Here is a 72,089-nt window from a genome sequence, read left to right on the forward strand (position 1 = left end):
CCAACTACCTTAAGAGAATTCAGGCAATGGTTTATGGCTAAAGCATTAGACCCCGTCGTCCAAAACGTTCAAGTCGAAATAGGAGAAATTCCCCACCTACTATTAATAATTATTCCCATACTATAATGACTACTCACTATGAACCTAGCGTAGAGGAGTAGAGATTTGGCTTGAGGTTGATGTTCATGGTTACTTGGTTCATGGTTAATGAAGTGCTATGTGCTTTCATGGTTTATTTCTCAAGTAATTACTCTTATGATCGTCCTAGTTATTGAATATTGATTTACTTTGATGGTTCCTCTCTCTTATATTGGTCAGTGTCCTCATAGTCTATCAAGGCTAAAACATAGTTTGGAAGCCTTAGTTAGTTGATTCCCTAGTTTGATACCTCATCCTTATAAAACCCTAATATATGATAACCATTTTATTGTGCTTTCTAGACTTCACTCTCCTTCCTTGAGCAACCTCAAACTCTAGACCTAGGGTTGCTTTGACTCCATTTTCCCTAACCCTATATTAGAGTGAGGCACTATTCTTACCATAAATTTGATTCTTTTCACAAAACCCAAACTCTCATCCTAGGTAATGGTTTATCTAGGGTTTTACCCTAAGCCATAGAAAAACTTTTAAATACTATAAGACCCTAAAATACTCAAATCTAGACCTACTTAACATATGCGCCTTACCTCCTGGTTTTTCTCTAGCTAGTAGGATAAATAAATTTACTATTTTTATAGGGTTGTATCAATGTTACTATCAAGGTTTGACGGAGTTTAACAAAGTTTCAACTATTGCAACAAACATTTTTCTCCCTAAGTCTTCTCCTTGTATCTAGGACTCATTTTGATGGTTGATTTCCTTAATTTTATGGTAGGAATTTTTTGTTGTTCCTAATCCACTGATTCAGGCCTTAATGATTCACTCTTACTACTACAAAAGTATAGTTGTACATTTTCCTCTTATTTCTTTTGGTTTGAACTCAAAAAAGTACCCACTTACCTAGGAGACACTCCATCACTAGTTTCAATCTGTTAGTAATATAATTGATTAATTTGTTGATATATAGCTAGTGTAATTGAATATATATTGTTGATATATATGTATGAATATATATATATATATATATATATATATATATATATATATATATCTATGTTGATTGACTAAAAACAAAATGTTGGTATGACATGATAAAAGTGTTGGTGTGATTCTGATAGATACTATTTTGTTTATGATGTATAACAACACTTGTTAAGGGAATAATATTATTACCAAGGGATTATAAAATTACATATTGTTTCACATATGTTCGGTTAAATACATTGGGACGGAATCTAAATGTGTACATGCTTAATGTCTCACACAAGTAATCACTCTAAATAGAAGTAGTCTCTTTCCATGTGATACTAGTCTTTGACAACATAACTAGTACGACACCCTTGACTTAAAACATTTCACCTTCACATTGAGTGTAATATCTCTTGTACTTGGAAATAATTAAAAGAACACTTATATCCAAGGTGATTCCTTGGAATACCCCAAAAGAATTATCTTCCGGTCCAAAATTAGATAGCATCTTGCTGAGGTGACAGTGGGAAGATTTTTGAGTTGCACAAAGTTGGAACCCTATGAGACTTGAACTAATTCTTAGAGCCATAGAGTGGGAACTAATATACTATTTCTTAGGGTAGCTAAATGGGAACTCATCCTCCTAAGATGGAACCATAGAGGAGGAAGTGGAACTACTCACTTCATATTGCAAAGAAAGAAGTGGAAAGTTGAACTCAATCACTAAGGATGGGATGAATCACGATAGATTACATTCAAAGGAAGAAGTGGAACTCAATCACACTAACCTTCTTAGAAGCTTATAAAGGTTGAAATCATTCAGTATCCACAAGGATGGAACAAAACCATAGAGATTGGAACCATCTCACTAGCCTTCAAAGAGCCATAGTCTGTGGTTTCACTATAGAATGTAGTACAGACAGATAAGATGAGAATGCATGCATAGATTTCAAAAGAAAGAATAGATTCCAGTAAATAAAGAAAATAATAGACCCATAGATAAAGAGGAAATTTTTCTCTCTAATCTCTGACCGAAGGAAGGCACTATATAGAGCACAAGCTTTGAATTAAAAGGTTTAGAACTGGAAGGGAAGGGATTGTACTAAGTATGAGGTACTATATGGTACTATATATTTCACTCTATATCCATTATATGTATTCTAATATAATCTTTATTTTGAATGGTACCAGGTATAGTTCCAGATATAGTGCCAAGTATAAAAAAGAAAGGATTGGAAGGGGAGAGATAAAAAAATCTAATAACAAAGTAAAAGTTGGTAATACTACTTCAAGCAAGTAGGATAATGGTCTTAATTATCCCAACGCCCATTGCAAGACAAAGAAGACATGGTAAAAGTTTTAATTCTTTGTTTGAGTTCCTATCTTAAAGGAGTAGACATGGAAACAATGTATTATCTTAAGGAAGAATGATAGTCAACCTTGAGAAGCACTCCACACAAATTGAGGATTTCAATTGCTATATTTGGAAATTCTTGAGGAGCACTACAAGGAGAGGACATGTGTTATATTCACTCTATTGAAAATGTAAAAAATACTTGTCTAAAGGAAGTACTCCTCATAAAGCTAAGATTGGAGCAAGAATAAAGAGACAATCTCAATATTTTGATATGGGAGACGATTAAGAAGGTAGTGAATTGAAAACCAAACTTATTAATATAAATACTAAAATGGTCAATATGTCTCTAAACATGTTGCAGGATACCATAAGGATGGAAAGGTCAAACAATAACATAACCTCATGGATGAAGTTTTAGTTCTGTTATCCCCTACGATTTCCTAGGCTGAGGAGGATATCGAAAGAGGTAACCTCAAACCACTTTCAGTTCAGTAGCTAGCCCTGCTGAAGTAGAGAGGTATCTCTCTAAGGATTTGTCAATGAATAACTAGAAAGAAATAGGTTACAGGCTAGATATACAATTCTTGTTTGAGTATTTGTGAATTTAGTGTTTTTGGTTTGCTAGACTAGGGATTAAAGTAGGTAATTAGGTTAAGGCTTCAAGTATGCAGTGACAAATATAAAAAGGATCTAGATATAAGTGTGTTATGGTGAAATTAATGTGTTGTCAATGTAGTATAGGTATGAGATATTAAGAGAAAATAATGAGCATGTAAAAGCATGAATTCATTAGTCTTAGGAGAAAAGAAACACAAGAAGGATTTCCATATAAATAGAGCTTAAATCTAAGAATTTTGTCTATATAACTACATGGAAAAACATAGGAAGAAGATAAAGCATGAAAAGGGAGATGATTTAATCAATTAGAAATTGATATAAAAAAAAAAATAACAACAACATGACCATAGACTCACTGAACAAGTATTCCTGAAATATAGCTGCAACTGCTCCTATTTAGTTGTAAGAGTACATAAGGTACCAAGCCTCACCACAAAAGTCCATCCCCTCTCTCTGAATGATAAATGATACATATAGACTCAATTAAACAACTTCCCTACCTTTAGGAGTCAAATTCCTAGGTGGTGGAACTGTTTCCAAGATTCTCTCAACCAATGGGTGAGACTGGGAAGGTCAAATACAAACTCTTCTCTTAGACTTTGTTTTGAATTTTGCTACCTATATGAGGCATAATTAACCATAAAAACAACCTATCATGTCTATTTATTTATGATTACATCATCTAAACTTGAAATACTTTAATTACATCATGAGTTTTGACTTTGACCAAGTCAAACTAAAAACCTAGGAAATTACATAGTGAAACGTTACACAAAAACTCAAAAATTTGTAGAAGCATAATGACAACTTTGAGTCCATTCTTAAGTGCCTTCCTGAAGTCCAAATTGAGATCTGAGAGAAAATTCAACTAGTCGTTCCTATCTAGCTTCATAACACCTTGAATTTGCTAAAATTACCCATGGGAATGCTTTAAAAAACACATTCTCCCAAAGTGTCTCCAGAAGCGCAACGCCTGTCAAAAAGAGTGGCAGAATGATGTTTTTTTACCCATCTTTCTCATTTTTCTAAAAATTTGAGACCTTTATGAGAAATATTATGAAATTTGTTTTGGGAGGAGACCATTAGCTTTCCAAAAAAGTAAGCCACTTGTCATTTGCAGACATGAGGAAAAAGCGCGGCGACAACGCATTGCGCTTCTATGACTAGCTCAAATTCTGAACTTGGCACCAAAATTCTCAAAGAACCAAAAATGATCAAAAAACCTTCAAAATTGGTCATGAAGTGAAAAATGAGGTATGTTAAGCCCTCAAGGATGCTTCAGCAAGCATCTCCAAGTTATCTCTCTCATTTTTATCCTTTAGGGTTTCCTTTCGCTTATTTTTCAACTGCTTGAGCTTGATATTGGATATCATGTTTCTGGTCTGAGAATGATGGTCCATGTGTCTCAATAACTAATTATCCGTATTGGATTTGTCAAGAATATTTTCTAAGTGGTCATTTACCTTACTTAGCCGACACTCTCTATCCTTATTGATCTCCAAGGCAATTCTGTCCTCTATGTCTAGGTCTTCATCTAGCAGATTATGTCCTTTCTCCTCCTTCAATTCCTTTTTGAGTCCCTTGGTCCTTGGCCTCTTTTTCCTAACTTGTTTTTCAGTTTCCTCATGTTCACTAGGCTCCAACACTACTTTGACTTTATCTCCTTGCTGCAACACCTTAGATTTATCTTTCTCCATGATGAGTTGTCTAGCCTTAAGCTGACTATTTTCTTGTTCAAGGAAGGAGATAACAAACCTTTCTCTTGCCATATTGTCCATGAGTTCTTTGATATGAGAATCCTTCTCTTTGATAATATGTTGCATGTTTGAAGGTTCATTTGCTACTTCCAAGTCCACCAATTCAAAATCATGCTTAGTTAGGTCTTCATCGTGTACATGTGATCCCTTTTTCATTGATGTAGAAGGCTTCGCCCTTTCCTCAACATGAGAAGTAAAGACAAGACTTTTTCCTCTTTGATACATTCTATTCACCTCAGGTCTAGGTGCCTTAGGAAGCTCTACTGACATTCTTGATGATCCTACCTCCACCTATTGTGTTGATATGTTTTGATGACGAACCCAAAAAACAGTTTCATACCATTGTAAAGTTGCTTCTATGAATGAATCCCATGTCATGTTCTTCTCTCCTAGTTGATGAAGAACTACAATATTTATCAAGTTGTGATGAAAAGGACTATGGTAGTGTTCTTTGTCTTTCACTTGTACCTTCTCAAACGTTTTAACAAGTCTTCTACCTAGATAATTACACATGTTGAGAGGTTTTTTAGCTATGAAGTGCATTAGAAGCCTAATGTGATATGCATACAATCTATAAAATCTTCCCTCACAGGTGAAAAACTTCATTGCAGCCTTCATCATTGGTGCATACTTCTCCAAGAGGTACCTAAATGTGATGATTTCTATATGAGTCTCTCTCTATGGTGATTTCAAGAAAGATCTCTATTTTTCAAGGTCCAATCTCATGCCTTTAAACTAGTACTCCCCATGATCATGTATCCCTGTGGCAAGAGAAATGGAATCCACTGAAAATGTAAACTCAACCCCTGCTATGGTGGCCCTTTCCCCTTTCAGATGGGTGGAAATCCAATCAGTTAATTTTTCATGGAAACCCACTTCACCTGCCCTTTTGCAAAACCCTAGACAATTGACGTCTTGGAAACACTACTTGATTAATGGTGATGAGTTGATTTCATTGAAGTTGGTAGGCTCATACCTAGGGATTTTACCTCCTTTATGGTCTTTTATCCTTTCTGACGGTGAAGAATCTCCCTCCATTATGATAGAAACCCTAGATAACATGAAAATGGAAAATCAATGAGGAATGAGTGAAATGAAGAAACGGTGGCTTTCCATACCATCAACAGAGAAGAAACCATCTGATGTATCTAAAAATTTGGATAAGATGGTGCATGAGTTCTCTAAAGCACATGTTTATTAATATAGGATGTCAATGCAACAACTTATTATTCACTTCTTGGTCCAGATTTGAAACTGAAGGCTGTGAAAATGTGAGAATTTCTATACTTCTAGAAATATTTCTTTCAATGGAAATAACTTACATAGTTTTTCTCTACAGGGAACTAGGCTCTTAATTTTTTTTGGAAGGCTCCAGTCTCCAAAGATTCTACCATGTAATTTTTCCTTCATTTTTCTTTATTGTATTCCCTTCTCTCACAAAATATCAGTGTACAACATTATTTTTATTCTAATACAGTAATTCTAAAATGCTTATTGCTTGTTGTTATTGTTGATAAAACCATGGATGGGATGGAAAAATGGAATATGATGCAAAAAGATGTTGTGTATCTATAAGTTTAAACTGAGTCATGGCTTGATAAATATAAATAATTTTAGTATCATAATGGAAAGTTGGATCTTATTTATATATCAAAATGCTGCCATTTTATTGATTTCAATTTGTAACTTCTGTATGTTGAATTGTAGATTAGGAGGAGGTTAATTTCTTAAGGAAGAGCAAATATATTTTGGTTATTTGATGTGTGCAAATGTCTTGAAGCTGCCAGTGCTAGATGAAACTCCTCCTACTGTTGGTCCAACCATTTCCTTAATGAGAATATTGTTGGAGAAAAAATGTAATTTATGTCTTGGTTCTATTTCTAGGTAGCCAACCACCTGCTAGAGAATGTTTGACACACACGTGTGCAAAGCTCCTCCAGCAATATCATAATATAGGCTATAGCTCTTTCTTGGATTCCATAATTTCACTTTTTGTATCCTTTGGTGGTTTTTGGGCTTCAATATCATTCTTGAGCTCAAAGCAACAACTATTCATTATAAGCTCTTCCTTCAGCTTGTTTTCCCTAACCTGTTTGTATTTCCTTTTCTTGAGGGTTCATTCTTTTTGCGTTGATAATTCCAATAGAATTTTCTGAAGAGGTGAAAGGATACATTCACCAAGAATTAGATATGATACCACAATCTTCTTGGAATATGCTTTATAAGGTATCCAAATGCACACTTTATGAACGAAGGCTCTCGAGATGATATTCATTTCGCAAGACTAATAAAATGAAAATAGGAAGGGATGTATCATTTCACATTATCGATATTCTCCTTTCTTCCATAGTAAACTTCCATTTTGCTCTTGATTCACAATTGAGATCCTTTGAGAGAGGTGAGATAAGAGTTTTGATGGCTACCTCCATCCACTCCTAGATAAAAGTCTTCCAAATTATCATCTTGACATTGAATGCTTCTTCTTTATCATTAGCCAGTTCCACTTGAGCCTTCCTGCAGTTCTCATCTTTGGTTTCAAAACTTATTTCCAATTGAAAGATTGTTTCACAGATCAAGAGCAAGGAGTACAATTTTCACCTTCCAAATATTTTGTTGCTATAAATATTTACCTTGTTTGGAGTATTTATGAATCTTTTTTTTTTGTTTCAATTTTTAAACATCAGTGGTACGGAATCCACTATGTGCATTTTTTCTTTGAGGACTTAAGTGAGACAATTTATTTTGCAACCATTTGAAAATGAAAAGGGTGCTAACTAGCAGGCTATGATTGACCTTCTAAAAGAACATGGTGCATAATATTTAGTAAGTTTGCTAATGGAGTGAAAAATTGTTTAAGTACATATTTATTTTTCGACAATTTGACCCTTGATATGTGTTATGATTCTCAGTTAAGGTCTACCATCCTCTCTCTTTCTCTTTGTTGTTTATCACTGACATCAATTTATTTTATTTGACATCTGAATGCAAACTTGCCTAATATTAGTTTGAAATTATGAAATGGGTGTAGCATTAGATGAATAATACTATATTGATAAATCCAACCAAAGAGAATTTTTTTTTTGGGCTTTGACCCTTCCTAAAAAAGAAATATTTGGAACTGATCAAGTGTCAAACTATGAAATAAATTATGCTGGGGAACCTTTGTAAAACCTAAAAATATATCTGTTGAATATTGGATATATGTGATTTAGCCATTGCATTATTATTTTATCTTATGAAATTAAATATTGATGCCTGAGCAATTAATACTATAAACATCTAAGGTACCTTTCATTCCAATTTTTAAAATTCACTTGTTGCCTTGTATCACAGTTTATTACAGTTTTTGCACATTGTCTTATCCCAATGGGATATTTTTTATAGAACACTTCCGTTTCATTGAAATGAGTGCTCAAAAATATTTATTGATTGGAAAAATGTTTTTCTTTTTTTCTAAAACAATAAGTTGAGTTTTTCATCAAATAATTACATAGATCTCTATTTCACATATTTATATTTGTGATAAAAAAGGCATAGTGACACTTTTCAAATTACCATATTTATTATATTTTCACAAAACTATTTTATTAACCTCACAATGCTTTGATGGTATCATCATTATTGAATGCAATTTTATATCCTTCGTTCTTTTGTTGTTTTCTAAATCTTTGAATAATATATTGTGTAAGGGAAATCATGGTAATTGTTTAGAAGCCACGATGCAACCAATCAATCATTATGTTAGTAGGAGGTTTACTTCCTCTAGAGCCTAAGGATCGTGGCATATTGGGGTAGGCTTCCACCCATATGTATGGGCAACCATAAGATAATTTTTTCCTTCTATCATGCAGTTTTCCATCCCACTTTCGTACATTATTTATTATATGCTATTTTTTCTTTCCTTTTGTTTTCACAAGTTATTTACAACTTGAGATTTTGGCATGTAACTTAGTTAGCATGATTGTGTCTAAGCCTTTCCTAAAGGTTTAATACTAAGTCCTAAGGTGTTCTTTTCTATGGTGACATTTTATTTTCTTTCTTTATGCAGGTCATCTTGCCACATAGTAACCACTATCTCCCAACTGAAGAAAACTTCTTCAAGCTTCTTGATTTTCTTGGGAAAAATGACATTGACATTGCTGATGTTGAGATATATGCCATATAAATTGTTTATATTCTACTTTATTTTATATTGCATTGTTTATCTTCTTTCATGTCTTATACTCTGTATTGTATCTTCTCTCATTTTCAGAAGAGGAAGTCAGTGTTTATGGTAAGAAGCAATAATTGAAGAAAGAGAGAGAGAAGAGAATCAGTCTAATGATACCCTTAAAGCTAATATCTTGCATGATACACACATATAAAGACTGATGGTCAAGTCTCTAGAGTTTTTGAATTCACCTACATTGCTTTGGAAACACAATGATAATTTTTTGAAGGGACGAAACAATATTTCATGTGTAAATTTTAGTCCAACCAATATTAAGTTGGAAACTCGTATTGTAATATTTGACATTTTATATAATATAATTTATGTAGTTGAAATTATTTATAGTTGCACTTGGTATTATTTAGTTTTGTAATTAACATATGTAATTATGTGCTTTCATATTAGGTGAACATGCATATTGTATGATATTTTTTTAATTTAGTCGCAAAATCATACTAGTTAATATATGTTGATTAATAATGAACACATAAAATCAATCTAAAACTACTAAATTAGTAGTTTAGATTAATTAATGATGAACATAAATAAAATGAATATACGACTAAATTAATTTTTTATAATGATTATTATGAAATTAAATGAAATGAATATAAACTTATATATCAATCATTTATATAATGAATATGAAACTACCAAAAATTGATAAATGAATACAACAAATGATAATTGTTTTATTACAAATGATGACTAAATTTTGCAAATATACAACTATTAGTAGCTAATGTATAATATCTTATAACACGACTGGAATTTAGTCACATTTCTTTGTTCATTAATTGGTTTCAAACGGTGACTAAAATTTGCATATATATGACTATTAGTAGTTAATTTACACTATCTTATAACATGACCAACATTTTAGTCATATTTATTTGGTCATTAATTTGTTTTCTCAAGTGATCATATAGTATAATATTTTGTTGTATATTTGTTCATTAATTGTGGCAATTAATGACTAAATCAATCACTAAATTAATAACCAAATTTATGACTAAATATACCTTATGAAACATTGATTTGATGCGAAGGAAACAAGGGTACTTATTATTACACCTGGAAGCATGCCTAGCTTATTATCTCTAAAAATTTCCTAAGTTACATATATGTAGCTACTAAAGAGGCTATTGATATGGAAGGGATATAGGGTGAGGTGGTGGTTGGAATGTTGATTCCACTTTGGTATTAATTTATCTTGGTTCTTTGAAGGCATATACAAATTATGCAAGGACATGAATACTTTCATTTTATTTTATCCCTCCCTAAGGCACAAAAAATACCCTCCCTCATACATAAAGGTATTTATGGCATTGACTCGACCTAGAAATTAGAATATGAGCACTTGTGGAGACATTAACAGAGCTAATGTCGCTAGAGGAATCTATATTTTTAGTATATTTTCAATAATATTGATTATGACAGGGGTGGGGAAGAAATGAAATAGTCGTCGGTGGTAATCTAGTACATTATAGAGGAAAATCATCCCATGAGAGTGAACCTAGGCATGCTAACAATACAAATAAAATAAACTTATAGACTCAAAGAAATTCATACTACAAACATCGACTTATACAACTCGTTTCATTGGTACCATTGAGATGTAGTGAAGATAATTTAAATTTCTTATAGTGTTTTGAATTACCTTTGAACTCACTGGAGAGGGTGACTTCAAATTTGAACTCGCTATAAATGGTCTCACCAACTTCAAATTTATTACATGCCTCCTAATAAAATATGAATTCCTTTCTTTCCTTTTCAGAAGTCTCGAAGTCCTATCCAAACAATATTTATCATCCATGAATGAAAGTACATGTTAAAACCTAGCTAAAACCCAAAACAACTCATGCCATCAAATTAACAAAAGAGCCCTCTCTCATTTTCTATGACTCAAATTCATGCCATTAAAATTACATACAAACCCTCTTTGGTTGGCTCCGGATCCAAATCATGAAAAATACCCAATAGACAAATCCCCATTCTATTTGTAGAGGTGAATTGCATAAATAATCCCCTCCCCACTCCTATGAATTATCTTCCATAATGGAACAATCCCAATCCCTACTACCCACTTACCTGAATCATCTCCCAAAAACTAGTGAAAGAATAGTGCTCCCCCAAATTAAGTCCTCACCAAACAAGCTCTCTATCTTGGCTACTGTACTCGCCAATATAGATTATGCCCCATAAACCCCTGGTAATACCCATTCTGCCATCAAATAAACTTTGTTGGGGTTAATTTTGCACAGTTTATTCCCTACTCTCACTCCTGCCAATAATTTCCCAATACGCGAACCCTGCATGCAATTGTATCCCAAGAATATATGTCAAATGGGAAATGTGATACATGGATCTTCCAAATATCATGATAAATAATATATTTACCTACATTATAAATAGCATATTTCCTATGATATTATCATATATTAATATGATAATATTATTTGATAAATGTCAATAAAACGTTTACAATATATATTCTTGTAAATAAAATATTTAATATATATAGTACATTTTTGCATTACAATATTATATTAAGTTAAGGTAACTATGAAGACACCAACTTTCACTGGTTGTGACAAAAAGCTTCCATGAGCGAATGGACCCCATAGTTGATAGTAAAGTTTCATAGGGGAGGAACTCTACCCTATAGATTGATTTCAGTTTAATCAATATAATTTCATCACTTAGGAATATGCCATGGATCAAGATCGATAGATGTTTTATATTTCACTCTAACTTATATGTCATAATCCCCTTCTCACTTTCAGAAGAATAAATTACTAAATGATCTAATATAATGAGACCTTAACAGAAATCATAATGTATATAACAAGAAATAATATATATTAATGTCCAAAATACCAATTGTTAGGTCATTTTTATTTGTGCAGATAATTATTTACTTTTGTTTTTTATCAGATGATCAAGTTGGTCATTATTTTATTCATTTATAGTTGTGTTGCAAAAAATAGTAGAATTTAGTCAGTTTTAGTTATCGTCACTAAATATTTTAGTCACATAGTCATTTATTTTCCAAATTCTACTAGTGATTTGTTCTATCTTAAGGAAGTTATTAAAATAACTCTAGAAACCCTATCTAGGATAGAAATTCAATTTAGGATTTCCTTCATTAAGCCTTTGTGGTGCAGTTTGTGTGGATTTCGATGTGTAGGTAGACCATCCAATTAGAAAAATTTAAATTCTCTAGTGAAAACCTACATTTTATTTTGGTTTTGATTTTTCCAACATGGTGCAAGGGCATGGGGTGAGCATAATTATGGAGTGCAAAGAAATATTGGAATTCAAGAGGACTCTAATAAGAAAAACTGGAATTTAAGAAACCATGAAGAATAAATATAGTCTAATAAGACCTTATTATTTTTAATTTATATTAAGTTACTTGAAAACAAATACTAAATGAATTTTTTAATTAAACATTAATAAATTATTAATATTCTAGGAGAGGGAAACAAACTTTTGCTTAATATTTCTAATGAATTCCCTGTATATAGCTCAGAATAAAAAATTGGCTACAAATTCTATTCATGTTGATACCCACACTAAAAAAATGTTCTTGAGTTCAAGAAGCTAATGGAAATTGAGAAGCGATAGTCACCTCATTATGATGTCATTTTGATGTTGATCATCATGATGTGAACAACCTTCATGTTTTCTATTAAATTAATGATTTTTAAAATCATTAAGACTACTTCAGTGATATAAATTAAATGATTGGTAAATGTTGAAAGGTATTAACCAATGATAGACATAAAGACATTTCATGATACATATCGCATCGCCAAGGTTAAAAAAATCATAAGAAATATTTAAATTGTAATTATATTCTAAATCATCACCATCATTATTATTATTATTATTATTATTATAAAATAATATGTGATCTAAACATATATACATTTAAAAAAACATGTAACAAGATTCCTAAGCATGGACATTCACCACTACTTCACTATATATATAGATATAATTACAATTTGAATTTAAGTTTATAGTTTTTTTAATGCATTTGGAAGGTAAATAGGACATAACTATATTTCAAGGAAATATCAATCCTCTATTCATGAGTATTATTGAAATTATTCCATATATATTTCATCTAGATTAAATCCCTATCATTCGCCTATTAATTATTGATAATTAAATTAAAATTTTAAAACCGTTATTTCAAAATACACATTGTTCAACTTAAAAAGAAAAAAAAAATCATAAAAAAAATTACATGTTGTTTGTCCTACTTTTTTGTAAATTATATTATGTATTAATAAAAAATTACTTTGGTATAAATTGTAAAAATTATCAAATTTTCCCTATGTACACTATTGTATCAGTAATTACAACTACATATATAGTAAATGCTTTTCAGCAAAGATGGACCTAGGATTGGAGCCTACTACTTACAAACAAAGAATAGGTTATTGGGGTATACCATTTAAGTACATGGTATGCCATAGGACTAGTCAAGTGTTCTCCAAATGCCCTCAACATTTTCAGGATGTTGGGAATCGAAGACCTATGGATGATGAAGAGAAGTGTGATAGTGATACGAGGCACTCTCCTATTATTTCTGCGGCTTCATCATGGGGGGAAAACTTCTTGAAAATGTCTAGGTAAACATGTGATTATTTCCAATTATTCCCCATTTGGTTTTTCTCCAGTTCCATGTGAGGATAATAATGTCAAAATACAGAGGTGTCTATTTAAGTTTAATATGTGAGACTTATCCCTCCATTGACATAACCTAATGTTCCGCTCAGGTTAGCAGATATATGGTCTGTTTTTTAAGGCTCTTTCTAATATTAGCAATAGACCAATTTCCATGAAAAATTCTCCCTAATTCTAATATGGATACAGAAAATTCCCCCTTGGAAGACCTGGAACTTATGACATGGCATTGGATCTACCTTTTGGTGGTGTCCCTGTAATTGAAACCTCTTCCCCTACCAATTCTATGGGTAGTGATATAGACTTCCTCGCTCAAAACCCTAATATGGACTTGATTCCACTAATAATATACAAAGTTACGGGTTCATATGTTGGTTTAACTATTAGCTAAGGCTCTATTATGAATACTACTATTAGGAAGAACCAGAATGGGGCATATCCAAGCATGTTTCTAGTGTTGTGTCAAAACAAGCCCTACATTTTTCTGATGGTACAATCCTCGACAATGTTGCTATTTATGATGGTGTCGTTTCTCGTGCGCTTAGAGAGGATATATGCCAATTTCAATGGTTTATTGATGAAGAATTTATCTAAATATTTTAGTTTTACGGGATACCTACAAGAAAAGTTCCCTAAAATTACTTATCAGGTCGACAAGTCCTATAGTCGTTAACTTTCAAGTAAAATGGTTTTTGGAGAAAAGGCCAGGAATTTTTTCTTATCTATTTTTCCTGGGTGGATGATTGCCTCAATTCACCCGAATGGTATATTGGGTGGGATGATATCTATGTGGGATCCTTATATCATTAATGTATATGCTTATAAACTCTTTGTAGGTATCTTACTATCTAGGTTCGTTCTAGGACATGCATATCACTTTCACTTCCTCAACATATATTCTTTAGTAACAGGAAATAATTTTGGACACTAATAGATGAATGTGAGATACTGATGATTGGTTCATTGGTCATGGTTGGAGACATGAATCTCATTGTTTTTGGGATGGAAGATTTGTGGTCACACAATCCCTTGGGTCCATATTTCTCAAGACTATTTTCAAAACGACTTAATGGATATATGTTTGCATCCCACGGCACCTACAGAAAATGGTATGAAATTTACTCACAATATCACAAAGATATTAGACCATTTTCTTATACATGATAATTCAATGGAGTTTTGGGGGGTTGTTAGATCATGGGTGTCTTCAACGATTATATCGTACCACACCCTAATCATATTGTAATGCTTGGGAAACAAGAAATGGAAAGGACTCCCTTTCAATTGTTTTCACACATTGTTGGAATACATAGGACTATCCAATCTAATTCATGCAGTGTGAACTGAACATACAATGCATCCATGCCAAACTGGTATGGAAGTGGGAGTTTCAAAATTGAAGGCATTAAAAGGTGTGGATAATAAATGGATAGTTCAAAAAAATATATACACAAAAAGGATTTTCTAAGTATCAATGAAGAGATGGCCCAGATAAGTGACATATCTATATCATCATTTTTATCATTGGCAATCCATAATTGACTCATGGAGCTTGAATCCCACAAAATGGACATATTTTTTATTATAAAAAATCGAGTAGCGACTTAACAGAAGTGTGATTTGGGTTAGTTTTGGAGATAAAAATACAAGATTTTGTTAGAAATTTGGTACTAATAAAAGGAATTCCAATAAAATTTGGGAAATAGATGATCATATGGTATGCATGGCTACCAAAATTAGGGATATATATAAGAAGGGAGTGGAATAATTTGGGGATTTCTTTATTGCAAGGGAAAATGTTCTTATTGAAACCAACTTGCTTGCGCTAGATATTATACTCAAATGTTCTCTGAGGTGGATGACTAGATGACCAAGGGTCTAATTTCAAAGGAGGAAATAACAATGCCCTCAAATATTTCTTGAAGGTCAAATGGCCAAGTCTTAATGGATCGATCATTGAGATATTTCTTCATTTCTATGAGATTATGAACTTTTATCTACTAAATATGGTTGAGTCTTGAAAGTTTAAGAGAATATATGGCGTAGTAAATGCAACCTTCATTGCACTAATTCCTAAGAAATCCAACCCTGAGACTTTTCAGGATTACATGCCTATATCTTTGTGTGACAATGTTTACAAACTAATATCGAAGATAATTACAAATAGGATGAAGGCATGTCAATAATCTCATATATCAGTTGAACAATTTTGTTTCTTGAAAAATATTTGTATGAAGGATAGGGTCGCCATCACATAGGAAGAATTACATTCAATGAAAACAAGAAGGATACAAGAAAATATTTTAAAGTTGGATATTGATCGAGCATATATTAGTGTTGAATGGACTTTATTAGGCTAATATTACATAAGATTAGGTTCCCTGTGGGGGTGGTCAAATGGGTAATGGCATGCATTTCGTTGGTTAGCTATGCAGTTTTAATTAATGGTGGTGCATCCATATTCTTCTATGCATCTCATGGTCTTAGAAAGGGATGCTCATTATCACCTTTGATGTTTTTGTTGGTCACTGAAGGACTCAACAAATGGATATTGGAGGATAAAGGAGAGGGAGTTTTTCCAATTTTACATCTTTCAAGGAAGATATCCATAATACACCTTATGTTTCTTATTATGTTTTAATTTTTGGATAGATTTCAGTTGATCAATGGACTCACCTTAAGCACATTACTTCTTCCTTTGGAGAAGCCTCTAGTGTTTTTAGGAATTTAGTCAAGTCTTTGGCTATATATGCTACTCATGTACTAGATATGGCGAAGAAGATATTTGATATTTTAGGTGTCTCTTGCTCCCCAATGGAGAAGGGGTTATCATATGTACAATTTCATATGAAACCAAACAAATATCGCATTATGGAATCACGGTCGTTGATAAATTCAATATTAGATTATCCACATGGACTCATAGATGGCTTACTTTAGGTGGGTGACTAATACTTTTCCAATGAGTCCTACATAATATATCAGTGTCTTGGGTGCACCTATATAAGCTTCGTAAAGTGATCACTAAGAGGATCGATGCTATTATCACAAATCTAATATGGTTTAATTCAAAGCTGCCAAAGAGAATTTACATACTATCATAATGAAGAAAGAATTTTGAGGTTGGGGAATTATCAATGCTAAGAAGTTTGGATGGTATCTACTATCAAAGAGCTTGTTATCCATGATAACACACTAAAATAAATTTTGGATTTATTAGTGAAGGTTTTCCATCATTGACCTTTTCATGTGTCTGATGTTTTACTAAAGGAGGTTATTGTGCTTTGCATTTGAATATCAAAGAAGGAATGACAAGTTTATTCTATTGTTTTGGAGAAATTCCCATACTCTCTAAAACCCATGCCATTTCATCCTTTGTTTTTACCATTCATTACTCAGTCACCTAACTCTAACGTAACCAATGTTTCAACTCTAGCCTTAATCCCTTTGTATTTCCAAACTCTAGCCGCATTCCATTGACACTAAACTCTAGTCGTATAATCCACTTGATATATAACTCTAGCTGCACATGCAAAACATTATATATATATATATAATCCCAACACCAAGACATAAAATGGGCTTGAAGGCCATGTGTCATATATCACTATCGGTTGCCTGTCCCCTTTCCTATTGCAATTGTGCAATTGTAATCGAAAAACCCAAAATAACCACCACATAACATAAGAATTTTCCCCCGACCATCATCGATTACAATATCATTAATCCCGCCAATTCAATATTGCAAGACTCTCCCTCGCTCGCCAATCCGATATCGCAAATCTCTCTGCTCGTCGATTACAATATCATTAGTATCGCCTATGCAATATTGCAAGACTCTCCCCTTCCTACTAATGCAATATTGCAAACCTCTCCCCTCATCGATTGTGATAACTATAATATCCATTCCACTCACAATTGTGATATAACATAAGACCTTCCCTCTATCGATACCCCAATTGCGATAAAAGTTTTGATACCCCAATTGCAATAAAGGTCAATATCACATATTGCAACTTTCCCCATTGATTGAAATATCACCAATACCTACCAGGTCCCTCCTCTTGTTGATTGCGACGGATTCAATAAAGTTATGTGTTGTAATTTTGAAAATTTTCAAGTCCAACTTATTGGAAAATCACTAAAAATCAGTGTTAAATATCTTCCTCCCATGTTGTGATTGCAATGTTAAAACCACCCATATCAACGACCCAAATCATAATCCATTCCAGTTCCACTCCACGAGACAACAACAATATTTCTCAGCTTTTTTTGGTATCATGGTTATTTAATAGAACGTAGAGAAAATAAATAGTGAGACACAAGGTTTATAGAAAGAAGGTAGCGAGACATAGTGGGAGAGTAAAGGCATCCTTTTCACTTTCAACATGAAACAACACATCAAGATTCAAGGGGCTAAATGTATGGATTTCCATAGATAAAGTGCCATGACACAACAACAATTTTCTTAATAATCATAACTGTTAGATAGGTTCAGTTATACAAACTTCCATTTGTATATGAACTCTATTATAAGAAAAATCCCTTAGAAGGCTAAGTGTTTTATTAAATATAGAGGAACCAAACTGATAGTTATCTAGACCAAGTGGCAGATATGTAATTAGAGATCCTTCTTTATAAATATACAAACTTTCGACTTTCCAAAGGGGGGAGATTGATGATGTGAGAAAAATCCTTTATACATGTTTGTAATTAATAGAAATATAGTTGCAGCAACTCTGTTTTGACCTAAGATTCATTTTGGTTTCAGTCTCATCATATCATGCTCCTTTCTTAGTTATTAGTTTTCACATCTTATTGATTACTTGAAATTTGATGTTGTATTGCTCCAACTTATTTCAATTTGTTGTGATTACTGTAAATTTCCATTAGTGTTATAGTTTATTGGTTACTTGGAAATTTTTCAAACAAATCCGACTTGCTTCAATTTAATATGATTAATTTGATGCCTTTATCCACCTTAGGAAACCAAAGATTACCGCAACTTCCATAAACAATGTGCTTTTTTTTGTTGTTTTCCTTTAACTAACTCCATTCCCAATGGTTACTACCCTCATACTGTTGGGTCCCTATAGTACTAGTAATTACCCCATTACTATTTTAGTTGCATCCCTTATTAATATTGTTGTACCCCTATTATCCCCATATTTTTATTACTGTGCCCCATAGAATCCCTCTATTGTTATTTTTGTGGCTTTATATTATTATTGTTAGGTCGGCTGGGTTATATTGTGACTCCTTAGACTCCTATATATAGAAAGGAGGTTCTGTCATTTGAATCATCCAAGAATTGTTCATTTATGTAATGTAAAGGAGGTTTCCCCCTCGAAGAGGCTAAATTCTAAGGCGTTGATCTATCTTCTGTATCTTTTCTTGAGCTGGTTTCATAACCTTTGGTATCAGAGCTTTGGATTCTAGGGTTTCGCTGCTCCAAATAGGTCATCGTGGCATTTTTGTTATAACTCCTTTTCTGCGATGTCTCAAAAGTTGAAAAAAAACCCATTTGAGAAGAAATCGCGTTGAACCTCAGGTCCAAATTTCAGAGCTTTTCACGCTATATTTGCGGAAACATGATCTGAGGAAGTTGGTCTTTTTGCAGTCTCCTGAATTACATTCCAAACAGGTGACCTGGGGAAAATCATCATAAATTTCTCTCTGGGGATCAGATTGAAATTTCGTAAGAAGTTATAGAAAGAGTACGAACTATAGTTTCTTGTATGCATTTTTCAGATCCAAAGGTCAAAACAGTGACTCGTGGCACGTCGTACAAGTTTGCTTTACTGAATTAGTCTTTAATCGAGTCACTGTGGGAGACTTTGCATAACTCTTCCTTGGAGAATCCAATTTGGGTCAGACTTGTGGCATTGGAAAGAGGACATAGAGGGCTACTACAAGGCAAAAATTCAGAACTAGATGATTGGAAAGTACAGTGATACATCAGAGGCAATATCGAGCTCCTACAAAGTGAAAAAAGGTGTGTACATTTTCTTAAATTTTTACTTGAACTTGGTTTGAAAATTTATTTTGAAGGAATTCAAAGGGCATATTAGAGCATTACTATAAGTAACTGATGCCCCAAGGAATGAAAATTCAAACACCTAGTAAACAACCTGAAAGCTCTAGCATTACTCGTGAAGAAGAGGAAGAAATGCTACATGATATATCAACATTACAAGAACAAGTGCAACAAATGTCACTACCACAAAAGCTAACATAAGCTAAGATAAATGGCGTGGAAGCAAAGATGAATGGCATGGAAGCTAATATGGACAACTTGAAGATAGATTTGAACACAAATTTGAAGATAGGCATGGCATATTTGAAGACAGATTTGACAAATTTTCTACAAGAAATACTTACCAATGGTGAAAAGGTAGTAAAGGAAACTCAGGATGCGAACAAACGAAATGTTAATCATGATTTCTTAGACTCTAATGTGGGATGAAAAATCCACCATATTCCAAAAATCGATATGAGGAGTTTGATGGCAAAGATCCCGCAACATGGATATTACAAATGGAGCAATTTTTCGATCTCAATAATGTGAAAAACACACAAAAGGTAGGTATTGCAACTTTATATTTGGAGCCAAATCAGTTTGTATGGTATCAATGGCTTTGCTCTTGTAAACAAATTATCACTTGGGCAATTTTTACGGAAGAATTGATAGCACATTATGAGGATACAAAAAGCAACACTTTTTTTAGCCAATTGATAAGTCTCAAACAAAAGGGTTCAATAATGGAGCACATTGAGAAGTTCCAAAAATTGAAGATAAGGGTAAAAGATATTCCAGAGGAGCATAGGATTGATGTGTTCATAGGGACTTTAAAGGATAATATCCAACATGATGTTCGCCTTTGGGAACCTAATTCATTAGAGAAGGCATTCAGGTTAGCAAGAAAAATGGAAAGCAAAATTATGGCAACCAGGAAGCATACCACTCACAACTATAAAGATGGGAGTGTGGTTGCTCCTAGTCTTCCACAACCTATAAGGTTGACACCACAACATTTGGAAGAAAAAAGAGCAAGAGGGCTTTGTTACAGTTGTGATAGCAAATACACTAAAGGTCATAAGTGTGCTGAGAAGAAATTATTCTACATAGATTTTGAAGAGGAAGAAGAAAAGGAGCAAGAAAGGTCAAAAGAAGAGGATATACTCCAGGAACAAAGCCTAGATAAAGAAGAAATGGATCCAACCATATCTTCTAATGCATTGGCGGGAATTACCACTCCTAAAACCATCAAGATAGAAGGACAAATCACTACAACAAAACCAGCGATTAGCGTCCCTTTTTACTTCTTTTTTTGCATCTAGAGCCCATTTTTGGTGCTATTTGCATCCATTTATCAAATATGGTGCAAAACTTGACACAAAATTTGCATCAAGTTTTGCACCAAATCTTACACCAAGTTTAGCACCAGGTATTGCAATAGGTTTTGCACCACGTTTTGCACCAAATTTTATGCCAAGTTTTGTGTCATCCTTTACACCAGGTTTTGTTCCAGGTTTTGCATCAAGTTTGGCAACTAATTTTGTTTGACATACTTTTGCATCCTCATTTGAATCCACTTTTTGCACCTACACTTGCATCAACTTTTGCATCGACTTTCGCATCCTTTTTTGCATCCTTTCTTAAATCATTTTTTGCATCCATTTTTTCATCCATTTGTGCATCCCTTTTGCGCCAAGTTTTACATCGTGTTTTGTGTCTAGTTTTGCATAAAATTTTGCATCTACTTTTGTTGCATCCACTTTGCCCTCTTGTTTGGCATCCATATTTACATCCTCTTTTGCATCTATTATTGTACCCACTATTGCATCTAATATTTTTGTGCCACAATTAGCGCCTAGTTTGGCACCTCCTTTTGCACCCACTTTTGATTATAATTTTGCATCCACGTTTGCATCCTCATTTGCGTCTAGGTTTTCATCAACTAATACATCTATTTTTGCATCCCTTTTTGTATCCAATTTTGGACCGGGATTTGCATCGAGTTTTGTGTCTCGTTTTGCATCTACTTTTGCATCGACTTCTATTGCATCGACTATTGCACACAATTTTGCATCCACTATTGCACCCATTTTAAATTTCGCTTTTTGCAACCCTTTTTACATCTTCATTTGCATCATACTTTGATTCTTTTTTTGCATCTATCATTACATCCACTTTTGTTATGCCACAATTTGCACCATGTTTTGCACTCACTGTTGTATCCACGTTTGCTTCCAATTTTGCATCCATTTTCACATCCTCTTTTGCATCAAATATTGCATCTATTTTTGCATCCACTTTTATGTTAGGTTTATGCATTGGGTTTTGCATCTCGTTTTGTATCTACTTTTGCATCTACTTACATTATATCCATTTTTTGCATCCAATTTTGTTTTGCCTGTTGCATCAATGTTTGCTTCCACTTTTACATCCATTTTTGCATCTTATTTTGCATATTTTTTGTCTATTGTTACATCCACTTTTGTTGCACCATATCTTGCGCCTACCATTGCAACCACATTTGCTTCCACGTTTGCATCCCCTATTGCATCCACTTTTGTTTCATCCATTTTTGCATATACTTTTGTTTCCGTTGTTGCATCCACATTTGTTTCACCACAATTTGTGCCAAGTTTTACACCTACCATTGGACCCATGTTTGCTTCCACTTTTGCTTTCATGTTTGCATCCAAGATTGCATTGACAACTGCATCTACTTTTGCATCGACTTTTGTGCCAGGTTTTTCATGTTTTTGTGCATCTACTTATGTTGTATCCACTTTTCATCCAATTATTTCTATTGTTGCCCCCATTTCTATGTTCGCTTTTGCATCCCTTTTCCAACACTCATCATATTTTCTGCATTGATGATATTCCTTATGGCATTGACAATTATGAACAATTGATGACAATGTCAATAATATTGGCAAAGATGAAAATGAAGATGATGGCGATGACATGAATTGTGATTATGATGATAAAGACGATAGTGGTTACAATGACAATGATGATGATGGCAATGATTATGATGATGACGATGTTAATGACGTTGGCGAATCTTCCCAATTTTAGATGTTGTCATTGTCATAATCATAAGAATTATCTTTGGTGTCATGATCATCATTTTCATCTAGGTCATCATCAAAAACAATAATGGCATGAATGATGATGTTGCATGATTACAACAATGTCGATAGAAATTACATTAATGATGATGATGGGGATGATAAAAATGACAATGACGATGATAATGGTGGTGATGATGATCATCATCGATCATCTATCAAAAATAGAGTTGTTATTTCTCTTATGTATATCAATGTGTCCTAAACAACCCTTTTCTAGCACTGATCACATTTTTTGGGTTGATGATATTTCTTACAACATCTACAATTATGAACAATTGCAAACAATGTCCATAATGATGATGATGATGGCATGAATGGTGATTATGATGATAATGTAATGATGGCAATAACAATGACAAGGATGATGGTGATGACGATGACAATGATTATGATAATGAGAATGACCTTACAATCTTATGGATTTGTGAACAATTACTAGTTTCAATACCATCTTCTAGATACGTATTACTATCATACTTTTTAAATTTTCTGTCTCTCTTGAGGTATCTTACTATAATGGTGTTGTCAACACTAGAAAGATATCTTGTTGTAATGGTGGTTCTAATGTTAGCACTAGCAAAGTTTAGAAGGGAGGATGCTACTACAAGAGGAATTTCTTCTAAGTGACTATGGCATTCAAAATGAGGCTTTATGGGCTGCTTGTTAACACATGTTCTCATGCTCATATAAAATTAATGTGAAAAGTTGCTTTAATTGGTTCCCATGCATAATTGATATTGATAATGGGGTGGTATAAAATTGTAATGGGCATATCCGTTAGTTAGTTATGATGGGTCAACAATATTGAAACCATCCAAGTGACATTTCACCTTGGAAAAATCGTCGCTCGTGCGAAAACACGAAGTTTATGTAAATGAAAGTTGTGATTGTAGTGGAATTAAAACCATCGAGAAATATCAAAGAAGATGCTGCCTACCAGTTTTGAAAGACAACCAAGGCATTGAACAACTATTTGCGTTAGGATGTAGTGAGGGAATCGAAGGAAATTTGGCAGCCCTAAGTTGCCATTACTATTGCCAATCACACATTCAATAGTAACCATAAAAGGTAGCCACATATAAATAGAACCTGGAGGTGTTGACAGTCAGAATCTATTGTAATAACTTTGACGTATATATAGTTTTGTGTTTAGATGAGAATGAAGTGGGCTTCATCCAGGGTTCGGCTCAATCCTCGTCCATTCCATGCAGTGGTGTTTAATTCGCCAAGCAAGAGAATATTACGTGAGTGTTCAAAGTTAAATCAAGAGAAATCAAGGACGTGTGATTGTCAAATTATTGCTCCTCCCTTATGATTGAGTGCTTGATGCGATGGCCATTATCCTTGGGTGATACTTTTATTCCCCATTTTCTATTGAAAAAGTAGCGTTTTTCTGTTCGATTATGATAGGATTGGATGAACGCCGGTTTGGGTGGATGTAGACCCATGTTTTTTTGTGGTGATCTTCAAATGTCTTGAGGATAAGAAAAAAATCCTTGACCAAGGTCCATGGTTTTGGGGATGAGTTGGTCTTCTAGTGAAGCCATGGTTTCCCAGCTTCAATCCTCTCACTATGTTGCCGATGACTACTCTAGTATGGGTAAGATTCCCAGTTTTCCCATTCACTTTACCCATCTAGATATCTTAGAAAAAGTGGGCAATTTTATTGGAAGATTCGTCAAAGTAGACATGGAAAGACTTTTGAAAGGCATTTTCACCTATGTTTGCATATGTGTTTAGGTAGATCCCAATGAAGTTTTGCGAGATAAAATTGAGCTCAAGTGGATGGGAATTGTGTATTCCCAATCGCTGGACTATGAAAATACAACTTTTAGATATAGGAATTACCAACAAGATAGACACCTTCAAACTGTCTGTCCCTTTCCAATAGGGGCTTCCTCCTTACAGTCATCTAAGAACTCTAGCTGCAGTTGGAGGGATCTTAAGGAAAGAGAGGGATCCAAAATATAACACCCCTCCCTTATGTGTCAAACTTTGCAAACGTAAGCTGAGAAAAGTTAGGTATGATGTGTAATATAAAAAGTAAATACATTATTAATAAATTAATCACTTGGAAAAGCGAGACACCAAGAGATGAGATTCTTGCCAAAACACATTGGTGAATGGGAAAGGATAATCCTTTCATGGTAAAGCTTCTCGATTTAATTCTAGATAAGTTGGATGGATTGGAGATAAATATCCATTAAGAAAAACATAAAAGTTGTGCGGGAGAGAAAGGAAATCTTCTATGAGGAAAATCCTCATGGGAGAGAAAGGTGAGCTTTTATGAGATAAGCCTACGCAAATGGATAAAAATATCCATAAAAGCGAGACACCGCTAATGGAAACCATATCCTTCCATATGCTAAGGTCAATGGTGAAGTGGGTCTAATATCTTGCTATGGAACTTCATGCATGGACAAGGAATCAATATCTACCTACTATGCCAAGGGGAATATTAGAAGGGTACTAAATAGGACTAAAGACTATTGGCTATTGGAATGGCTAAGTTATACTAGATCTATATCTTTATCTCGGTAGAGAAGAGAGTAAAGAAGTGAAACGTAGAGATGCGAGTATCATATGTCTAGACGAGTATAATATGTATAGAGCTCGAAGAGAATGAAATTCTCTGAGAGCTAGCCATGGCTCAAAGAGCCTCATTTTAGTTGTTGAATTTAATGTCGATTGCTTTCTCCTTTCCCTTATTTCCTCTCTCTTATTATTTTTTCTTTTCTCCTTTCTCTTATTCCCCTGTCCTTTCCCCACTCTCCCTACCCGTACCCCACCCTTGCCCAACGGCCCTCAAGCGTGCCTTCCCCTATCCTCGCCCTATGATCCCTTACCGCTTATCTTTTTTCTTGGCTTGGCATATTCATATTATTTTCATCCTCAACATTGAGGATTGTGTAAAGCTTAGTGGAAGATGCCCCTTAGAATAGTTTTGATGCCCCTAAAATGACTTCCATTCTCAACCCCTCCCCATGACATTTGAACTTAAGACCTCGTAACAACTAAACCCCATACAAACCAACTACCCTACAACTTATCATGGATCAACCACAACAATACTTATTATAATAATTTAAAACCAATATTTCTAATTACTTTTCCGTATTTATCTCATTTACAAACCCCTCAACCCCATCCCATTATTATTACAATAAACACAATAATATATCACCCAGGAAAGAGTTCAAAATTGCGAAAACAAAAAACGCACAACAACCTCTGTTCCCAACATGACAACATGAATGAAGTAGGCCTCTCATGTTGGAGATGATTTAGGGGTTATTCCATGGCCTTCTCTCCCTTTGAAACCCCCCAACCATCCCTGTAATAATTTTTTATATTATCTTTAACATTGCTACTTTTACTCTCAATCTTTAACAGCTACCGGCCTTCCCTCTTCAAAACCCTTATATAGAGTGTTTTCTCTCCATCGACCTCAAAAACCGTTATATAGAGATTTTTCTCTCCGTCGACCTCTTTGCCCTTTGCCTTCGAAGCATTTTTGCACAGTTAAATCCTTTGTCCAAAATCCTCGGGGTTTCGCATTCGTGTCTGATATTGGGCGAGTTTCTGGCATATTTTGGATCCATCGATTTCATTCAAGCCCTCCCTCTGTGCACTATCTGGTATTGGGATGGCTGGAACTCAGGAGGATCCTGTTCTTACTCGGGCAGTAGATGACGATTCGAGAGAGAACGAGGATGATGCCGGAAAGGAAGAGGACACTGGAGCTCAGGTTGCACCCATTGTTAAGCTTGAGGAGGTTACTGTCACCACGGGCGAAGAAGAGGAGGATGTCCTTCTTGACATGTAAATTTCTTAATCCATGGCTATTTCATGATTTTGTTTTCTCAGTTGAAAGTTGTTTTCATGGCCTCTTCGGTGGCCCTTTTCCTGTGCACATAAATGGAACCTTGACTATAAGGAAGATGCATTTGGGCAGTTATTTACTTCTAATTTTTCTCCTTTTTAGTAAGATCTATTTTTATCGGGTACTCGATGTTTTGTTCGCCTGTTGATGATGATCGGATTTGTCATTTCAACGGGGTGCTGAAGAAACTCTATGGTAGATGCATTTAGCGGGCTATGGTTTGTTTTATCGAGTAAGTAGGGTTTTGCTTTTCTGTGTATTTTGTGAGTTTCTTGTTGTTTTGATGTCCCATTGATATTTTGATCAGCATTTTTTTATCTCATTATCGTCTGTAATAATTGTTTTCCTATGTTGATAGGTTGTCGATGAATATTTTTTCGGGGATGCATTTGATGGTTTTTTTGTTATCATTTGGGGTTTTGTATTTTGACGAGTCTTTTTATATTTTGTTGAACTATAGGCAATCCTTTTTTCAATGTCTTTGAAGAATCTATGATGGTTTCTCTGTTATTCTGGTTTAGTGGGGGGTGTGATGGTCATTTGTTATTGTTAAGCATACGGGGTTTCATATTTTTTGGTTTTTGGATTAGCCATTGAATACTGAATTGGGCCTATTTGATAATCTGTCTTTTGGTTATTGGCATTAGGGTGATTTGTCTTTTTATGTTGTGAGGTGGTATGATTCAGGCATATGTCTGTTTTGGTCTTCTGTCAACTGTTTTCGTTGACTTTCTATGATGTTTTGAACAGGTTGTTGATCATTTCTGTACTTTATGGGGATGTATGGGATGAGCACTCTTTTGTTATTAAATAGTTGATGATTTGTATTCTTAAATGTTTGATGTTATTATTGATCTTTTTTGTGGGATCCTTTTCGGTAATGTTAAGGAATATCTCCTGTGTTTTTAATAGGTCGTTGGTAATTTATCTTTGAATGCATTTGATATGGTGGGATATTGCGGACGTTACTTCTAATGGATGCCATGGGCTCTTAAAATGATCCTCATGCAGTTTCATTGTTTATTAATATTCCCATTCTTTTTTATATGTTTGACCCTGCAGGAAGGCGAAGCTGTACAGGTTTGACAAGGATGGGAATCAATGGAAGGAGCGTGGTGTAGGAACAGTAAAGTTTCTTAAGCACAAGGATACTACAAAGGTTCGGTTGGTTATGAGGCAATCCAAGACATTGAAAATATGTGCAAACCATTTAAGTATGTAAATTTGTTTATTTGTTTTTTTTTTGTGTAATTTCCCCCCTCAGATTGTAATAGCTTATCTTATGTCCAAGTTTTAAGAGGATTTATGTGCCGAGAATTTGTGTTGATCCTTATTATCTAGATTATATTGTTTTTTTTTTTTTTTTTGCCTTGCAATTCATTCCCCAATGTCACCTCAGGAGCACACAGGTAGTGATAAAACTTGGGTCTGGCATGCAACTGATTTCTCAGATGGGGAACTGAAGGAAGAACTCTTCTGCATTCATCTTGGCTCTGTAGATAGTGAGCATTGTTCTTAGACTCTTCTAATCCTTGTTATGATTTTTTCTTTCTGTCTTGTATTTTTCTTTGATAAAATCAATGCTTGAGTACCTTTATTCTTGGATCATTTCATTGAAGGGTTGATTTTCCATATGTTCTTAGGATGCTTTTGTGCAGATTATAGTGGGTTGGTAAGGGATCCCCCTCCCCAAACACCCTATCAGCATAGTTAAGACTTGAGTTTAGGGTGGCTTTAATTATCTCTGGTAATAGCAAATGATACGGAGGATTCTGCATAACCCACCCCCTTTTTGATTCCAATAAGTAGAGGTGGTCACTATGGTTATCCGATTTCAATTTGTAGTTAGAAAATGGGGTCACAACTTTCCATATTTTTTGTTTTGTTTTGTCTTTTTACATCAAACAATAGTATATTTATTAGAACCATAGTCAACTAAACAAGCAGGAAACAATTTATTTGACAGGTGGAAGAAGTGATAGGCTTAGAGTAATTGAATTGTAGGCCATGCTTCTTGACAAATTGATGAACAGATGTCTCCTTACTTGAGATTTAGGTTGGCACCATGGCACCATCCTGTCCATCATTATACACTAATCTTGTCATTATCTTCTTCACTGTGAATGACTGGCCTGTTCCCTGCAAATAGATCTGGGCATAGAGGAGCCAATCCAAGAACAGTAATCTCTAGCACAAGACAATATTAATGATCTAAATACCTAATCCTGAAGCTTGACTTTGATTTTTCTCTACTGGTTCTGAATCTCTGATTGAGAATCTCCCACTCGTCATTATCAAACCTTCTCCTTCATCATTGGCATCAGCTGCATTGCTGAGGTACTCTGGTTGGTTGTCATTGGACTTGAGAGCTTGAAGTTTCAAATGATTATAGTAACAGACAGCTAGAAAAGCCAGTCCACACCCACTCAAGTTTATGATTGTAACCTTTTCATTTATTATAGACAAATATTATGTTATGAGCAGCCAATCCTTGACAATACCAGCAACATTCATAGTCAAGGCTGAAGTCTTTCCTATCAGAAGAAACGCTGCAAGATTAAGAGCCAAGGCACAAGCAGAAATGCCATGTAATCCAAATCAAAGGAAGAGACCCTGATTATCAGAAATGGGTATTCTACTAAGGCCCAGGGGGTGCTGAGAAAAACAAGGCAACAAGGAGCAACAAAGATGTGATGGGATTCAACTTAATCCCTTTTGATGTTCGTGGAATTTGTATGAGAACCAATTGGGTAGTCTCACATGCAACTGCACTTAACTGGAGAATCACCTCCCATGCATTCATCTTGGCCTCCCCATAAGCTGAAATAGTAACTCCAATGGATATGGCCAACATATTGGCCTCGGGCTCACCATTATAAGCTTCTTTCTTCAGGGAAACCACAATCAAATACACAACAATGGGAATTAGAGCTTTCAGCATTTGAAATAATGATACTGAGAGGAAAACATAGGCAGAATTTGAAAACCAGAGACCCAAATAATACACTTATCAATACTATGGGTTCAACGAGCTTGAAGACTCTTACAATAGCAACAGCCAGTGTTGAGTAGAAGCCCATGTGAATCATGGTGGGACTGATCACACTAAAGTTGTCAAGCAATGGCAACTCCAATGGATATGGCTAACATATTGGCCATGGCCTCACCTCTATAAGATTCTTTCTTCAGGGGAACTGCAATCGAATGCATATCAAATAGGCACAAGAGCTTTCAACATTTGAAATATCGATACTTTGAGAGACATGCACCAAGGGCTGCATCATTTAGGATTTGTACTCAGTTTAGGTGTCATATTCAAGGGGAAGTTGTTATGCTTTCCACCACTTCATAGATTGTTAGAGTGATGAAACAAAAGAGGCTCCCTCTTGAGGCTAGATTATGTCATTCATATCAGCTGTGTTGTTGATGTCCTAGCTCAGCCAGGTCTTGCCAAAACTCTGTTGAGGTTAAAAATTTATTATAAACTGAAATGTCTTCACAAGAATTGACCTCATAAAATGCCATAATCACAAGATATGCCATACATGGCTGTGATTATGGCTTGCAAGAACCTTAGAATTTGAGCAATGAGGCTCACAACAAAACTTATGATTATGCACTCTACAATTCTGTGACCAGCTGAATGTCAAGCAATTGAACCACGATTTAAATCCTATTTTGTCAGCAATAAGTACTATACTTTGTCTTTATTTAGTGTAGAGAACCAAGCACTTATTCTGCTCATCTATAGAAGGGACAATGGTTGTTTGCCTATGAGGTGTAAGGAAATCCTATCAGATGTTTTGTATTTTCGTATGGAATTGAATCATACTCCTGCACACTGTAACATTCATATATATCAACCTGTAGAGGCTTTAATAACACCTGGTATTCTGGTTAGTGAGTTTATTGGACCTCGTGTGCATATCCTACATGCACAGGATGGACTATTCATATGTTACAGGGTATTATTCTTATTATTTAGGGTGCACATCTTCAGGTGCTCAAGAACGATTACTAGAACAGTCAGTTAATTCTGCAATTTAAAGGATGAAAAAGGAGGTTATATGAGTCTAGTTTTGGTTCTCATCCACAATGTCACACTAGTCTGCCTGGGCATGGTTCTCATGGTTTAATAGTGACCTGAGGAGTCATAATACCACAGATCACTAAACAAGAACAACTAAGGTAGCCCAAGGACAATAGCCATCTTTACACATTAATTAACAGTTCTTACATTAATTATCCTAGGGGGTTTTAGTACTTCCAAATTCTTAAAAAACAGTTAGCAGAGCATTCACATTACACATTCCAGCAATCTTTTCTATAAACCAACCAAATGCAGTCAGGAGAGCCCTCCTTTTAAACTATACAACCTTATCGTTAGTATGATCAACCTTATTTTAATATATAGTGTGACAAACCGTATGTGACAGGCAGGTGGAAAACGTTTCTCGCAATTGACTAAGTGACGTCCTGCGAGCCAGACATGAGACGGAAACCCTCGTTAGAACTATATGCTTGGCTCTTTTCCAAAAAAATGAAGAGTCAATGAGGTTTTGTGTAATCACTTCTGGTATCATATTGGGTTAACCCACCCCCTTTTTGATTCCAATAAGCAGAGGTGGTCACTATGGTAATCTGATTTCAATTTGTAGTTAGAAAATGGGGTCACAACTTTCCATATTTTTTTTTTTTGTCTATTTACATCAAACGATAGTATATTTATTAGAACCATAGTCAACTAAACAAACAGGAAACAATTTATTTGATAGGTGGAAGAAGTGATAGGCTTAGAGCAATTGAATTATAGGCCATGCTTCTTGACAAATTGATGAACATATGTCTCCTTACTTGAGATTTAGGTTGGCACCACGGCACCATCCTGAACGAAGATCCAGCTTTGACATGCCTTGCACATGTTTTCTTAGGGACATGACATTCTCCCGAGGGACTTACAATAGAGGTTTTGGACTTGCAATCATTGGCAAAGTGACCATATTCGTGACAAAGCTTGCACTTGTAATGGATCTGTTGATAATCCAGAGTCTGCTCATGGATTCAGTCTCCATTTTTGAGGATTATTTTCTCTGGAAGAGCTTGTTCTAGATCAACTTCAACACAAATACAAGGACAAACATATTTTTTATGCTTCAGTTCAGAACTATCTAGAAACTTTCCAAGAGAGTTTCCTACGTAGATGGGGCTGTCAGTCTCCCAGCAAGGAAGAGGAAGACAAGGAAGTCAGACCCAGATAGGGTAAGGGTTGTGACTCGAATTTTTTCTGAAGGAAGCTCCCTGGTAGGAGCATTATCATCTTTCTTTACAAATTTTGAGGAGAGGGGGGAACTGGTTTTGACTTTTTACCCCAACCACTAATTAAGGTGCTGAAAGCTGAGTCTGCTTGGAAACCTCTAGAACCCGATGATATTTCTTCTAACATTGTTGGGTTATTCGATTGCATATCTCGTACAAAGCGAGGAAGACAAGATTCGATTTTTTGAAGTGCGGGAGTAGTTGCAGAGCCCTTGGAGACAAAGCTTGAAAAAATTGAAATAGAGGCCTGTGTAGATAGTTAATCATTGAAATTTCTTAGTTTTATTGGCCGATCAGATGATTTGATAGTGGATTGGATCTGTTTTTCCTTGTATTGTTGGTGAGATTTGTATATCTGGGAGAAGTGGTTGCTGATTTGGTGATTCAAGAAGAAATTGATAGATTTTTGAGTGTTTTGCCACAGAGATTGGGTAGATTAATCAGAAATCCATATTCATGTGTTTCACTATTGATTTTGCGTAGATTTGTCAAAATCTGTGGGATTTTTCACTCTTTAAGAGCAGATTTTTGGAAATGTTTGTGTTTTGTTCTTGTTTGAGGGAAATTTTTTCACAAATCTATGTGATACGTGGCTGCCTACTGGTGTTGAGAGCCCATATACAATGGTTTGTCCTCAAGATTGTAGAGTGAGGGAGGGAGGAAAGTCTATTTTGAATTTTCAGCATTTTACTATGTTTCAGTGTCTATTTCTGCATTTATGACCTGTATCACTGGCCTTTTTACCCAACATCATGTTGTAAGGTAGCCATGGAATTTTTGGCAAATGCTACATGCATGTGTAAGCAACATATGTTTGTCATATTTGAGTAGAGGTGCTTGGTTGATATTGTCCTAGGTAGATGTTCCCAACTGCAAATAGCACCAATTCCATTTCCTGAGGCATCACATTCCAAAATAAAGGTTTTTGTGAATTTTGGCACAGCTAAGGCCAGTGCTTGAACATTACCTCTTTAAGATGTTCAAAGGACTTCATTGCTTCTGGATTCCATGAAAATGCATCTTTCTTCAATAATGTTGTTACAAGTGCTTCTATTCTCCCATAATTCTTAACAAAGTTGCATTAATACCCTGTCAACCCGAGAAATTCTCGAAAGCTTGAGTTTAATTTTTCTCTACTGATTCTGAATCTCTGATTGAGAATCTCCCACTCGTCATTACCAAACCTTCTCCTTCATCATTGGCATCAGCTGCACTGCTGAGGTACTTTGTTTGGTTGTCATTGGACTTGAGAGTTTGAAGTTTCAAATTATTATAGTAACAGACAGCTAGAAAAGCCAGTCCACACCCACTCAAGTTTATGACTGTAACCTTTTCATTTATTACAGACAAAGATTATGTTATGAGCAGCCAGTCCTTGACAAGACCAACAACATTCATAGTCAAGGCTGAAGTCTTTCCTATCAGAAGAAACACTGCAAGATTAAGAGCCAAGGCACAAGCAGAAATGTCATGTAATCCAAATCAAAGGAAGAGACCCTGATTATCAGAAATGGGTATTCTACTAAGGCCAAGGGGGTGCTGAGAAAAACAAGGCAACAAGGAGCAGCAAAGATGTGATGGGATTCAACTTAATCCCTTTTGATGTTCGTGGAATTTGTATGAGAACCAATTGGGTAGTCTCACATGCAACTGCACTTAACTGGAGAATCACCTCCCATGCATTCATCTTGGCCTCCCCATAAGCTGAAATAGTAACTCCAATGGATATGGCCAACATATTGGCCTCGGGCTCACCTTTATAAGCTTCTTTCTTCAGGGAAACCACAATCAAATACACAACAATGGGAACTAGAGCTTTCAGCATTTGAAATAATGATACTGAGAGGAAAACATAGGTAGAATTTGAAAACCAGAGACCCAAAGAATACACTTATCAATGATATGGGTTCAATGAGCTTGAAGACTCTTACAATAGCAACAGCCAGTGTTGAGTAGAAGCCCATGTGAATCATGGTGGGACTGATCACACTAAAGTTGTCAAGCAATGGCAACTCCAATGAATATGGCTAACATATTGGCCATGGCCTCACCTTTATAAGATTGTTTCTTCAAGGGAACTGCAATCAAATGCATATCAAATGGGCACAAGAGCTTTCAACATTTGAAATATTGATACTTTGAGAGACATGCACCAAGGGCTGCATCATTTAGGATTTGTACTCAGTTTAGGTGTCATATTCAAGGGGAAGTCGTTATGCTTTCCACCACTTCATAGATTGTTAGAGTGATGAAACAAAAGAGGCTCCCTCTTGAGGCTAGATTATGTCATTCATATCAGCTGTGTTGTTGATGTCCTAGCTCAGCCAGGTCTTGCCAAAACTCTGTTGAGGTTCAAAATTTATTATAAACTGAAATGTCTTCACAAGAATTGACCTCATAAAATGCCATAATCACAAGATATGCCATACATGGCTGTGATTATGGCTCGCAAGACCCTTAGACTTTGAGCAATGAGGCTCGCAACATCACTTATGATTATGCACTCTACAATTCTGTGACCATCTGAATGTCAAGAAATTGTACCGCGATTTAAATCCTATTTTTTCAGCAATAAGTACTATACTTTGTCTTTATTTAGTGTAGAGAACCAAGCACTTATTCTGCTCATCTATAGAAGGGACAATGGTTGTTTGCCTATGAGGTATAAGGAAATCCTATCAGATGTTTTGTATTTTTGTATGGAATTGAATCATACTCCTGCACACTGTAACATTCATATATATCAACCTGTAGAGGCTTTAATAACATCTGGTATTCTGGTTAGTGATTTTATTGGACCTCATGTGCATATCCTACATGCACAGGATGGACTATTCATATGTTACAGGGTATATTCTTATTATTTAGGGTGCACATCTTCAGGTGCTGAAGAACGATTACTAGAACAGTTAGTTAATTCTGCAATTTAAAGGATGAAAAAGGAGGTTATAGGAGTCTAGTTTTGGTTCTCATCCAAAATGTCACACTAGTCTGCCTGGGCATGGTTCGCATGGTTTAATAGTGACTTGAGGAGTCATAATACCACAGATCACTAAACACGAACTGCTAAGGTAGCCCAAGGACAATAGCCATCTTTACACATTAATTAACAGGTCTTACATTAATTATCCTAGGGGGTTTTAATACTTCCAAATGCTTAAAAAACAGTTAGCAGAGCATTCACATTACACATTCCAGCAATCTTTTCTATAAACCAACCAAATGCAGTCAGGAGAGCCCTCCTTTTAAACTATACAACCTTATTGTTAGTATGATCAACCTTATTTTAATATATAGCGTGACAAACCGTATGTGACAGGCAGGTGGAAAACTTTTCTCGCAATTGACTAAGCGATGTCCTGCGAGCCAGACTTGAGACGGAAACCCTCGTCAGAAGTATATGCTTGGCTCTTTTCCAAACAAATGAAGAGTCAATGAGCTTTTGTGTAATCACTTTTGGTATCGTATTGGGTTATTGTTAGAAGCGATAATTGGATTCAGATTCTCATCGAGTGAGTTGTTCTGCTTTCTCAATTTGAGAGGGTTTGTTTGGAGGGAAAAACGAAAGAGGACATACAAGAATAGTGAGGGGAAAGATGCAGAGGAAAAGGATGGAGAACATTGCCAGCATGCAGGCTACATTTTCCAAATGTAGGTGGATTGCTGAAGAAAGCTTACGAGCTCTCGGTGCTCTGCACTGCAGAAGTTGAACTTGTGATTTTCTCCCCAGCAGGAAAGCTCTATGAACTGTTTTTTAGTGCAAATCCTACTATTTTGATTCTAATAATCATGGCTATGCAAACCTCATGAGATTCTTACTAATAACCCCGGTGGTGCAAGCCCTAGTAAGCTCGATGTTGAAAAACTTAGTGTAAAACCTCCAAATCGCTGGTTTTGTTGTAGTGCTTATTGGAGAGTATATAAAAAATTTCACACCTTTTTATGAGATATGGGAGGAAAACATGTTAAAGATTTTTAATAAATATAAAATTTCCAAAATGATGCTAGTTACGTGTGATTCGTTTTTCAATGTTTGTGATTATGAGAAATGAAACTCAATGTTTTTTCATTAGTGCACACATATTTCATTATATAATTGCATATAGAAAAATCATTCCAGAGCCGATAACAATAAAAGTGAAGAATTTATGGTCCAACGTTATATTTAAGGGAGATGTTTAAGGATGACATTTGAATTTTGTTTTTCATTTTAAGACATTTGGAGGAAATATTAGGAAGGACTTTGAGAAAGGATTGTCCTTGATTTTCGAAAATGGAGTTGTTCCTTTCCATCCATATGCCCCAAGTGACCATCAAAGGGAGAGCTCATATGTTTTTTGGATGTTTTCTTTATAGCCATTTTTTTACACATATCCATAGATTCCCCATGCCATTGATGTGAATTACTTGTTCGGTTTTTTTTAACCAAACAAGAAAAATTAAAAAAATGCCTCAAGATCAAACACTGAAACAAAGACCTATTGACATACCTTTTAAAGTATGGAAAGAACTTGTAAAATCATATGAGAAGTTGGATGCACAAAGAAAAGCCGGCAATGAGAGCATTCAGGTATTGAATTTTTCATTAAACATTATTTAGAATGTATTAATACTTATAAGTATCTTAGACATGTATTTGTGTGAAAATAAATTGATTTGGTTTATGTTTAAGGACAAGGCATCCAAGGCGAGGTTAACCAAGACAAAAGTCACTCATCGTAGTGGCTAGAAAGGTTTAAAAGCACTGATAACAACCTTTGTAAGTATATTAAACATGTGATATTTTTTTAATAAATTTTGTACTAGAAGAAAGTCATTGTTATCTAATTTCTCCCTATTTACTGATTGATAGGAACTAAAATATGGAAGACCTCCAAATCATTTGGAAAAGGAGGTGCTGCAACAAAAGAGATGGGTTGAATTTGTTGTTTGGATGAACTCTATGGTATGTAATCTTAGTTGGATTTCCAATATACTTTTAAACCATATTTTCATTTTATTTTTTAGTACTATTAGATATTATATCTTACCTCATTTTATGGTTAACATTGTATAACAAAAACATGCGTTGTGTTATTTAATTAATACTAACATGTAATATTGATTTTTTTTGTCAGAATGCTATAGGTAATGATTGCCAAGACGATGATCCAAATTATGTTTAACATATATCAGGAGATGATGAGCATGAGGATGAGGATGATGGTGGTGAAGGAGGAGATGATCATGATAGTTGCGGTGTTGGTGATGATGTGGATCAGAGTAACGAGGATGGTCAAGATGATCATGATGATGATCTTGGTGGTGGTAGCTAGGCATGCACATGCATTGTTTTTTATGAAGAAATTATTGTGTAGAATGACATTGCTATGTTTAGATGGGTGTTGTGAATTTACCCTATATAAATGAGACATTTTGATTTTGTAATCATACGATGAGTTTGATTTATGTATGTTGTTAATTTATCGTAGAATAACGATATTCATGAAATATTTTGATTTGTTAATCATATTTGAATTTTACTTGTTTTGATTAAAAATAATACTGATTTTATTAGTATTATGTTGCTATTTTATACATGTTTTGAAAATCGTTAATGACACATTGTTATTTTTTTGGATGGATGTTGTCAATTTCTCTTAAATTTCTTTACAAATGATTTTGAATTGTGATATCTGCTTTAATGATATTTAGAAACTATCATATATTTCACTATGAATCTATAAAGGGGGTCATATATGTAAAGAAAAATATACTCTATATAAGAAGTCAAATGCGGATGTAACCATGGATGCAAAATTGAAAGTAAAATTGGATGTTAAACTAGGAATTAATACAAAATGCAAACAATTGACATACAAAGTGTTTTAAATTAGAAGTGAAAAATTGTGCAATAGTTGACACAAAGAAGGGAACAAAACATGGCATACAAAAGGATATCAAATTGGGCAAAAACAAGGACACATAAATGGGCACCAAATTAGATGCAAAAAAAAACAACACTACATGTAAAATAAGATGCAAAGTTGAGCGTTAAAAAGAAGCAAAAAACGTTACAAATTAATATGCCAAATTATGATGCAATAATGGTGTAAATTTGGGATGCAAACTTGGGTGAAAAAAAGGAAAAAAAAAAAAAGATGTAAGAAAAGACATAAAACAAGATGCAAAATGGGGCTGAAAAAAGGTGAAACCAAGGATGTCATATTGGATGTAAAAAATGATTCCTAATCACATGCAAATTTAGGCTCGAACTCAGACACAAAATTATATGCAAATGTGGACACAAAATGAGGCAAAAAAAAATGCAAATTTGGATGGTGAAAACGATGTAAAACTAGACACCAAAAAAATGCAAAATTGGATGAAAAAGTCGGTGTAAATAATGGTGCAAGATTCGACACAAGTAGACACAAAAAAATGGTGCAAAAAGGGGCATACAATAGCTTAAAATTGGATGCAAAACTTGGTGCAAAAACAAATACAAAAGTAGACGTAAAAAATGGCTCTAAATTGAATGTACCATTAGACACAAAATAAGATGCAAAGGTGGACACAACACATGACTCAACATAAGATGCAAATATAAATGCAAATTTGGATGCTCAAAATGATGTAACATTAGATGCAAGAGATGGTGTTAAAAATGATGCAAAATTGGATGAAACAAATGACGCAAAATATGGTGCAAAATGAGATGGGAAAAATGGAGACGAATCAAACGTAAATGTGGATGTAAAAAATGGTCCAAAAAAAGATGCAAAAATGGGCACAAAAATGGATGCAAAATTTGGTGCTAAATCAAATTCAACACATGGTGCAAAGATAGGCACCAAAGCTGGTGCAAAAATAGAAGCAAAAACTAGTGTAAGACTAGATACAAAACCTGGCGTAAGACTAGATGCAAAAACTGACACAAAATGGATGCATAAAAAGACGTTAAATTGGATTCAAAATACAGTGTAAAATTGATGCAAATGACGGTGCAAAAATGGAAGCAAAGAATGACACAAAATAGGAAGCAAAAGAGAATGAAAAATAGATGCAAAAAATGACACAAAACTAGAAGCAAAACCTGTCATAAAATAAGATGCAAACCTTGGTTCAAAATTTGACGCAAAAAATGATGCATAGTTTGGTGTAAAAAATTATGCAAAATATAGCGTGAAAAAGGATGCAAAATCAGGTGCAAAAAAGGACGCTTTAAAAATTGTACAATAGAGCCAGATTTAGTGCCAGGTTGCTCATCACAATTACAAAAAAAATGCACTAAAATCTGGCGCAAATCACTGGTTTTGTTGTAGTGAATCAAGAAGAAAAAGGTACTAGTGTTGATTGATTTAGGAAGTACCCACAATTTTATTCATTGAAAGGTAGAAAAAGAATTGAATTGCTTCTTATACCCAGCACCAGAGTGTCAAGTGATGGTTGCAAATGGAGGAACAATAAATTGCTCTCGAAAGTGCCATAATATCAAGCTATCGATGGGAGAATATTTATTGACTAGCCTAATTCTTTCCATTCCAATGGGAGGTGTTGATGTTGTACTAGGAGTACAATGGCTACAATCCTTGGGTACAATAGCTTTCAATTTTCAAGAACTTTTCATGAAATTTTCCATGGAAGGAAAGGAAGTTGAATTAAGGGGTATTGCAGGGAAACTGGGAAAGATAATTATCTCTAATGGTATGACAAATCTTCTAAAAAAATAACAAAGGGGTGTAATTGCACAATTATGTTCGCTAGATGTTTCCACATTACAATCATCTATTTCTCCAGATCTCCAAAAAGTCTTGGACAATCATTCCTAGGTATTTGAGACTCCCAAAGGTCTCCCACCTATTCGTGATCATGATCATGCTATTCATTTGATTCCAGGAAGTGTTCCTCCAAACATCAGGCCGTATAGATATCCCTATGCCCAAAAGAGTGAAATTGAACATATGATTGTAGAAATGCTAGAGGCTGGTATAATTCAACCGAGTCAAAGTTCTTTCTTTGCTCTAGTAGTATTAGTGCACAAGAAGGATGGATCATGGCGCATGTGTCCGGATTATAGTGAGCTCAATAAGCTCACTATTAAAGATAAGTTTCCCATTCTCGTCATTGATGAATTAGTGGATGAATTGCATGGGTCAATTTACTTCACCAAGTTGGATCTTTGTTCAGGATATCATCAAATTAGAATGAAGATGGAAGACATTCCGAAAACAGCATTTAGAACTCATGAGGGTCATTATGAATTTTTGCTCATCCCTTTTGGCCTTACCAATGCACCTTCAACATTTCAAGGTTTGATGAATTCCATTTTCAAACCATTCCTTAGAAAATTTGTGTTATTATTTTTTGATGATATACTAATCTACAGCAAGTCTTGGAAGGATCATGTTGAACATGTTGACAGGGTGCTACAACTATTGGAGGAGAAACAATTATATGCAAAAAGATCCAAATTTTTCTTTGGAGTACAAGAGGTGGAATATCTGGGTCATGTTCTATCTCATGAAGGAGTTAAGGTAGACCCTAGCAAAATTAAAGCCATTAAGGAATGGAAAATCCCCACATCCATAAATCATCTGCAAGGATTTCTCGGGTTGACAGGGTATTATCACAAGTTTGTTAAGAATTATGGGAGAATAGCAGCACCTCTAACAACATTATTGAAGAAAGATGCATTTTCATGGACTCGAGAAGCAACAAAGGCCTTCAGACACCTTAAAGAGGCAATGTGCCAAGCACCGGTCTTAGCTACACCGGACTTCACAAAAACCTTTATTGTGGAATGCGATGCTTCAGGAAATGGAATTGGTGCTGTTTTAATGCAAGATGAAAGACCCATTGCTTTTGAAAGTCGTCCAATCAAGGGAAAGTTTTTACACAAAGCTATTTATGAGAAGGAAATGTTGGCAATACTCCATGCACTTAAGAAATGGCGACCCTACCTAATGGGAAGACACTTCAAGGTAAAAACGGATCATGATAGCATTAAATACCTTTTAGAACAAAGATTATCCTCTGAAGAGCAAAAAAAGTGGGTCACAAAGATGTTGGATTATGACTTTGAAATCATCTACAAAAAAGGGAAGAAAAATGTGGTGGCAGATGCACTCTCAAGAAAGGATGAGGATGTGGAAGCATTGTTGTGCACCATTTGATTATCCAACCAGATTGGATAAACGAAGCAAGGGCGAAATGGAAGAATGACGAAGAAGTATGGGCACTTATTCGAAAGTTACAACAAGATTCCAGTACATCTGATACATTTAGCTGGAAAAATGATTCTTCATGGTACAAAGATCACTTATACCTCTGTAAGAATTCTCAACTAAAACAAATGATTCTTATGGAATTGCACACTTCTCCCTTAGGAGGGCACTCAGGATTTTTAAAAACTTACCACAGGGTTAAGAAGGAATTTGTTTGGGATGGCCTTAAATCGGATATTCAAAAATTTGTGGCGGAATGTTTGGTTTGCCAAGAAAATAAAGTTGAAACAATTAAGACACGAGGTCTATTACAACCTTTATCCATTCCAAGCCAACGTTGGGAGGAGGTTTCAATGGATTTTATCACAGGTTTACCCAAGTCTGAGGGAAAGAGTGTCATCATGGTGGTAGTTGACAAACTTACCAAGTATGTACACTTTTGTGCATTATCACATCCATTTAAAGCCAGTACGGTTTCTACTGCATTTATGGAAACAATTCAAAAGCTACATGGAAACCCAAAGATTATTGTAAGTGACAGAGATCCCATTTTCACTAGAAATTTTTGGACAGAATTATTTTCTTGTCTTGGTACTCAGTTAGCTCATAGCTCATCTTATTATCCTCAATCTGATGGGCAAACTGAGATAGTAAACAAATGTTTGGAAGGATATCTTCGTTGCTTTGTAGCGGATAAACAGACACAATGGGTCAAATGGTTGCCTCTCATTGAATGGTGGTATAACACTTCCTTCCATATGGCAACAAAAATGACCCCATTTATGGCACTTTATGGATATCAGCCACCATCCATCACATCACATTTAAGAGAAAATTCTAAGGTTCAAGCAGTGGAACATCACATTGAACATCAACAACAAGTCCTCCAACTCTTAAAGGATAACCTCGTGTTGGCACAGAATAGAATGAAACAACAAGCAGATCAACATCGCACCGAAAGAAGTTTTGCTGTAGGTGATTGGGTGTTCCTATGGCTACAACCATATAAGAAAATGTCCCTCAATCAAGCTAAGAAGGATAATAAATTATCAACAATGTATTATGGTCCATACAAGGTGTTGCAAAAGATTGGTACTATGGCATACAAATTGGAGCTTCCTGTAGCTTCTCGATTGCACCCAGTTTTCCATGTTTCATGTTTAAAGAAGGTTATAGGTGACAAGCTCCCAGTTCAAACAATATGCCAGAACTTGACGAGGAAGGAAAAATTATATTGGAACCAGAAGCAGTCACAGAAACAAGAACTTGACAGCTATGAAATCGATCAATTTCAGAGTATCTTATCAAGTGGAAGAACTTATCTGTTGAAGATTCCACATGGGAGGATGAGAATTTTATACAGAAGCATCCAGAACTACTCAAGTGTTGAGGACAACACTTTTGTTGAAGGAGAGGGGCATGTTGGGTCCCTATAATACTAGTAATTACCCCATTACTGTTGTAGTTGCATCCCTTATTAATATGGTTGTACCCCTATTATCCCCATATTGTTATTACTATGCCCCATAGAATCCCTCTATTGTTATTTTTGTGGCTTTATATTATTATTGTTAGGTCGGCTGGGTTATACTGTGACTCCTTAGACTCCTATATATAGAAAGGAGGTTTTGTCATTTGAACCATCCAAGAATTGTTCATTTATGTAATGTAAAGGAGGTTTCCCCCTCTAAGAGGCTAAATTCTAAGGCGTTGATCTATTTTTTCTATCTTTTCTTGAGCTGGTTTCATAACACATACTCTTTCACCCTAAATATCAAAATAGAAAACTAGAGGTATCGATCTGAATTCTAAAGAAATTGAGAGAGCCCTCTCAGATTGGAAGGGATAAATTCCAATCAAAATCTGGTTTGAAATAGTTACACTGCATTCAAGGGTTGACATAGCTTGACCCCCACCAGCCCAAATTGATAACATTTTGGTGCATCTGTCGGGGGCTAAAAAGCTCCTTCTCTGAGATTCACTTCGAGTCTCTTCTTTTTTATTCCTATGGGTAACAGTAAATCAAAAGTTTCCAAAGGTTGTGATATTACCCTAGAAACTCCACTCTTAAAGGATTCTGAAGATTGAATTTTCATGGTGACTCCACTGCTTGCAGATGAATAGCTTGAAAATTTTTAAGATGAATTATACTGCAAGTCTTTTTTAGTCATCAGTGAAGGTGAAGTCTCTTCCATTTATTAGCTCAGGTGATGGATTCAGTTTTATTTATGAGTTTCTCATATATGATCCACTACTTATTTTGTTCAAGCATAGTCAAATAGTGAAAGATTTTAATCTATTGTTTGACTGGTTATACTAGAGATTTTATATTACTTGAATTAAGCGGGTGGATTTTCATATATTAGGCTAGGACATAAATAACCTTGATGGGCAAGTATTTCCTTCAAATTTATATTATATGTTTCGGTTTTCTTTTCAATTTGGAGAAGTGGTAGTCTTAAGAATGGGATTAGCCCAATGGTCAGGCAACTGGTCTGTTGGTTCATTCCTACACCACAGGGGGCAACATCCCCATTGGAGCCAATGTTATCCATGATAACTCACTAAAAATAGTTTTATTTTTATTTGTCAAGCTTTTCCATCATTGATCTTTTCATCTATCTGATGTTTTACTGAAAGAGGTTACTGTGCTTTGCATTTGAAGATCGAACAAGGAATGACAACTCTATTTTATTGTTTTGGAGAAATTCCCATATTCTCTAAAACCCATCCCATTTCATCCTTTGTTTCTACCATTCATTACTCATTAACCCAACTCTAGTCGTAACCCATGTTTCAACACCAGCCTCAATCCCTTTGTATTTCCAAAATCTACCCGCATTTCCACCTTTTCCTTTGTAATATTTCAAAACCTTTATAAATATGTCGTATCCTTTTTAAGGTTAGGACCCCCAGTCTATATCACAATTGGCCTTTCCCAACTCTATCCACATTCCATTGACACTAAAATATAGTGGCATAATCCACTTGGTATATAACTCTAACTGCACATGCAAACCTTATATATATATATATATATATATATATAATGCCCACCCCCGAGACATAAAACGGCCCTGTAGGTCACGTGCCATATATCATTATCGGTCCCCTGTCCCCTTTCCTATTTCGATTACACAATCGCAATCACAAACCCCGCAATAACCACCGCATAACATAAGACCTTTCACCCGACCATCGTCGATTGCGATATCACTAATCCCGTCGATGTGATATCGCAAGACTCTCCCATGCCCACCGATATGATACCGTAAACCTCTACCCTCCGCGATTGTGATATCATTAATCCCGCTGATGCGACATGAGAAGACTCTCCCCCGCCCACAGATGCGATATCGTAAACCTCTCCCATCACTGATTGGGATAACTCTGATATCCATTCCACTCCCAATTGTGATATAATATAAGACTTTCCCTCTGTTGATACCCTAATTTCCATAAAATCTCTGATACCCTGATTGTGATATAGCTCCATCCCCCGATTGCGATAAAGGTCAATATCATATATCACAACTTTACCCATTTATCACAATATCACCAGTCCCTCCCAAGTCCCTCCTCTCACTGATTGTGATGGATCCGATAAAGTTGTGGTGTAATTTTGAAAATTTTCAAGTTCGACTTATTGGAAAATCACTAAAAAATAGTGTTAAATCTCTTCCTCCTGTGTTCTGATTGTAATGTTAAAACTACCTAGATCAACGATCTAGATCATAATCCATTCCAATTCCACTCCAAAAGACAAGAAGGGTATTTCTTAGCTTTTCTCAGCAGCATGGTTATTTAATAGAACACAGAGAAAACAAACAGTGAGACACAAGCCGCAGAGAAAGAAGGCAACAAGACATAGTGGGACAGTAAAAGAATTCTTTGCACTTTCAATAGGAAACAACACATCAAGATTCAAGGGGCCAGATGTATGGATTTCCACAAATATAGTGTCGCGCCACAACACCAATTTTTCTTAATAATTGTAACTGTTAGATAGGTTTAGTTATACAAACTTCCATTTGTATAAAAACTTTGTTATAACAAAAATCCATTAGAAAGCTCAGTGTTTTATTAAAAATATAGGAACAAATATGATAGTAATCTAGTCCAAGTGGCATATATGTAATGAGACATCCTTCTCTATAAATATGCATACTTTCGAATTTCCAAAGGGGGGAGATCGATGATGTGAGAACCATCCTTTGTACATGTTTTCAATTAATAGAAATACAGTTGCAACAACTCTGTTTTGACCTGAGATTCATTTTGGTTTCAGTCTCATCCTATCATGCTCCTTAGTTATTAGCTTGCACAACTTATTGATTACTTGGAATTCAATGTTGTATTTCTCCAACTTCTTTAAATTTGTTGTGATTATTGTGAATGTCCATTAGCATTATAGTTTATTTATTACTTGGAAATCTATCAAATAAATCCAACTTCCTTCAATTTACTATGATTACCGTTATGCCTTTATCAACCTTAGGAAACCAAAGATTACCTCATCTTCCATAAACAATGTTTTTTTTTGTTGTTATTTTCCTTTAACTAACTCCATGCCAAAAGGTGACTACGCTCACATTCTTTCACCATAAATATCAAAATAGAAAACCAGAGTTAGCCATCTACATTCTAAAAGATATTGAGAGAACCCTCTCAGATTGGAAGGGATAACTTCCAATCAAACTCTGGTTTCAAATAGTTAGTTTGGGTTGAAGGGTTGACACAACCTCACCCCCATCAACCAAGATTGATAATAGAGCTTTTGATGGGAGAGTTCATGTCTAGTATCTGGAAAGAGATCATATGAGGAAAATATTTAAAGGACATCAATTCACAGGAATGGATCAGGGAAGGAGCTACTTGCACAAAATATGGATCATACATATGGAGAGGTTTTTTTAATGAATAGAAGATAACTTATAGAAAATATTTGATGGTTCATTGAATCAGGGAGGGAGACTATGATTGGTATAGATACCATATATGGTGTCTCTGGTGAACATATCCTTCTAGCTTAGATCATCAATCATCTTCATGATAGAGATGTCCTTCACATTTTCTAGATTTTGAAGGGTTAAGATCCATGCAACAATTCCCCATCTGGATGGATGCAACAATCATGGGTATTAATGATACTTTCTCCAATATATGGATTAGATATATTTTCCAATTGGAAATGGTAGGTATCTCGCTGGAAAACAATGAGGATAAACATTGCTCACATGGTGGTATTTTATTGCCTCATATCACTGTTAGAGGTATTTATGATCACATTTATTCCTCACTGAGTGGGTGAGATGGTAGATGCTTGTTTAACAAGGTATCGACGTGGCATATCTAAAAAAATATTCAATTATTCAGTTGGATGGTACGGGAGAATAAAGTATCCACCTAGGACAATTTATGTATGAAGGGATTTCAGGGCCCTCGGAAGTGTAGCATATGTCATCGTGTGCAACAGGAAGTATTACATTTATTTATCAAGTGCCCTTATTTTGTAGCTACATGGATATATGTTTTACAAAGGCTCAAATCAACGCTAGTTGGTCCTTCTTATCAGTCGAATCATGGTTCATATATTGGTTTTATTTGGAGAAAAATCTATGTACACATCCTTTTTCATTTGGTGGGGAATTTGTCAGGTGTGTAATTAGGTTTTTACTTGTAGATTCAATAGCTTATGTGATATGCTAAAACACAAGACAAGAATATACTATACTCTTCAGTGGAAACCAAAATTAATCGATGAAAACAATAAGCAAAAAAGGAAGAATATCAATCTCACATAACACATTATTTCGTTGGGGAAAGAAACTACTAAAAACCCCAACTGCCTATATTTCCTTAACCAGGAGATTTGAGAAGAAAATTTAATGCTTGTTCAACCCAAAAAGTTCATGCACTAGTATAATCTATCTCTATTCTTCACAAACCAGCTCAATCCAACACTTAATTTGTTGCCTGCCAAGCCCCTACTTCCTTGCACAATTCCTCATAGAATTATCTCGTATTTAGTTGGGAAATCCACTCTCCATAACTGCGCAATCCATCCATAGGCCCTCAACTAATTACATGCACCATTTGTACAACTCAAAAACTTACACAATTCATAGTACACTATCACTGACCTCTAATCTCAACTGGGTATTCCTCTGAACTGACATGCATGAGTTATTTATGAGTGAATCTTCAGTTAACTGGTGTAGTACTAAGGATGCATTGGACCTTCAACTAGTTCCTCCAACAGTTAGAACTAGTTTAACTGGCTATAACTCAGTTAGACTGAGTTAATTAGTTACAACTCAGAAGAACTCAATCTGGGCCCCTAAAATTTTAGGTATCACTCCACATGACTCTAGTTGCTTCCAACTCGAATTTCCTTAGCCAACTAATTCAACTTAACTTAGTTAACTATTACAAGCTACTATGAGAATAGAATTTCATTTTAATTCCCAATTTAATTCAAGGACAAATTAAATTAGAATTTCTAGATGTTATTTTTAACATTTCTTGTTGTTATTTTCAACACTCCCTCTCAACAAGAAAGGAATTCAACTCTATCCTGATATGGTACCTTTGGAATGTTCTGCATGCAACACTTCTCTCCAGTGTTGTAGCTACTAAAACTTTTGAAACTTAAAAAAAATCCAAACTTAATCAGTATGATGCATCTATTACCAAAGTCAGATCTGATTGCTACCAACTATTGCACTATCTATTGAAAACTCTACATTTCTTTTGACTATGCACTATGTCATTTGCACTGCTACCAACTCTTCTTTGCGCTTCAGAGTGTCTGACTGCTACTAATCTCTGTGTCTATAACTATTACATCTGACTGAATCAACCACCACTAATCCATCCTGATATTGTGTACTGTGGGATTCCATAGGGAGGTAATGATCCATGAGACAAAACATCTCAATGGACCCTACCCAAATTTAAGCACTCTTTGGACTATTACTCCACATCGCCCCACATCTCACTTGGAGGTATGGATGCATGTGCTCCCTTTGCCCACTTGGCTCGAAATTTTCCCTTACTGGAGGTCTCTGCTTGAGTGGATGTCTCCACTCAGTCTCCTCTCTACTTCTCTAACTGTGGTTGATCCACAACTTTCTTAGGATTCTTCTTAGTCTTATTCTAGGGCTTCATGTTGAGAGGTAATTCACTCTCCCTATCAACCATCAAGTCTCTACACCTTTCCTTGCTCCTCAAGGTTCTGCATGCATCTTGTACCTCAAGTGCATACATTTTATTGACTCCCACACCGATCTATTTCACTTGTCCCGTGGATATGTGTCTAAGGAAAACCATTCCTTTGCTAAAAACACATTGGAGACACAGTCTTCCAATAGCACAACAAAAACCAAATTCTTCTTTAATCCTGGAACATACATCACACCTATGATTCTGGGAGTGGGCCCAGACTCACTCTTAAAGGTAATTGTACTGATGTTAGTCACGTTATACCTCCCATCATTTCCAAACTATTTGTTCTAATTGAGGGCTTTCTCCTCAAAGTCACTAAAGAGATCTATATTCTTGTCATATGAAATGAGGCACCGTTGTCGAGATACCACATTATTCCCATTACAATGTTTGTCATGCATGCAATGAGAATTAAATCAAGTTCGAATTGTGAAGCTAGAGCTTCACCTGTTGTTTCTACTACAGGCTCCTTCTTGCTTGCTTGCTTTTGTGGGAAATTCATGGCATAGTGCCTGTAATCATGGCAATGAAAACACTTGACTTTCGACAAGTCCTTCTTCTTGCCTCCATCCTCACCTCGAGATGTATTTCCCTTGGCTCTCTTATCTTTGCTGACTAAGGCAAATTCCTCTTCCACTTCTTTAGAAGATTTCCCATATCTGGTGTTCCACTGAAACTCTTCTTGTATCAAGTCAGACCACAACCGCTCCCACTCTGGTAGCTTCTCCCCCCATTAACTGAGTCCTGGTAACTATGCTAGCTCTTGGGAAGTCTTGGAAGTGCTAGGCACACCATATCATCTTTGGCAACACTAATACTGACACTTCCAAGCTCATCCTGACAATGGGTGAACTTGGTCAAGTACTGCAGAATAGAGTCACCCTTCTCCATCTTGATCTTTTTGAGTTTGTCCTTCAATGGCAACTTCCTATGGTAAGTTCTTCTATTTTGAAACAAGTCCATAAATGCCTTCCACATTGCAAATGGAGTGTCCTTACGTGTAGTATTGAGACAATGTGATTGCAAACTCCTTGTAGGATAATCCTTCTGGCTTTTGCCACACACTTTCTCCTTTCATCCAGATCTTTAACATCCGATGTTGGAGGCTTAGGAATATCATGGTTTATGAATTCCTTAAGGCCATTATATTTCAACACTTCCTCCATATTTTCCTTCTAAGCTATGTAATTCGAGCTACCCTCAGAGGCATACTCAAGTCTCAAACCGTAGAATGACATATTGTTGACTCTGAAGTATGAACTTGCAAATTCGATTTCACTTGCACAACAAAATCAAATTATCCTATTTTATATTCTCTTTAGCTTCAATACCATGTACATTTTTACATGTAGATTCAACAACTTATGTGATATGCTAAAACAAAAGACAAGAATCTACTCTACTCATCAACAGAAACCAAAATTGATCAATGAAAACAATAAGTAGAAAAGGAAGAATATCAATCACGCATAACACAATATTTTTTGGGGAAAGAAACTGCTAAAAACCTTGAATATCTATAATTCATTAATGAGAATATCTAAGAAGAAAATAAAATACTTGTTCAACCCAAAAAATTCTTGCACTAGTACAATCTATCTCTCTGCTTCACAAACTAGCTCAAGCTAACACTTAGCCAAATTTGTTGTCTACCAAGTCTCTGCTTCCTTGCACAATTCCTGAGAGAATTATCCCATATTTAATTGGGAAATCCACTCTCCATAACCATGCAATCCATCCATAGGCCCTCAACTGATTGAATGCACCATCTGTATAACTCAGAAAATTATACAACTGATAGTACATTGTCCCTGAACTCTAATCTCAATTTCATCTTCCTCTACTAACATGTATTAGTTATGTATGAGTAAATATTCAGTTAACTGGTGTGGTACTGAGGATGCACTGGTGCCTATCCCTACTACTAGATCTCCTACTAGTTCCTGCAACAATTAGAACTAGTTTAACTAAATATAACTCAGTTAGACTGAGTTAATTAATTACAACTCAAAATAACTCAACCTCAGGCCCTAAAAGTTAGGGATCACTCTACATGGCTCTAGATAAACTTCCAACTTGGATTTTCTAAGCCAATTTAATCAACTTAACTTAGTTAATAGTTACAAGTTGCTATGAGAATAGAATTTCGATTTAATTCTCGATTCAATTTGAGGAAAAATTAAATTAGAATTTCTAGATGTTATTTTTAACATTTCTTGTTGCTAATTTCAATAGGAGAATCCCTATACCTTTGAAGGTTTCTCACGTAACATTTGGTACATTGGAAAAAAAGATGTGGCTATTACATGGAATATCGAAGGGCAACTTTCTACAATATCTAAAGTTATGTCACATGGATTAAAATGTATCCTTTCTTATTAGACATTTTGATGGCGAAACATAAGATTGCATTTGTGGATGTAGTGTTAGGATTGTTGTTGAAGTAAATTATTTCTTCAACTTCAGCTGGAATGGGGGATTTGGAACTAACAATAGGGCTCAAATTATTTACCTATAGCTTATCTTCTTCTATGATAAATGGTTAAATCTTAGCAAGATTCATATTTTTGGTGACTCTAAAGTTGTATAGATTGGATTACCAAAGATACCTCGTCCACTCCTCGTCACCTTTTTCATTGGATTCAGAGGACTCAAAAGATGAAGGAATTATTCCACACAATTTATTTTACTCGTTTGCACTCGAAGCTCAACATGGTAACTCATGCTCTGTTAAAATACGGGATGGTTATATCCCCAATGCTTATGAAATTCTCGAAGTTTCTATACTTTATGCGACTTCAAGAGGGATACTTTCAATGGTACTAATGAACTAATTTTTTTTGGAGGAAATGTTTGCGAAGATCCACCTAAGGGATCACATTCCACTAGCTTATTGGAAAAGCCCCATGACTTCCCATTAGCAAGGTGCTTTAACGACATGAACTCGACCAATGAGCTAACCCTCGAGGCTATGACATCCCATTTTGTTGGGTTTCTAAGGCAAAAGACCACTCAATTATTATATTTGATATACTTGAGGATGTTTTGTTTTCTTATATCTATGTGTTTTTCGGTTAATGTTCACTTTTTCTTTTTCTTTTTAGTTTTATTTTCTGTTTGGATCTTGGTTATCTCATTATTAAATAGTTTTTATAGATTAGAGAATGATTTCCATCCTTTCATTTTTTATGAAGGATTTTGGATTTCATGCAAATAGGTTTCATTGAATTTGGACATTTTTAGTATATGATCATCAAAATTCTATATATAAACATATTTTTCTATATAAATAAATGTTTGATTTTCTTCTTCATATATATATTTATATATATATTAAAAAAAATTGGTTATGAGAACACTATACTTTCAAAATGAAAAGCTTTTTCTTCTCCTATTTCTCAAAAGTAAATGTTGGAGGTGTGATTTGTAATTTATCTTCCATTGAGAATTGAATGTTTATAACTAAAATTAGATTTCTTCATATTAACTAACTTAATTTAATATCATAAGTAACTTATCAAAACTTGGTTCTCATTAATAAATTAATTTTATAAATAATAATAATAATAATAATAACATAAGAAATTGATTTTATCAATTGAAATAATGATGATGATGATGATGATGATGATTAACTTCTACTAAGACCAATGTCATTTATCGGATCACAAGAAAATTCTAAATGTCATTCTTCAAAATCTCGTTTCTGTGAACAAGGAGCAAATAAATAAGCATTCCAAGATCTCTATAGTTGGGTTGGGTTAATAAGTTACGAAGATTGGAGGTGTGGTTGACGATAGGGAATTGACAATAGATGTGGGAAAGAGTCAGGCAGTATAAAAGGAATTGTTTTTCATCTTCCACCTTCTTAGTATCACAAATCTGATAGATTTTACTGTCTCAAAGAGTATTGGGAGTAGACCACTATCCGGTCTCATTTCAAAGCTCATGAGAGTTTGTTCTAATGCTAGCGATGTTCATTTTCTTCTTAGTGCTAGTCAACATAGAGAGATAATTATGGTTATCAAAGGTGTCCTTGATCACCTCCTTATAGTACCTTAGCATCCTTTTACTCTCCAGCTTCTTAGCATCCCACATCTTGTCCTTAAAATTGCAGGTAATAGTATTTTTTATACTACTCTTTCTTCCCATGATGATCTCCTCTTTAATCCCCCAAAGGTTGAGCCAAGATTGAGCATCCTTATGCCACCCATGCTTGAGGCGTAGGTGGGGGCTTTGACTAAATTTAGAAGCAATTTTTGGGAGCCTCTTGGATTCCATATTGTGAAGCTTTTTATACATCAGATATCTAAATATAGTCACACTTTTAATGGGGGAAAAACCAACTTCAAGCAAGAGGATATGATAGGGAGTATTTCCCTTGATTTTGAAGTTATAGGTTATGAATTTCTTTTGGGTCATCTCAATCTTTCTCCATGACTCCCTAGATCTACTGCACCCTCAAACTTCACATCCATATAAGATAACAGGGGTGATGAGAGTCTCAAAGAGGAACCATTTTTTACTCCAAATGTAAAGATTGACTCAGTCACAATTGTTTTCAAGCTCATAATAAGTTTTCCAACCTTCAATAATTATTTTCTCGATGATATAATTTGAGTTGAGCTAATGAGGAAAGTTAATACCCAAATATTTATAAGAAGAAATCTGTTGTAGACAATGGTTGTCATAGACGAAACTACCATGCGTGATCTCATTGGATTTAATGATCATGACTTTAATCTTGTTGGTAATAATTGTCATACCCATATTGGAGCCCCTGAGCTTATCGTGATTTCTAATTCACCAAATATTTGACAATCAGACAAACATGGGCACAGTCAAATAACTCATCACACCCATGTCCGTTTGATTGCCGAATATTTGGTGAATCAACAATCGAGATAAGGATGCCCTCTTGGAGCGGTAGACAAAAGAGTGTTAAGCTGCTTGTCAAGGTCATCGTGGCTCTTTGCAAAAAAATGATATCATCATCATAGAGGAGAAGAGTAATGATAATACTAGTCAATTCGGTGCCCTTGCAGCCTGCGATTTCCAGACACTCCTCTGGTTTATCGATGTAATTACCAAAAAGGGTAAGGGAAATGGGACACCCCTGGTTGACCCCAATATTGCATTTAATATCTTTAGACCACCCTTCACTGGTATTAAGCTTGGCAATGACAGTCTAGTAGAAGCGGATTACAGCAATCCTCAGTTCAAAAGGAGTCATGATTTCTTCAAATCTACCCAAGGCTTTTTTCGAAAAGCAATATCGGATAAATAAATAAAATATAATTTATTGTTTTTAATTCTAAAATCACTCATAAATATTTTCAAAATATTTTTTATTTTCCAAAATTTTAAAATTAAATTAAAATTAAAAACATAAAAACAAAATCGTTTTTATTATAAAATCATTTCATTCTCATCCTAAAAATAATTACATAAAACAAAATTAAATGCTAATTTTAAAATCCTCCATATGGTTTAACAATTTTGTAATAATTACTTTAGATATTTACATAAATAACATACTTTAGGAATATTGGCATATTTAAAATTAAATTAAATTGATTTTAAACTTAAATTTATTAATTTAAGAGATAAATTAATTTTTTAAATTTAAATATTTTATTTTTTATTTTTTTTAATTCATATAAATTTTGAATTTTAAGAAATATAATAACATAATTGTTATGAGTATTTAATATATCATAATTTAAGATAGTTCACGGGACTATTGCGTTTACTGTTAAGTCATTATTATGTGATGTGAAGGTTAGAGGTTTTAAAATTTTGTGAGCAAAAAATCATCCATGTTATCAACTGATATGATTTCCCAGTGATTTTGATGGCTTAAATACCTTTGAATCAGTCACCATTTCTCAATCCACAAATCAAACTTTATATAATCTTTAGAAAACATTAACCATAAGACAAACAAAATTTAACAATCCCTCTCTCCCATACTTAAATGTGAAGGACCATATAATTATTTGTATTTAATAATATTCATGATATATCATAATATTAATATTAGTTTACTATAATTAATATTAAAATAACTAACATTTTATATATTAAAAAACTTTTTACATAACTTTAATATTACTCTAATGGGTAGAGTCTTTGTTGTAAAATAAATTAAGTTACTAAGATATAAAAATCCAATTTGAACCAATAGTAATAGTGAATATGCTTATTCATGAATATAGTTATCACCCATCAAAACCATAGTGAATCTGCTTATAGTAATAGTGAATATGCTTATTCATGAATATAGTAATCACCCACCAAAACCATAGTGAATCTGCTTACTCGTGAATATAGAATCACCAATCAAAACCACACGAAAAAACGACGACCACAAATTCAATCAACATAGATTACATACAAATTCTGAATTGTCGTCTAAAGCGTTTAATTAAATATAGTCCAATGTATTATATCAATGATCGTAGTCTAAAAGTTTAGGAATAACCGTTACATGCCCATGCCATATTTTACGAGCAAGAATTTCTGAGTATATATTTAGCTTATTGGGTTTCTACAAATTGATGTATAGGTGCGTCTAGGTGCAGCGTTGCTCAATTTAAATAGGTTACTAATTAGTTATCGCTCAATTTAAATAGGTTACTAATTAATTATCAGAATACTACTTTGACCGGTTGCGTACATTAGTTGTACACTCCTGCGAATTACGAGCCGTCTATCCGAATTTAATTTACTATATATAGAAGACTCTCTCATATATATTTTGGCATAGGAAGATCTAATTGATAAAAGCCTTTTCCTTTTCTCTCCCGTGAAGGGATTTTTAGTATAACCCAGGTATTGGCGGTCATTTTGGTAGCTGCTGTTGGGGAACAATCTAACGCAAACTAATTTATTTTCTTCGGGGCAGTGTATTCTTATTTTTCCGTGAATTCCTTGGTAATTCTCGGAATTAGATAAGATATCCCCTAGATCAAGGCCTTTGTTTCCTGTTAAATTGGATTTTCTTTTACATCTATGCTATTATTTTCTCAGCATCTGCAACACTCCCTGGCTTTCAACATCATTTTCCCTGCACCTTTATGTTAGTAAGGGATTCTCCTCCCTAGCCTCATAATTTCCTTTCCGGAATTTTTAGTTGGGTGACCAGGACATATGGCTGAGCAATTGGTTAGATCTGCTGGTGTCTGCAAATACCTGCTTTTTACTTTGACATTGTTGCTCTCAGTGCTCCGTTTGATGCAATGCAGGAATGTGGCCGATTTATCAGCACCTGAAGTGGCTGGTGTGAGACTGCCTCACAAACGCCATGTTGGATTTAGAGTCGATCTTGTGCACAGAGATTCGGCACTCTCTCCATTAAGTCCGGGTGATATTACATCCACCGAGCGGTTGCAACGAGCAATAGAACGCGGTCAAGCAAGACAACTGAACTTTCTGACGTCTCTTGGTGGCGAGAAGTTCGATGCGACGGCTCCAGTAAGTCCGGGAGAAGGAGAATTTCTGTTGGAGGCGAAGATTGGCACGCCATCCCATCCCTTTCTTGGAGTCCTGGACACGGGCAGTGACCTGATATGGACGCAGTGCTCGCCCTGCACTGATTGCTTTAACCAGACAGATCCAATCTACGATCCCTCCAAGTCTTCCACTCACGGTAGTCTTCCGTGCACAAACAGTCTGTGCACGGATCTTCCGATTTCTAGGTGCAATGCGAACCGTTGCCACTACACGTACCAGTACGGTGACAATTCCACCACAAAAGGGATCCTTGCGTACGAGACGTTGGCTCTTTCTTCTGAAAAACTTCGCCGTATCGGGTTTGGTTGCTCGAATGACAATAAGGGAACTTTCGGTGGCGCAGATGGGATAATAGGGTTCGGCCGAGGTCCTCTATCCCTAATCTCACAGCTTGGCCCGTCAGGGGCTAATAAGTTTTCTTACTGTCTGGTTTCTCTTGGTGATTCTTCTTCCAAAACCAGTCCTTTGTTAATAGGCGACTCTGCTAGGTTGAAATCCAACAGGCCCGGAACGACTCCTCTTATTCAGAGCGACATTATACCAACTTTCTATTATCTTAATTTGACGGGAATCAGCATTGGCGGTACCTTATTGGATATCCCTTCGAGTGCATTCGATTTGAGAGACGATGGCAGCGGTGGAGTTATCATAGACTCTGGAACCACGGTCACACTGCTGAAAACCGAGGCATTTCGTCCTGTGAGAACAGCACTGACCTCAGCGATTAATCTCCCAAAGAAAAAGTCTCGCGTAGGACTGGACATCTGTTTTGAAGAACCGTCTCAAACTTCAAATATAACTGCTCCGGCTGTAACATTCCACTTCGATGGAGCAGATTGGAATGTGCCAACAGACAACTACTTAATCTCTGATGGGGAGGGTGCAATCTGCGCTGCCTTCCAAGGGAGCTCAGACCAATCAATAATTGGTAATCTTCAGCAGGAGAACTTCGAAATACTCTATGATAACGAGAGGAACTTGCTGTCCTTCGCACCTGCAGATTGTGAAACGGTGTAAGAGAGAAATATGGTTATAGGATAGGGTGCTTTTCTCCCAGGGTATGGATTTTATATGTCTTTTTGTTTAGAGTTTGTACTTTTTCTATTATTGCTGTAAGAATGGGATGCAACAGTATATGTTGCATCATATCTTAATAAATAAGAGAAGTATAGTGTTGCATCTTATCTTAATAAATAAGAGAAGTATAGTGTTGCATCTTATCTTAATAAATAACAGAAGTTGGTTTATTGTGGAGTTTTTATGAAGTGTTTTTTTCTAATTTGGCGAGAATATATTTTCATCGGGTTAATTATATTATTTAGGTTAATTATATTATTTAGAAAGAATGGAGTCATATATAATACTATTTAGAATGAACGGATGACTCCACGTTACAGAATGACTATTACTTTTTAAAAAAAACACTCATCACAGTCCATCCAAAACCAAAACCTATGACATAAAATTATTTTAAATTATTTTATATCATTTATAATTTTATTTAATTAAATGAAATTTAAAATTTAGAATATATTCAAATAATAAAAAAAAGCTACAAAATATCTAAATATTTTATAATGCAATTTGGAGAGATGGTTTCACTAAAGAATAGAAAGTTATATTAAAAAATTGAATAAAATAATCTAATTAAAAGAAATACATATAATTGGGTAGGCATATATTTATTTGCATATCTATATAAATGTGTACTTTAACCTAAATTGTCACTTGCATATTGCTATTAATTTTTAAATGTGTAATTATTTTAATTATTTAATATGAAAAATTAACAAATTCAATAATAAATAAGTTTTTCGTAATAGAAGATATGGAATTAAATAATAAATTAATTAAGAAAATATACATTAAAATATTTAATTTCCCGGTGAATTAAAAAAATGCACATTACAAGATTTGATCTTTTATATATTTTATAGGAATTAAATAATAAATTAATTTATTAAAAAATTTGATTTTCCGGTGAATTAAGAAAATGCAAGAATTGTTTTTTCTAAATATTTTATAAATTTGAGGTTTAAAAAGAATGTTTAATTAAAAGTGATATCATTATGATAAATAAATTACAAAAATACACATTAAAAATTTTGATTCTTCTATATATTTAACAAATTTGAGGTTTAAGATAAATTTTAACTAAAAGTGATAATTTACTTAAAAATTTGTATTAAAATCTACCATTATATAAATTTGTTTGCACTTTCTCCATACACACAACTCACTCCCCATTATTGAAAATAACAGACCAATAAAATTATGAAAAAAAATTACACATTCTACTCATTATTGGGGATAAGCCACCAATAAAGTTCTGAGATTTTATATGGTCTAGTTCAAAGGTGAGAAAGAAAACTCACTTGGTTACTAGGGATACTATCACAATGAAAAAGGAATTTGGTGATTGGGGCATTATCAATACTAAGAAGCTTGAATGGCTCTACTGTCAAAGAGGTTTTGGTGGGAGATATCTGCGTCTAGCATCTGGTACGAGATCATCCATGGAAAATATTTAAAGGACAAGGGTTCGAAGGAATGGATCAAGGAATGGATTGTACATATGGAGAGGTTTTCTGATGATCAAAAGATAGTTCATAGAAAATACTCAATATTTCATTAGATCAAGGAAGACAATTATGATAGGTATAGATCCCATATATGGTGTTTCTGGCAAACATACCCTTCTAGCTCAGATCATCGATCATCTGTTGCAGATCAATGCTATCTAGTCATTTAGAGGAGGAGCTATGTACATAGGTTTTATTGAATTTTGACATTTTTGGCATATGATCATGAGAATGCTATATGTAAACATTATTTCCTATATGAATACATGTTCTATTTTTTCTGTTTTTTTGGAAAAAATATGTTTTCTTATTTTAACTAAAAAATGTTAGTTATGAGAATATTATATTTTCAAAATGAAAACATTTCCTACCACTATTTTTTAAAAGTAGATGTTAGACGTGTGATTTGTAATTCATATTTTATAACATTGAATGCCTATAACTAAGCATATCTCTTTTCATATTAACTATTTTTTCAATTGAATATTGAATTTATATTTTTTCATATTAACTATTTTTTTGTAAGTTTGGTAGGGCTACATCTTCATCATGTCCAACTTCTTACCCCGTAGCACAAGATTTGAACCCAAGGCTTCCGATTCAATGGGACTTCATTTCCACGACGCTACCCCAAACGGACTTATATTAACTAACTTAATTTTTTATAATAACTAGCTTAAGTTCTTTATAAGAAATTAATCTTATAAATTAAAATAATAATAATAAAAATCATAATTTTTAATTCTATAATTCATATATATATATATATATATATATATATATATATATATATATATTATTTTCCAAAAAAAAAAAATTATATAAAAACTATTAAAACAATATTTTCTTTTTTTAATAAAATCATTGTAATAATCATTTTAAATATTTACATAAATACCATAACTTAGGAATATTTACATATTTAAAATTAAATTAAATTTATTTTTAACTTAATTTTTTTTGTAGGCTTGGTAGGACTACATCTTCATCATGTCCAATATATCACCCCTATCGGGGTAGGGAATTGAACCGATGACTTCACATGAAGGAGTGCCTTAACATAATATCCAACCATTGTTTATCCAACAGCTAGTGGACTATTTTTAACCTAAATTTATTATCTAAAGAGATAAATTAATATTCATTTATTTATTTATTTATTTCATATAATATATTTAGAAATTTAAACCCCAAGAAATATAATTGTTATTAGTAATTAATAAATTATAATTGAAGATAGCCCATGGAGCTCAGAATATATGTTGTTGTGGCATACTGTTGAGTATTAAGTCACTTTGTGATGTGAAGGTCACTGGTTTGAAGGTGATCGAGGTCAAGTGCAATCCTGAGTAATTTTGATGGCAAGTCTTTTTTTCTCAAGCCATTTATCAAGTGCTGATATATTCTTTGGAGAAATTTGACAAATAGACAAACAAACAAAATTCATAATTTAAGATAAATTTAAATTAACTTATTTTTCAATATAAAATTTAACAATCCCTCGCTCCCATACTTAAGTGTGAAATACCATCTAATTACTTTTTATTTAATAATATTAATAATATATCATGATATTAAATTATTATAATTACTATTAAAAAAACTAGCATTTCATTTATTAAAACACTTTTTATGAAGCTTTAGTATCTGTGGTTAGGCAAAAAACAAACAGAAAAGATCCACTTGGTAAGATGGCCATTTCTAGCCAGGAAAATTGAGGAGGGAGGTTGGGGCATCTTAGATATTGGCTCTTTCAACAATTCGCTTGTAATAAAGAACACATGGAGGGTATTAAATGGTACAAGCCTTTGGTCCGCTATCATGAGAGAAAAATGCATGTGTGGTCTAACACTTACTTCGTGGGTTTGTAATGGAGCCAAAAGCTCGACAAATAAGTCAGCTATTTGGGGCAACTTGAGGAAAAAGTTGCCCTGGTTTTTCATGTTCATGAGATGGGATGTCAAAAATGGAACCCACATTGAGGTGGGACTTGATGTCCTGAAGGAGATGATACGGAACCATTCCTTATCGTTTCATTTACTATAAATCATCCACCAAGATTGCATTTATAATCTCAATTAGTGCATCTATGATCATAACAATACCTTCGGACTGCAAGGGTGGAAATTAGGAGATATGATGGAAATTGTTGGGCCATATGCAACATAATGGGCCCAATATCTACTACAAATTAGAAAATCTGGTATTGTGATCACCATTGGGGAGGATCGTATGGTATGGGATGGAAATTTTAAGAATGGGTAGCCACAAATAATGAAATTTATCGTAGAATCCCCAGGCATGAGAAGGTGATTGATGAAAACACTTGGTTTCAAGTAACCTGGAAAGGGGTTCTGCCAAAAAAATTAAAGATATTTAGTTGGTTGGTACTTAATGACCAAATACTTACATGGCATAATTTATAGAAACGGGGATTTGTTGGCCCAAGCTTTTGCTGTTAGGATATTCTGACACATAGGATATAGTTAAGAACAACTTAGGATAGGATTGAAGGATTTACAAATATGACACAATAGGAGAAGGAAGGAGGCACTAGAGCCTATCCCCCCTTAGTGACAACTTCCTGAACTCCAACCATAAATCGAAGTTTAGTGAACTTCGCCTCTGTGAGAGCCTTTGTGAAGATGTCTGCAACTTGATCATCTGTTGAACAATATTGCCCTTCAAGAACATGGTCGTGAATGAGCTTTCCGATGAAGTGCATGTGCAGTTCAATGTGTTTGCTGTGCTGATGTTGGAATGGCTCTTTGCATAGCTGAATGGCACTTTGATTATCACACCAAAGTGTAGTCGGATGCTGCTGCTCAAAGCAAAACTCTGACAGGATCTGACGAAGCCACAAGGCTTCCTTACTAGCTTCTACGGCACCACGATACTCTGCTTCTGCTGATGAAAGAGAAATGGCACCCTGTTTCTTGCAAGCCCATGTAATAGGTCCTGAACCAAGAGTGAACACATAACCGACAGTAGACTTCCGATCATCAGGGTCACCAGCCCAATCGGAATCAGTGAAACCAACCAATAGAGGAGATGCTTTGGCACTGTAATGAATGTCAAACTGAATTGTACCTCGAATATAACGAAGTATTCTTTTAGATGCTTTCCAATGACTTTCACGGGGGTTTTGCATGAACCGAGCAACAAGGCCAACAGCAAAGGAAAGGTCAGGATGAGTATGGGTTAGATACAAAAGTTTTCCTACAAGTTGATGGTATAAGGTAGCATCAACTTCAGGAGAAGTACAAGTGACTGAGAGTTTGACTCCAGACTGAAAGGGAGAAGGGGCTGGCTTACATGGAAGACTGTAAGCCAGCCACATGGAAGACTGTAAGCCAGCCACATGGAAGACTGTAAGCCAGCCCCTTCTCCCTTTCAGTCTGGAGTCAAACTCTCAGTCACTTGTACTTCTCCTGAAGTTGATGCTACCTTATACCGTCAACTTGTAGGAAAACTTTTGTATCTAACCCATACTCGTCCTGAAGTTTCCTTTGCTGTTGGCCTTGTTGCTCGGTTCATGCAAAACCCCTGTGAAAGTCATTGGAAAGCAGCTAAAAGAATACTTCGTTATGTTCGAGGTACAGTTCAGTTTGGCATTCATTACAGTGCCAAAGCATCTCCTCTATTGGTTGGTTTCACTGATTTCGATTGGGCTGGTGACCTTGATGATCGGAAGTCTACTGTCGGTTATGTATTCACTCTTGGTTCAGGACCTATTACATGGGCTTGCAAGAAACAGGGTGCCATTTCTCTTTCATCAGCAGAAGCAGAGTATCGTGGTGCTATAGAAGCTAGTAAGGAAGCCTTGTGGCTTCATTAGATCCTGTCAGAGTTTGGCTTTGAGCAGCAACATCCGACTACACTTTGGTGTGATAATCAAAGTTCCATTCAGCTATGCAAAGATCCAGTCCAACATCAGCGCAGCAAACACATTGAACTGCACATGCACTTCATCAGAAAGCTCATTCACGACCATGTTCTTGAAGTGCAATATTGTTCAACAGATGATCAAGTTACAGACATTTTCACAAAGGCTCTCACAGAGGCAAAGTTCACTAAACTTTGATTTATGGTTGGAGTTCAGGAAGTTGTCACTAAGGGGGGATAGGCTCTAGTGCCTCCTTCCTTCTCCTATTGTGTCATATTTGTAAATCCTTCAATCCTATCCCAAGTTGTTCTTAAGGGGGGATGTTAGGATATTCCGACACATAGGATATAGTTAAGTTCAACTTGGTCTAGTGTAGAGTTAGGTAAAGTGTGTTTCTTTACCGTTGTACATTTTGTAACTTACAATCCGACGGTCACGATATGTAGTGATCTGACGGTTCATTCTCTCCTCGGTATTACCGACACTTGATCCGTGGCTTGACACCCGATTGGTCCATGAATTCTATTTAAAGTGCATGGAGGGTCATTTGTAGGGTAATCCGTGCATGAGAGAAGCTTATGTAAATTTTTATTCTTTGATTAATAAATTGCCTGAAGTGGCCGCGTTGGCCCAGGTCGTGGACTGTTTCCCTCTTTGAGGGTTTTAACCACATCAAAAATATTGGTGTATTGATCTGTGATCTGGTTGTGAGCGGTTTCCTTTTGGTGTTCTTTCTGAGGAACTTACCCTGTAAATTCCTACATTTGCATTCTATGCCAAAATGAATCGGAGTATGTGGAACACATGTTGCTTTTCTATACACATGACCTCACTATCTGGAAAGGTGTTCTTGGTAAATATAATATCCCATATAGAAGTTATTTTATAGTGACATCATGTTTACTTTATTGGTACAAGAGCCATAAGAAATTTGTTTTCTCCCAATTTATGTTTTGTGGATGATTTGGAGAAGCAGGTATGCAGGCATTTTTGAACAAAAAATAGTTTCTCTATATAGGAACATCATTAGATCTGTGCCATTTTTCAATGAGGTTGGCCTTGTAAAAACAAAATTGAATCATAGATAGGTAAAATCCAAAAATATATGGAGGGTTTTCCCATTGGGTTTCTTTGATGGTGCCTACAAGAAGAGGAAATGTGGATGTGGGGTTTTCATTAAAATGAGTCCATTTTTCTACCATTATTTCTAGTGGGAAGGAGGTACACAAACCGACAATAGAGCATATATCGCTTCCTTATGGGATGTGTTATCAGCTACAAAGTGGTTGAGAATTGAGAAATTGTGAGTATACATAGATGCAAAGAACATAATTGACTGGATTAAGGATCATAATGCTTTCATTCTGCATATACTATCAAATTGGATGAGACATATTAGATTCCTAGTAAACTACTTCCAACATATCCATTTTGAGCATGTCTTTAGGGAAAAAATACAACGAATGACCTCCTATCGAAAAGAGGTTTGAAGGTGGATCCAGGTAAGATCTTATATGTAGTTTTTGAAAACCATGATAAGCTCAAGGAAGACTACATAAATTTCATGTGAGGTTACTAGCTTTTTTCATTCACCGTAGATGTCATGGACATGTCTTTTGTAATACCACTTTTTTTTACTCTATTTATTTAGACTAGAATATGAGGAGTCAAGTTATAAACTCTTGATAGGAAGCATACAGGGAAAAAGCCATATACCATAACTCTGGGAGACTATGCGATGACCTGTAAAATCGAGTAGCATAGAAGATAAAGGTTCACAAAGAGCTGATTTATTTTTGTAGAATTATAATTATGTAAATGGGATGGGTTGAGAACAACAGAGATACTAAGAAGAATTACATTTGTACTTATTCTTTCCTAATGAAATGAATTGTTTCTTTCTTTCTAAAATAATGTAGCTTTGAGGGTTAATCTTAAAATAACTGACATTTTATATATTAAATTTCTTTTTTATGTAGCTTTGAAGGTTAATTTAATTCTTTGATTCTTTGTCATTAAATCATATTAACTTATTGAGAAGTCACGGTTCAATTTTCTCAATACCCTTGCAATCAAGCTCCAAGGTTGAGCCAATAGTAGTGAACTTGTTTATTCCTTGAATATAGTACTCACCCACTACTACACCAAGGGCACTTTTAAGACATTTTTTAAGACAAAAGAAATATTTTTCTTTAAAGGTCACTTTTTATTTTAGTTCTTTTACATTAAAATTTAATATCAATTGAATTGTCTTAAATATAAAATTTAAGACAAAAACAGTTTGAGACAAATACATTTTAAGACAAATTTATATTTAAGACAAAATCAGTTTAAGACAAAAATATTTTAAGAAAAAATTTTAAGACAAGACTTTATATTTAAGACAAAAACAATTTGAGACAAAAATATTTTAAGACAAAACTTTATATTTAATACAATGGCCACTTAAGATGAAACTCATTTAAGACAATTAACAATTAAGACAAAAACATATCAATTTAAGACAATATTATCTAACAACTGCAAAATTGACTCTGACAGTGCACCCTAAGTCCGCCAACTTGCATGTTACTACTTTCCTGCACCTATATCGAGGTTGCTATTTCACTTACCATTCATGTTATCTTATATAAAGAAAACGATTTATTAGGCTCTTTGTTTTGTGGGCATAGCCGACTCTGAAGAAGGCGACAACTTTTCCTGACAAGATTACCTGGACATCAATTAATCTTATGTCCCTTCAATATTTGTTGATACGATTATAGAAAACTTTTCTTTTGTTTCATTTGACACTACTACATGGAGGGGGCTTTTAAGAAGAAAAATCAAGTGAAAAGAAATTTTTTGTCTTAAAATTTAATTTGCCTTAAAATTTTCAATACAAGATGCTAGTTAAAAAGGTAAAAGATTAGGAGTTTGTCTTTACGTTGTTAATGGGTTCTTCAGGAAGTGGAGTAATGGAGACCGACAATTAGTGATTTGATTTAGGGCAATGGAGGTCGACAAAAGAGGTCTGCTTTGTGATAGGAGAAATGGAATCACTTTCGTTGAATGTACATAGGCAATAACATAGTTAGAGTACTTTTTGAGGTCTCCATCGATTGCAGTTTTTTATTGTTTAATTTATTTTGAATGCTGCTTTTTTCAGAAAGAAAAAGAAAGAGAAATGGTATATTTGTATTAAAATATAAGGATAGTACATAATTCAAATTTCTTTCATTATATTATCCTTTCATACTTCTCCTATCATTCTTATGCCCATACATTTCTATTTTCCTATTCTGCAAAAACTGTCTTTCTCAACATCGAACTTTAGCTTATAACCATTATATTTTCTTATATGAACAATTTCATTATCTAAAGATACAAACTTCCGTCAAAATTAGGTTTGCGTTAAAATGTCTCTTAAGAGTAGTTGATGTTACCTCCATTTACCATGATACCCTTTCTTGAAGACTGAGAATTCTTTTTTTACTTGTTTCATTTGAAATACCTTTGTTAGATAAGAGGTCCACTATCCAATTCTGTTCTCTGTATATATGTTAGAAATGTATATTATTAAAAGTCATTGCAAGGTTCTGAATCCTCATCATCCAATTTGCAAGTATGGGGGGGTTGAAATTAGTATGTTTGTTTACCTAGTCAATGATTCCTTTTGCATCTCCATATACCTAAATTTTGTCTAACCTTAGCCATTTTGTTGCGATAAGGACTCCCCATAATGTTGTAATCTCCAATTTGTTGTTTGATCCCATTCCGCCCTCCCACTAGAAGTGGAAGAAATTATCAGGCTTAGTAACTATGATTACACCACATCCAGATTTCCTTCTATTGTTAGCTTCATCAAAAAACCCAACTCTATATTATTTCCAAATTTCAATGAATTTTCATTTTGTATTTCTGTTAGACTTGATCATCAGGCCAATCTCATTGAAAAAAACTACTATCTTGATAGTGGCTTCTCTAATAATCACAGTTTTGTGATAAAAAATGCTAGTGTTCCTACTTCACCATATAATACATATCATATGATATATAATGGGAGGGACATGTACTTCTTGTGTGATGTGAACCATGACAGAAGACATATGAATAATGGTTGATAAGTTCCAACAAAAGGAATCTTCATTTCCTCCATAACCCCATTCCAAATGAGCCTCGCATATGGCCATTGGATCAAAAAATTATTCGTATTTCCCTCCTGCCCCCTCATGCATCAAGGGCATATTCCAATACCAATGAACCCACACTTTTGTAAGTTTTTCCATGTTAATATATAATCATGTGCTGTCATGCAGGTAAAAAAATTATTTTGTTTGAGAGATTCCATCTCCATATATCCTATAGATGCTTATTATAGTCATTGATCCTCCTGGGCCTTGGCAACTTGAAGTAGATGTCTTGGACCATCAGATTCTTCTTTCTCATTTTACCCCCCCATATCATATAGTCCTACTTATCACCAAGAGTGATGCCATCAAATTGAAGTTGCGTTACATTTGACACCCATTCCTCATGATATGTCTCTGGTATGCTAATATCTTCGACCCTTCTCCAACTCTGCTGATCAATGTTTTGAGTCCCTGAAAGATATATCTGTTGCAATCAGATAATGTCCTTTCTATGAAGGATTTACAACAACTAAAAGGATAATGAATGATTTCTAGCCTTCCCCATGATGTTGTCTAATCCAATTTTTACCTTGGATCAATCTCTAGCCCTGTAACAGACAAATCCCAACATCTAGTGTAGAGTGTGTTGAAAAGTGTAACTAAGTTTGATATTCATAATGACATGTGTAAATATTATTTTTGTAATTTATGAAAATAAGAAAATAAAATTGTTTTTGTAATGCTTGAATCAAGGGGTTTCATGATCAAGGAATTCTATTTTAGTTAAGGTTCCCATTTTGAGCCTTTAGGTTTTTCATCAAGTTGTAATAGTATATTGAGTCAATGTTATGTATGCAAGACCCTTCTTGGGCATGTTACAAATATATGTGAGTCATTTAAAGAGTTAAAGAGACCCTCCAAGATCAATCTCAAACATCTCCTTCAAGTTTGCCTTAAATGAAATTCTAAAGCTTCACCAAAGAACATGTTGGATCACACATGACTCAAGTCGGATAATTCACATGGGAAAACATCTATAAAGAGGAAAACTCGACTTCATTTCAAGGAAATAATTTCAGTCAAGGAGAATCCTGCGATAAGGAGTGTGAGAATCACTAGGAAATGAACCTCATAAGCAATGAAGAGAAGGAAAGGAAGAGTGATGTCCTTAGATTTTTTTTTTGGTCTGTTTTGGTTTGAATCACTCCACAGGTGAAAAGTATATATGATATCTATTACATAATTAATCAAAGTAGTGCAATTCCTTTTAAAGGTAAGTCAAGGAGAAAACTAAGTGTCTCTAGCTGAGTTGTCCAGGAGGTATCCTCCACCTAAAGCAAAGGAAATCAAGGTACAACAAAAGGTCATCTACATGTACTAGGGTTTTTGAATTAGGGTTGAGAAGTTGTAGGTTTGAAGGGGAGAAAAGGAAGCCAAGATCTGAAAGGTAGTATAGGCAGAAAGAAGAAACACGTAGTTGACTATCATTGACTCTATTAAGAAATAGAGGTCAAAATAAGAAGATTGGTGTCTTGATATTGGAGAGGTCGAATAAGTCAAGCGTCTTGGTCTTGGTCTTGGTATTCATCAATTGAACTCTCTATAAAAGGAAGAATTCGTTTGGGTTTTTCTCTCAAGTGGGAGAGGTTTTTGCCGTGGTTGATTGCCTATATTTTGTGTCTTTTGTATCTTTATTGTTTATGTTTTGGTAGTGGTTTGATGAAGAATACTATTATAATTTGACTAACGAGAATATCATAATCTAAAGGAGTAGAAAGCATTCAAAAGTACTTATGATAACAAAATAAATCACATAATTGTTATGCCCTAGATTTCTCAAGGGAGTGTGCATCATACTTCTCCATATGTGTGATATAACAAATTTCTTCTTGGCACCGCTACTAATCCATGAAGAGAAAGTTTGACCAAACATATATCTTTCTTTATAATATGAGACCACAAACCATTTCTACACACTTCCCTCCACATGTTTTTTATAATCAAAGCCTTGTTAAAAGTGGATGTATATATGAAGCCCCAACCTCCTTCGTCTATTGGCCTTGGAAGTGCTAACCATTGTACGATATGAATTTTGTCTTGTAACTGTGTTCCAGCCAATAAGAAGCAACTAATGATAGATTCTATCTTATGGATGATCTCCCTTGTCATTAAATAAAGGTGCATCCAATATATTGAAATGTTTTGTAGCACCGATTTCATCATTACCATCATTCGTCCCATTTTCAACCATCTTTACTTCCGACTGTCCAATTTTTGTGAAATATTTTGATTAACCATTCCCAATCCTAGTTATTGTATCCTTCAATTTCATCTTTAACCCAAGGTAGGTGAAACCATCATTCAAGATTGAGAATGCTACCCCAAACATATCACATATGTCCTTTGTTACATTCTCCTCACTATCATCGTGTAACAAGATTGATTTGCCTTCATTCATACAAAAAAAATATACAACTCCAATTGATTTAATGAGGTCTCTAATGGTTCTCCACTCCCCCATGGTGGATTCCTCATTGAGTAACATATCATCTATGAATATTAATTGAGAGATGGAAATATTTCTGGTTACTCTGATCCCTTTAATAATTCCATTATCCTTTGACACCCTCATTTTTCTACTGAAACAATCAATAACTAAGAGAAAGAGAAATGTGCACATGTCACATCCATGTCTAATTACTCTATATGCATTCAAAAACTATAAGGGAAATCCATTAATAATGACAACAAACTTTGCAGTTTTGTGACATGCTAAAATCCATTTAATGTTAAATAGAGACATACTAGATTTTAATAGGATTAAGAAGAGGAATTCTAAGTCAATGCAATCATATGCCTTTCTAAAGTATATCTTTAGAAGGTAAACTCTTTGTTTTCATGATTCAGTAGAGTTCATCATCTATTGGGAAATACTAATTACATCTTGTATTTGTTGACCTTCTAAGAAACCAAATTGTTCCTCTCTAATATGCTTCAACATTACTGACTCCAACCTACTCACAATCAATTTTGATATCACTTTTTACATTGAGTTGCGAAGAGATATGGCAAAATAATATGTAAAGTTTTTTGGTTCCACCCTTTTGGGGATTAATTCTATGAAATTCACATTTATGGCCCCTAAGATGAAACCATAAATCCTAGATTCTTTAATTATTTCCAACAAATCTGGGACCATCAAATCAATGGAGTGAAAAAATAATTCAACGGCCTCCCATTCAGGCCCATACTTTTCTCCTTTCACATTCCTTCAATATCTTTGGCAAATCCTCCCTTGTGATTTGTTGCCCAATCTGTCATTATCCTCCAATGTGAACATGTTTGGAACTTCTTTGATGATATTATTTTGTGACCTAAAATATGTCTCTTGTGTCGAGAATTGACCTTTGAAATGTGTGACTATCCCCTATTCAATAGATCTTTGTGAATTGCATATGTTTATGGCGTCATATCTTATCCTCCTTATGGAATTGATTTGTTTCGTAGCATTGAAATTCGCAAGAGATTTACAATGAAACATCCGTTGTAGTCTAGGAATAATTGGCATGTGTCGTAAAACCTTATTTGGAACTGTAGAACCTATCCGTACGATATCTTTTCTCTTTGCAAATAGGGCATTCTTCATTGTCTTTATATTCATCTCTATATAAGATGCAATCATTTTTACATGCATGAATTTGATTATATTCAATCCCCAACTTGACTGACAATTGACGCGCTTCTCTACAAGTTGATGGCAACACATTATCTTCAGGGAATATTTTATCCTTTAGAGCCCTGCAAGTTTTTTTTTCAAACCTACATGTTAGAAATGTCATTTATAACGTTGTTTATATACCATAATGTAAAATTCACCTCAAATTAAATTAAATGAAGTTAGTACTTATATTATAATTGAGGACACAAATTGACAGTGCAAAACTAGAAAAATAATTCAAATTACTTTAGTAAGGTAGTGAAGCTCTTGTCTGACCAACCAAATAATGACTTGATTTCCAATAATATTAATGTGCATGAAAGCTTGGATGTTCTACTTGCACCCGATTTGAACACCACTGTCTTTGCTACTTGCTTAATTGATGCATTGATGCTGATATCATCATAATTATGTTGGCAGTAGTTTCCCTCTATATCAGCATCATCATTATTATGCATAGGATCATCACCCTCATCATTGTTTCCATCCCCAAAGAAACTTGTGAGCATTTCGCTCAATCCTTCTTCATGCATTACATTTTCATCGACATCTCTACTCTGAGTAGTGGATGGCATGTCATCAATGTATGCTAATTTCATCAATTCCTCAAATTTTTCACGTGGTAGTGCTCTCTTCAATGCTTCTCTTCTTCTCCTAGTATGGTTTAAATGATGAATTGGATCATCTCGTTGAATTCTTAATGGTCTAGTTGGATCTTGATCATTAATAGGTGTATCATCAACATCGTTTACCTATAATTAAATGCAACCATTATTTAATGTTAGATAGCAATTACTGTATAGAACATGGATCCATTTCAAAGATATACACAATAAATTACTCAACAAAACAACATTATACATATATACAATAAATTAAAAATATTATTTTTGAACACATTATTTTAAAAACAAGCCACATTAATTTCATATTCTTAGATTTTCTACCTTAGGAACATCCAAAAACAACAATTGTCTCAAATTATTCATCTATGCATGTAGTATCATCATGACCAACCTCTTGTTCATTATGTTGATTTTCTATTTCATTTACAAACTCCATTGTCATATCCTCTTCCACCCATTTCTTTTTGCGTGATTTAATTGTATGGCATAGGCCACGTCCATATGCAGGTATTTGTATTGGTCTATCAAAATGATTAAACTCCTCATTTGTTCTGATTCCATTGCCAACCTAAAATAATTGATACATGCATTATTTTTTCCAAGGTTAGAGATTAGACTATATGATGTACTTATATCATCCATTAATTTATAACTGAACTTATTTATAACACCCACAAAGTATAACAATTGTATCAAAGTATTCATTCCATGTATTATCATCATGACTAACCTCTTGTTCATTGCCACCAATTTATATTGTATTTGTAGACTTAATTGTCATATCTTCTTCCACCCACTTTCTCATGCGATGTGCTTTAACAGTCTGGTGTCCACCCTTGTGTGCATATTTTGGTTGTTTTACAGTAAAAGGGTTCAACTTTGTATTTTTTGAAAACACATTTTCCACCTAAAAGAATCAACGACATGCACTATTTCTTTTCAAATTTGAATAATAAACTATATAAATTACTAGGTTTAGGAAAACAAGGATCAGGAACTAAATTTCATTTTATTATATTTCATAAATTAATGTAATATTCAAGTACCTGATGCCCTAAATCATGTTGTATGTCTTTATTGGAAATAAATTCACTTGTTTCCATGGCCTCTCCTAGCACCTGCAATACACACCAATGATAACAATTTTTAGTAAAGAGTCA

The 72,089-nt window shown here is 34.6% G+C and overlaps 1 long non-coding RNA gene and 2 pseudogenes across 2 annotated transcripts; all 3 read left to right on the top strand.

The window, feature by feature from the left end:
* Positions 1-26,334: 26,334 nt before the first annotated feature.
* Positions 26,335-28,260, top strand: LOC149263851 (ran-binding protein 1 homolog c pseudogene; annotated as a pseudogene). The gene is made up of 3 exons (XR_016250639.1): positions 26,335-26,680; positions 27,804-27,953; positions 28,116-28,260. The product of XR_016250639.1 is annotated as a ran-binding protein 1 homolog c pseudogene (transcript).
* A 7,865-nt stretch (positions 28,261-36,125) lies between these two features.
* LOC149263852 (uncharacterized) lies at positions 36,126-37,002 on the top strand. The gene is made up of 3 exons (XR_016250007.1): positions 36,126-36,627; positions 36,730-36,816; positions 36,910-37,002. It is a non-coding gene; the product is annotated as an uncharacterized LOC149263852 (long non-coding RNA).
* An 18,640-nt stretch (positions 37,003-55,642) lies between these two features.
* LOC149263853 (aspartic proteinase nepenthesin-2 pseudogene) lies at positions 55,643-57,022 on the top strand (annotated as a pseudogene).
* Positions 57,023-72,089: the final 15,067 nt, after the last annotated feature.

Source organism: Pinus tabuliformis, chromosome 6, assembly GCF_031772625.1.
Source record: "Pinus tabuliformis cultivar Carrire ecotype Pingquan chromosome 6, CPIR1, whole genome shotgun sequence".
NCBI classification, from domain to species: domain Eukaryota; kingdom Viridiplantae; phylum Streptophyta; class Pinopsida; order Pinales; family Pinaceae; genus Pinus; species Pinus tabuliformis.